We start from the raw sequence: 71,423 nt of genomic DNA on the forward strand, positions 1-71,423 counted from the left end.
TGGCAACTGAGGACACAGCTGTCTTTTTCAATCAGGAGGGAGTCTCAAGCTCCCAACTGCTCTGAACTTCAGTTCTGGGCGAGTCTCTGGGGACCCAGACTCATATGGGGAGAAACTGGACTGTCTGGCATCAGTCGGAACTCGAGGGCAGCTTTTTCTCAGAGGTGCTTGCAGTGATTACTGAGACACTGAGAGGCAGGACCTCTTAGGGTAGGACTGAGGATCTGCCATAGCTGTTTGCTCTGCCCTGTTGATTCCCTGAGACCCTGCCCCACCCAACTGTGCACAGAGGCTTTTGCATATGAAAGGCCTGTCAATTTGCAATCTGAAAATTACCTAACAAACTGCAGCTGGGTTAGAGAGACCCAGAACTTCCAAAAGAAGGACCAAGGCCCCACAGAAGCTTGCATTGTTTCAAAGCTGGGCCTCATCTGGGCACCTCCAAATCCCAAACAAAGAAGAGGAATCTGCAGATCTCTCTGTAGCTCCTGCTGGATAGCCTCAGGCAGAGGCTAAATTAGCACCTCCTTAGAGATCCAAGAGCCAGTGTACCCAGTGGTCAGAGTGGAACCATCCAGATTACAACTCCTCAGATCCATAAGGGACACACTCAGGGGACAGACTCAGTGAGCACCAAAGCCTCACTGAAGCAAGTCTTGCCCCATAAGGGTGTCTCCAGCTCAGAAGTTTTCCCACTGTCGACACAGCTGATTCTCACAGCCAGTTGGCCTGGAGGTCAATTCCTCCCAGTGATACCTACAACAATCAAGGCTTAAATACAACAAGACTGTGCACAAAGTCCACAAAGGGGTGCACCAAGAGTGTCCACCTCAGGTAATTGGGGAGGTTGAGCCACTGGGCCCTATAGGACACCTAGCACAGAAAGCCACTCTATCAACACAGGGAAGCAGCCAAAATGTAGAGACAAAGAAACAGGTCACAAATGACAGAAATGGAGGAATGCAAACTATTGGATAAAGAGTTCAAAACCAAACTTATAAGGTTTTTCAAGAATTTTCTAGAAACCGCCGATAAATTCAGTGAGACCCTCAAGAAATCTAGTAAGACCCTCGAGGATATGAACAAGGACCAACTAGAAATTAAGCATACACTGACTGAAATAAAGAATATTATACAGAGTTCCAACAGCAGAGTAGAGGATCACAAGAATCAAGTCAAAGATTTGAAATACGAAGAAGCAAAAATCACCCAACCAGAAAAAGCAAAATGAAAAAAGAATCCAAAAATATGAAGATAGTGTAAGGAGCCTCTGGGACAACTTCAAGCGTACCAACATCTGAATTATGGGGGTTCCAGAAGAAGAGAGAGAGCAAGATATTGAAAACCTATTTGAAGAAATAATGACAGGAAACTTCCCCTACCTGGTGAAAGAAATAGACTTCCAAGTCCAGGAAGCGCAAAGAACCCCAAACAAAAGGAATCCAAAGAGGACCACACCAAGACACATCATAATTAAAATGCCAAGAGCAAAAGACAAAGAGAGAATCTTAAAAGCAGGAAAAGAAAAAAAGTTAGTTACCTACAGGGGAGTACCCATACGACTGTCAGCTGATTTCTCAACAGAAACTATGTAGGCCAGAAGGGAGTGACAAGAAATATTCAAAGTGATGAATACCAAGAACCTACAACCAAGATTACTTTACCCAGCAAAGCTATCATTCAGAATTGAAGGTCAGATAAAGAGCTTCACAGATAAGAAAAGCTAAAGGAGTTCATCACCACCAAACCAGTATTATATGAAATGCTGAAAGGTATCCTTTAAGAAGAGGAAGAAGAAGAAAAAGGTAAAGATACAAATTATGAACAACAAATACAAATCTATCAACAAGTGAATCTAAAAATCAAGTGAATAAAAAATCTGATGAACAGAATAAACTGGTGAATATAATAGAATCAGGGGAATAGAAAGGGAGTGGACTGACTATTCTCGAGGGGAAAAGGATGTGGGGGGTGCAGGAAGGGACTGGACAAAAATCGTACACCTATGGATGAGGACAGAGGCGGGGGTGGGGGGGAGTAAGGGCAGAGGGTGGGGTGGGAACCGTGTGGAGGGGAGCTATGGGGGAAAAAAGAGGAACAACTGTAATAATCTGAAAAATGAAGATTTAATTTTTTTAAAAAAGAAAGGAAATTCTGACACATGATACAACATGGATGAACCTTGAAGACATTATACTAAGTGAAATAAGCCAGTCACAAAGAGACAAACTCATAAAGGCAGAAAGTAGAATGATGGATGACAGGTGCTGGGAAGGGAGAATGGGACGTTCTTGTTTAATGGGGACAAAGTTTCAGTTTGGGAAGATGGAAAAAGTTGATGGATGGAGGTGATGGTTGCACAACTTTCTGAATATACTTAATGCCACTGACCTATACACTTAAAAATGGTTATAATGGTTAATTTACATTATGTATATCTTGCTACAATTTTTAAAAAAAACCTTGAATCTTAAAAGATGAGTTTAAGACAGATAAGGAAGAGACTTCTAGACAGGGAACAGAATATGCACAGTCTTGGGTGTAGAAGCATTTTGATTATGAGAACTAGAAAGAAGGCCAGTGCTCCTGGATGGTGGGGTGTTGGCAGAAGGTAGGGTACATGGCAAGAGATGAAGCTGGGGAGGTAGTCACTCTCACACCCAGTCGGCAAACCCCATAGATCCAACCAGAGAAACCTCCCCTGGATGTATGCTGCCCCTGCTTTAGTCCAGACCCTAAACATCTTTTGGTAGTAGAACTAAAACCATCTCTTCCCTGGGTGCATCCCATCTACCAGTTTACCACATGGAGAGACAGACCCCAGGTTCTGGAGACAGATAGCCTGGATGTGAATAACAGAGTCTTTGTCATTATTTGACTATAACTTTGGCAAATCACTTGGCATCCTTAAATGCCCACGGTTAAATGTGGCAAATAATAGTTCCTGAACCATAGGGTCTTTGTGAAGATTCCAAGAGTCAGTTACACAGGCAGCATGTGCAAAGCTCAACCAACAAATTTAGGTCTATGAGAAATGTGACTCTATTCTCCTGTAGTCAAACAATGTTTATTTTGAGCCACCATTCTGATAGCTCGCAGAAATTAATCTCTGTCAACACAAGATTTCAGAGGTTCCCAGAGCCACAGTGTGGGCTGGAGCCAGCTGGTCAGACTCTTGAGAGTAGGATTGAGAGCATTAGGTTTATTTCAGAGGTGATCCCAGAAGCACCAACACATGAGGATGATGTGGATCACAGAAGAGAAGGAAGCCTTAGTGAGTAAGCAACTGCTTTGTGCTACTGGTAGGTTTGACAGATAAAACACAGGACTCCCAGGTAAACAATGAATAACATTTTTTTATGTATATTTCCCAATATTACAAGGAGCAATATACAAAAAGGTATCAAAGCTTATCTGAAATCCAAATTTAACTGGGTGTCTTCTACTGTTTTGTTTACTAAATCTAGTTTGGGGCTCCGCCTCTCTGAGAACCTCTCACAGAATACGCCACAGAGTTGGAACATTCCCCAGAGTTGTCCCTAACAATGAGTGAAGAAGATGGGGTTATTTACTCACTCACTGCCATTTATCATTGGTTGAGGACTCCCTTGGCATTTCTGCCCTTCCCTACTCCCAAGCTGAATGTCCCCTGGCCAGCCAAAGCTCTTGGCTATAGTCACAGGTACATACCTTAAACTGCTGTCAGTGGGAATGGTGGGTGCTGCAGGAAAAGGGATGGGGCACTGGCAGTGTCTGCTACAATGGTCCTCAATATATATATAAAAGGCTAATATGCTAAGTGTTCCTCCACCCATCCAGCCAGTCGCTATGACTTGCACCGACCACCAGGGGGCAGGCACTCGAAGCAGGAGCTGCGGAGCTGCAGTGACTTGGCAGCAGTAGTTCTCGGGTGACCCACCCCAAAACCAGACAGGAGGGAGCCCAATTCCTTACGGGGCCGCAAGATTTCACCTTCAGCCGTTGCTGAGGCACTGTCAGCCCCGAATCTGGTTTACTGCACACCCTGTACCACAGCAACTTTGCAGAGTGCCCTCTCGCACTCTGAGACCCCTCAGGGGGTGTTGGAGAGCTGGGTTCAGCCCCATCCCTGCAGGCCAGGCTGAGGGACCCCACCAGCCAGAGGGACCCTGCTCACTCCACAGATGCTGAGAAGGGACCATGGGAGGTTGTCTCCAGGGTGTGTCCAGCCCATCTCACCCAGTCTCGCCCTGCCGGCCACCTTCTAATTAATTTCCTTTCAATGTGTACGAATCCGTGCACTGGGCCTCTAGTATATAATAAAGATGGTATGCCCTGAGACATCTCATCCTCATGTTGTCCTTAGTGTCCTTTGGCTCTGATAGCCAACTTCCCCAAGAAAGTATTGGTTCAGATATTGTGCTAAAAACAAAGGAGATGTGGGTCCATGATACTGAACAAGAGTTCTTGTGTGACACATACTCACATCTGTTTTGAGGAAGCAGTCCCCATATAGCCCAAAACTAGAGGTGAACATCTCTCCCTTTCATTCAATATCATTCTCTGCAGTAATCTCAGACTACAGCCTGACCATGCATTAGCCAATCAGCTCATCTTATGTGAAGTGCCCCGATCACACTGAACTCCAGCAAATGGAAGAAGGCCATGGGAGGACAGGCAATAAGAACTGACCCTATTTGTCCTGCTATATCAGGAGTGATATATTGTAGCAAGGACTTCTGATCACAGAGCTGGAGGAATTATCCAGAAGCTGCCTGGCTTACTATACTAATAACTCTGCTAGGAGTAAGATTGTCCACAACCACCACCATGACCACCATCTCAAGAGGAAAGGGGGCACTGCAGCAATGTTCTGCCAATCAGGGCTCTCTTTTCTTTAATTTATTTTTACTGTTGAGATTATTACAGATGTCCTCCATTTTTCCCCTTTGGCCCCCTCCACCGAGCTCCCACCCCACCCCAGGTCTTCACTGCACTACTGTCTGTGTCCATGGGTTATGCGTACATATATGCTTATAAGTTCTTCAGTTAATCCCCCTCCCTCCCACCTTCCCTCTGATATCTGTTAGTCTGTTCCATGCTTCCATGTCTCTGGACCTATTTTGTTAATCAGTTTATTTTGTTCATTAGATTCCACATATAAGTGAGATCATGTGATATTTGTCTTTCTCTGACTGGCTTATTACGCTTAGCATAATACTCTCCAGGTCCCTCCATGCTGTCTCAAAGGGTAAGAGATCCTTCTCTTTTACTGCTGCATAGTGTTCCATATGTAAATATGCCACGGCTTTTTTATCCATTCATCTACTGATGGGCACGTGGGCTGTTTCCAGCTCTCAGCTACTGTAAATTGTGCTGCTATGAACATAGGGGTGCATATATCCTTTCTGATTGGTGTTTCTGATTTCTTAGGATATATTCCCAGAAGTGGGATTGCTGAGTCAAATGGCAGTTCTATTTTTAATTTTTTGAGGAATCTCCATACTGTCTTTCACAGTAGCTGCACCAGTCTGCATTCCACCAGCAGTGTACTAGATTTCCCTTTCCCCACATCCTCGCCAGCACTTACTTTGTTGATTAATTGATGGCAGGTGTGAGGTGATACCTCATCATAGTTTAAATTTTCATCTCTCTGATTAGTGATGCTAAGCATTTTTTCATATGTCTCTTGGCCATCTGTATGTCTTCTTTGGAGAAGTGTCTATTCAGGTCTTTTGCCCACTTATTAAATTATATTTTTTGTCTCCCTTTTGTTGAGTTGTATGAGTTCTTTACATATATACCAGTATATATACCAGTATATATATTTCAGAGAGGAAGGGAAAGGGAAAGAGAGATAGAAACATCAATGATGAGAGAGAATCATCGATCAGCTGCCTCCTGCAGGCCCCCCCACTGGGGATTGAGCCTGCAACTAGGACATGTGCCCTTGACTGGAGTCGAAACCAGGATCCTTCAATCCACAGGCTGATGCTCTATCCACTGAGCCAAACCAGCTAGGGCTGTATGAGTTCTTTATATATTTTGGAAATTAACTCCTTATCAGATGTATCATTGATAAATATATTCTCCCAAAGAGGGTTCCCTTTTAATTTGGGGGATATTTTTTTCTGTGTGGAGCTTTTTTGTTTGATGTAGTCCCACTTATTTATATTTTCCTTTGTTTCTCTTGCCCTAGGAGCTGTATCAGCGAAAATTTTGCTACATGAGATGTTTGAGATTTTACTGCCTATGTTTTCTTCTAAGGATTTTTATGCTTTCATAACTTACATTTAAGTCTTTTATCCATTTTGAGTTTATTCTTGTTTATGGTGTACCTGTCTAATTTTTCCAATATCATTTATTGAAGAGACTTCTTTACTCCATTTGATGCTCTTGCCTCCTTTGTCAAAAATTAATTGACCATAATGGCATGGGTCAATTTCTGGGATCTCTGTTCTGTTCCATTGATCTAGGTGCCTGTTCTTGTGCCTCTTTCAGGTTGTATTTTTATTACAGTGTCTTTGTAGTATAGTTTAATATCTGGTAGTGTGATCCTCCAACTCTGTTCTTCTTTCTCAAGATTGCTGTGTCTATTCTGGGTCTTTTTTGCTTCCATACAAATTTTTGGAATATTTGTTCTAGATATATGAAATGTGCTGATGGTATTTTAATAGGAATTGTGTTGACTCTATAGATTGCTTTGGGTAGTATGGACATTTTAATGATGTTAATTCTTCCAATTCGTGAACACGATATATGCTTCCACTTGTCTGTCTCTTCCTCTATTACTTTTTCCTTTTTTTGTTTTTTGTTTGTTTGTTTTTGTTAATCCTCACCTGAGGATATTTCTCCATTGAGTTTTAGCGAGAGTGAAAGGGAGAGAAAGAGACACAGAGAGAGAAACATCAATGTGAGAGAGATACATCTATTGGTTTCCTCCTGCATGCACCCCAACTGGGGCCAGGGATAGAGCCTGCAATCCAGGTACAGAATCAAACCCAGGACCCTTCAGTCTGTAAGCCGACATTCTATTCACTGAATCAAAGGGGCTAGAACATATTTCTTTTGACAATGTCCTATAGTTTTCCTAATATAGGTCTTTTACCTCCTTGGTTAAGTCTATTCCTATGTATCTAATTTTTTTGGTTGCAATGGTAAATGGGATTTATTTTTTATTTCTCTTTATGAGAGTTCATTATTGATGTATAAAAATGCCATCAATTTCTGGATGTTAATACTGTACCTTGGTACTTTTTTTGAAGAGCTGGCACACAGGATTTTTGTCCCAGACACTCACCCTAGGTGTCTGTGGAGGGAAGGCAGTGTGGACTGGAGTCACCGGAGGAGAGACAGGGGTGGAAACAGTTGGGGAGGGTGGCTGATGGGATACCTGTGCTGAGTCATGCTCCACCCCTATATCACAGTGGCCAATTTTCCTGAGAGGCACAAGCCCCTCCCACAGTAGAAGCTTGGGGAAAGGAAATTCCCTGCTCTCCCCTCCCCCCCCCCCCAAATACATCTCACCCCACCCTGCATCTTGACCCATGCTAACGACACAGCAGTCTCAGGGAGAGTCAGTGGCTGGCTTAGGGACAGGCATATTCCCCTACATTCCCAGGAACCTGCCTGGAACTTCCCTCTCAAGGGAGAATTTCCATTTTGAATGATAGCTTCGCTGGATAGGGTAGTCTTGGTTTCAGGTCCTTGATTTTCATTGCTTTAAATACTTCATGCCAATCTCTTCTGACCTGTAATGTTTCTGTTGAGAAATTAGCTAATAGTTTTATAGGAGCTCCCTTGTAGGTAACTGACTGTCTCTCTCTTGCTGTCCTTAAGATTCCCCCTTTTCTTTAATGTTTGCCACTTTAAATTATGATATGTCTTGGGGTGAGTCTCTTTGTGTTCATCTTGATTGGGACTCTCTGTGCTTCCTGAACTTGTGTGACTTTTTTCTTCACCAGGTTAGGGAAGTTTTCTGTCATTATTTCTTCAAGCAGGTTCTCTTTTTCTTGCTGACTTTCTTCTGTTGTTGGGAGGGGCCTGTGCCTCTCAGGAAAATAGGCCACAGCAATATGGGGTGGAGCAATACTCAGCACAGGTATCCCATCAGCCACTCTCCTCAACTTCTTCCACCCTTGTCTCTCCTCAGGTGATTCCAGTCCATACTGCCTTTCCTCCACAGACACCTAGAGTGAGTGTCTGGGGACAAAAATCCTGTGTGCCAGCCCTTTAAAAAAAGTGACTTTGTCTCTGGGAGTTTCAGCTCTCTGGCTGCTAGAAGCCCCACCACTGATTGGTGTGTGGGTGGCTGTTGCTGGTTCTGGCTGCCCCTGCTGAGGTGCCCCGCCTGGTGTCTAGGCCTTTCTCCTCTCTGGGGGAACCCTCCTCATCCTTGGCCCTCTGGTCCTGAGAGCTAGGCCAGGGCCTCTCATGACCCTGCCCTGCCTACCAATCTCAATGTGTTTTCTGCCCTTCCTTGTTTAAAAATCTCTTCAACAAAGTAGGAGGGATCAAGATATCAAGCTGTATTACAAAGCCACTATTCTCAAAACAGCCTGGTACTGGCACAAGAACAGACATATAGATCAATGGAATAGAATAGAGAACCCAGAAATCGACCCAAACCACTGTGCCCAATTAATATTCGACAAAGGAGGCATGAACATACAATGGAGTCAAGACAGCCTCTTCAATAAATGGTGTTGGGAAAATTGGACAGATACATGCAAAAAAAATGAAACTAGACCACCAACTTACACCATACACAAAAATAAACTCAAAATGGATAAAGGACTTAAACATAAGATGGGAAAACATAAAAATACTAGAGGAATTCATAGGCAGCAAAATCTCAGACATATGCCAAAGCAATTTCTTCACCAATGCTGCTCCTAGGGCAATGGAAACTAAAGAGAAAATAAACAAATGGGACTACATCAAAATAAAAACCTTTTGCACAGCAAAGAAACCATCAACAAAACAACAAGGAAGCCCACTGCATGGGAGAACATATTTGCCAATGTTATCACCGATAAGGGTTTAATCTCCAACATTTACAGGGAACTCATACAACTTAACAAAAGGAAGATAAACAACCCAATCAAAAAATGGGCAACAGACCTAAATAGATACTTTTCGAAAGAAGACATAAGGAAGGCCAAGAGACATATGAAAACTTGCTCAAAGTCACTAATCATCCGAGAGATGCAAATCAAAATGACAATGAGGTACCATCTCACACCTGTCTGAATGGCTATCATCAACAAATTAACAAATGACAAGTGCTGGCGAGGGTGTGGAGAAAAGGGAACCCTTATGCACTGCTGGTGGGAATGCAGACTGGTGCAGCCACTGTGGAGAACAGCATGGAGTTTCCTCAGAAAACTAAAAATGGAACTCCCATTTGACCCAGTGATCCCACTTCTAGGAATATATCCCAAGAAACTAGAAACACCAATCAGAAAGGATATATGCACCCCTATGTTCACAGCGGCACAATTCACCATAGCTAAGATCTGGAAACAGCCTAAGTGCCCATCAGCAGACCAGTGGATTAGAAAACTGTGGTACATCTACACAATGGAATACTATGCTGTGTTAAAAAAGAAGGAATTCTTACCATTTGCAACAGCATGATGGAACTGGAGAGCATTATGCTAAGTGAAGTAAGCCAGTCAGAGAAAGATAAATATCACATGAGCTCACTCATTTATGGAATATAATGAACAACATAAACTGATGAACAAAAACAGATCCTGAGACAGAGAAGCATCGATCAGACCATCAAACCTCAGAGGGAAGGTAGGGGAGGGTGGGGGTAAGGGGGAGAGATCAACCGAAGCACTTGTATGCATGCATATAAACCTAACTGATGGACACAGACAACAGGGGGGTGAGGGTATGAGTGGGGAGGTGGGGGGACAATGGGGGGGTAAGGACACATATGTAATACCTTAAGCAATAAAGAAATTTAAAAAAATTTATGACCCCCCCAAAATGTATTGCTAAAACAGAGAAAATTTTGGTAGTGTAATGAAGTCCTATTAAAAATTATTCATGGGGTGACATTGGTTATTGAAATTATATAGTTTTCAGGGGTACAACTTTATAATATACTAGAGGCCCGGTGCACAAAAATTTGTGCACGCGGGGGGCAGGGGGAGGGGGGGTCCCCCAGCCCGGCCTGTGCCCTCTCGCAGTCTGGGACCCCTTGGGAGATAACGACCTGCTGGCTTAGGCCTGCTCCCGGGTGGCACAGGGCAGGCCCAATCCCTAAGTGCAGCCCCTGGTCAGGCTCAGAGCAGGGCCAATTGGGGAGTTGGGGCGCTGCCCCGTCATGCACAAAGCAGGGTGGATAGGGAGGTTGCGATGCCACCCTCAGTCATGCTCATGGTAGGGCCGATTGGGGGGTTGGGGCACCGCCCCCTGTCACACTCACGGCAGGGTCGATGGGGAGGTTGCGGCGCCACCCCCTGTCACACACAGAGCAGGGCCGATCAGGGGGTTGGGGCTCCGTACCCTGTCACACACAGAGCAGGGTCAATCAGGGGGTTAGGGAGCTCCCCCCTGTCATGCACAGAGCAGGGCCGATCAGGGGGTTGAGGAGCTCCCCCCTGTCACACACAGAGCAGGGCGGATCAGGGGCTTGGGGCGCTGCACCCTGTCACACTCAGGGCAGGGCCAATGGGGAGGTTATGGCTCTACCCTGTCACACACAGAGCAAGGCCCGTGGAGGGGGGTTGGGGTGCCACCCTCTATCACCCACAGAGCAGGGCCGATCAGGGGGTTGGGGCACCGCCACTGTCACACTCGGGGCAGGGCCGATGGAGAGGTTATGGCTCTACCCTGTCACACACAGAGCAGGGCCCGTTGGGGGGGGGGGGGGGTTTGGGGCACCGCACCCTGTCACACACAGCAGGGCCGATCAGGGGGTTGGTGTGCTGCACCCTGTCAAACACAGAGCCGCAGGGCAATCAGGGGATTGTGGAGCTCCCCCCTATCAATCAGGCACAGAGCAGGGCCCGTGGGGGAGGGGAGGGTTGGGGCACCACACCCTGTCACACACAGAGCAGGGCCGATCAGGGGGTTGGTGCGCCGCACCCTGTCACACAGAGAGCCACAGGGCGATCAGGGGGTTGGGGAGCTCCCCCCTATCAGGCACAGAGCAGGGCTGATCAGGGGGTTGGTGCACCTTCCTCTGTCACGAACAGAGCAGGGTGGATAGGGAGGTTGTGGCCCTGCCCCCTGTCACACACAGAACCGCAGGGTGATCAGGGGGTTTGGGCGCTGCCCCCTGTCACGCTGATCCCGGTGCCAGGAGGCATATTGCCCTTTTACTATATAGATTAGAGGCCTGGTGCACGGGTGGGGGCCCGCTGGTTTGCCCTGAAGGGTGTCCTGGATCAGGGTGGGGGTCCCCACTGGGGTGCCTGGCCAGTCTGGGTGAGGGGCTGAGGGCTGTTTTCCAGAAGCGAGTGACTGAAGCTTCCAACCGCTCCTTGTTTTCTTTTTTTTTTTTTTTTTTATTCTGGGCCAGCTTTAGCTCTGAGGCCTCGCTGCTGAAAACATCGATACAATGTTGCTAAAGCCCTGCTGACTGAAAGCTGGTTTCTGGGCTTTTGTTTATCTTCTATGTTTGCAACATAGTACATAATTTCTTAGAGTTGTAGCTCAGAGGCCGGCTAGTGAGGCGGGGAACGTTAGAGTTCGCAGCAAGCAAGCCTCATGTTCGCTTCCAGCTGCCTGGCTGCCGGCCACCATCTTGGCTGGCAGTTAATTTGCATATACTCACTGATTAGCCAATGAAAAGGGTAGCGGTCGTACGCCAATTACCATGTTTCTCTTTTATTAGTGTAGATCATCTGTATATTGTATTGTGTATTCACTATGCAGATTCAGGTCTCCTTCCATCACCATTTATATACCCTTTACTCTCTCTACCCTCCCCTAATCCTCTCCTGATCCTCCCCCACCCCCTTTCTCTCTTACTCCAATAAATTTAATAAATATTGTTCAGGAAATAAATAAATAAATAAATAAATAAATATCTCCTCTTCAGTCAGTCTTCAGCTGGTATTTCACGGTGAATATTCCCCAATTTAGTGCAGTTTCTGTTAGATTCTGGGAGGAGGTGGAAGAAAGATCCACTTACTCTGCACCATCTTCCAATCCTCCCCAACTTCAGTCAGGGCTCTCTTGGTAAAGGAGAATCACTTCTGTATTCCAAGGAGAAAGGAAATTAGCAGCTTACATGACGATTGGGAGGGTTGGGGAAGCAATATGGAAACTGCTGCTAGTTTATGAAATCAGACCTTTAATTGGCACACTCTAACCCAAAGCCATATAGGAAAGTGGTGCTGGGAAACGAAGCCTCAGACTTCTGTACAGTGCAGAGGACGTTGGAGAAAGAGGAGGATGATACAAAATTGACAGACAATCTGGTACAAACAAATTAAACCAAACACCCATATCAAGGGTGAAAGGCACAGGATGCCATCAGAGCCCATGGCTCTCCCTGTGTTAGTAAAGAACCTCGTGGATGCCATGAGCAGAGTTCCTAGGGCAAATCAAGCGTAGGCAAATGTGGTGGTTTAATAATTTAGCCAGCTTCTATTTACTTCTCAAATTGTCAAACTGCCTGGAAGTCTCAGATATGGATCTGGCATGCACACATCATTTCGAAATTCTGGTGTGGCACAGACTGTCTTTCCCTCAGCCTGCTCGTGCCCTCAAGCATCACTTGGCTCTTTAAAGCTCAGGCCCCAAAGAGAAAGATCCAGAAAGAGAAAGGAGAGACAAAATAGCGGCTGTATAGACGGATGTGTCCTGAGCCTTGTCCCGGAGCAGATAGGGTGAGCAGCTGAAACGAGTAACATCCAGCCCGAATTGGTGAAGGAGACTCAGCTGGGAGACGGTTTGTAGCCGGGAAGGGCGGAGGACCCCTGGAGAAAGGTAAAAGGACCTCTGGGAATGATATTCTGCCAGACCTCTGAGCCTTGAGGGTCAGAGGGAATCCGCACTGAGCCATGTCCTCTGGGACAGGCACAGTGCCTGACTGTGGAAAGAAGGTCTGCAGAACTGCTGGACCACAGGGGACTCTAGATCTGGGTCCACAGTCAGGAAAGGCTGAAGAGGGGTGCTGGCAGGAGAGGAGTGCGCAGAGGTGCAGCCTCTGCTGCCTCTGTGGCCTGTGCCTTTCTTCATTGAGCCTAGTGCATAGGACCTTTCGGATACAGACACTTACCTGTGGCTGGAGTGTGGGAGAAGGTGCGGACTTGTGGAATCTGGGGAAGAAGGGGGTTCCAGGAGAAATGGCAGAGAGATTGGTTCTGAGTCATGTCTGAGCCTGTGATTTGGGCAGCCATTTTTTCCTGAAGAGATAGTCCCTCCCCTCCAGTGTCCAGGCAATCAATACAGCCACACTCAGATTCCACTCTGAATGGTACAAAGGATTTTTTAAAAAAAATATAAATAGTCCCTGAGAGTCCAAAAGGACTGGCCTAAAGAGAGACCTTCAGTCCCAGCAATGGGAACCTGAGAAACATTACAGTACAGAAAACTGGGATCTTAAGCCAGCCAAAGGAACAACACTTCACTTTTTCATTTTTATTTTTTTTATTATTATTTTGTTACCTCTTTTTATTTCTTTTTTCATTGTTTTCCTGTTTTTGTTTGTTGCTTTATTTTTTATTTCTTTTCGCATTATTCTTCCATCACTATTTTATTTTATTTTTATTTGCTATTTTATACCATTTTTGAAATCAATTTTTTGGTAAATTTATTATTATTATTATTATTATTATTTTCTTCTCTTTCTCTTTCCTCTTATCCACCCATCCCCTTTCTACTTTCTCTGTATTGAACTGAGATCCTCCCCATATTGACCCAATTCTCAACCTTATTTTCTGTATACAAGCTCAGCCTCTACAGATTCTGCCCCCACCCTCTTTGCTGCGCGTTTGGTGTGGTATTTTTTTTTAATCTATTGGTTCTGTGGTGTTTTAGCCCATATATATATATATTCTCCTTTTTCCTCCTTTTTCTTTTCTCTCTTATCTTTTTCTCTCTCTTCAATATCATTTATGCTCTCTTTTCTCTCCCCTAATTCTCTTTTCTCAGATGATCACTTATAGTGGGGTTATTGTTGTTGTGAGTACATTCATGCTTTGTTCCCTTGTGTTGTGTCTTGTCGAGGTGAATTTTATCCTGTCTGGCCAAAGAGAGAACCTTAAAGGCTGCAAGAGAGAGACAGAAAGTTACATACAAGAAATCTCCCATTAGATTATCAAATGATTTCTCAACAGAAACACATCAGGCCAGAAAAGAATGGAAGGAAATTTACAAAGTGATGCAAAGCAAGGGACTGAATCCAAGAATACTCTATCCAGCAAGGCTATCATTCAAAATTGAAGGGGAAATAAGAAGCTTCACAGACAGAAAGAGAACGGAGTTTCCTCCCTTGCCTATGTCCTCCCTAGGGCATCCATTTGCAGGGCCCAGAGCCTCCCTAATAATTGACGCTAATATCCAAGGCCATCTGCTTTCAGTGACACGAGAAGGGTATGGCCTGAACCTATGGCCCCATAGGACAGCCACATCATTGTGCAAAAAAAATGACAATTCAGCATTTAAGTCATAAGCATACACAATAGCAGGGGTCATTTTGTTACACTCCCAGATGTCTAACAGGGGAGGTGGTGGTATAATAAGTGCAGAAGAAAAAGAGGGTTTAGAGCAGGAAGGTGAATTCAGTTGAACAGAGTTTAAGCTGTCTGCAGGATAGCCAGGGAGAGGCAGCCAATAGGGCCCGGGAGCCAGGATTCTGTTTGTTCTTCTTGTTGAGAGTACACAGAATCAGTAGCTGCAAGCTCCCTAGCCCTTCCCAGGTTCCCTCTTGTTTCTCCAGGTGTTTCATGCACTGAGGGTTATACTGCTACAGCCATCTCTCCAAGAGCCTGCAGATCTGTCTCCCTCATTTCCTCTGCCACATCAGTCATAACTGTTTACCAATAGTCTGCCTGCTCTAGGCCAAGGTACTGCGTGTGGTGCCTTGGTCATCACAGAGCAGTCACTTGATAAATATTTGTTGAATTGAATTGATAGGAAAGGCTAAAGTCGTTTAGGTTTTTACACCTTAACCTGTTTCCAAATCAGATTTGAGGCGCAGCTGGTCAGGGCCAGGTTGAGCCAAAAGCAAGAAGAGACCATTTATGCCTCTTTGTGCTGCCACATCCAAATCCACCAGCTCACGAACCCTAATTCACCAGCTCACTGTGATGTAGAGAGAAGAATCCAGACTAGAGGAGGTCATTCTGGTCAATTCTAGAGGCATGGAGTTCTGGCTTAGAAGGAAGCAACTCACTCCTCTCCTCCCCAGCCTTACACACTGACTTGGTTGTGCTGGTCTAAGACAAAACGTGATTAGTAATCTTCGCCCCCTGCTTCCCTTTTAATATGGTTAGAGGGTGCAAAAGCATTGGCCATCCGGTACCTGCCCTTTCTGGAGGTCTGAAAATCACAGGATGGAGCTGAGCAGGATAGACCCTGAGTGTTGTATCTTTACTTGGTCATTATGTAGAGAATCCAACCCCAACCCCTCACCAGTTATAGTGCTGTGTCTTGGTGGTAGAAATCAGAACTCCAGGCAAAGCTTATATTCTAATGCTTTATTGAAGGGCAAGGCAGCAACAGTGAAGAATAGAGAGTGAGGGAGGGAGAACAAGCAAATTCAAAGGGGCCAGTTACAGGCCTGTCCACAGTCTCACAAGAAACACTGCCAGGTGAGAGGAATGGGGCCCAGGGCCAAAAGTGGAAGTGTTGGCTTTACGTAGGAGCACTGACAGTTTATTCACTCTAACAGAAGGAAAAACAGAGCTGCATCCATATGTAGGGGTCAGTAATATTTTTTAGATTGCTTCTATAGTTTCTGTACAATCGGAAGCAAGATCATCAGCAAACCATGAGAAAGTGGGAGAGGTTGCAAGTTTGAGGGAAAAAGGAGACATTGTGAAATAATGGTCTATAAAAATACAAGAAAGTGAATCAACTAGGGAAGTGAAACGGGATTGAAAGAGGACAGCACTAAAGAGACTCCTAAGGTTACTGTCCATGAGTTTAAAGGAAGTTCCTTTACCGTTGTTGTCAAGAGAATATCACTCCCTTGTTTTACCATTGTGCAAGAAGCCACCGCTTGCCAATACTGTCACTAGAGTGCACCAAGAACACGGAAGGCCGATGGACCTTGGGCATTAGCAGGGCTGACGCCAAGTACCAAGTGTTCAGATAGTGGTGGCTCAAGGCAATTCCCTAACCAGATAATCCTTTTACTGTTTACCGAACTTTACCTTTGGTATGTCTATATGCATTGCTAAAGGGCAGATGGTATTCAAGTAAATAAAGAGCGGACTGGCCAGAAGTCAGTTTGCTCTTCATGAAAGAGACACCACCTGGCCCCCACCCCTTAATAATTCATATTTCTTATCTAGTGTTTTCATTTGTGCATCGGCCCCTCCTTCAGATCCTGAACCCAGCTGTGCAGGTCACAGCACCATTGTTGTACCATTTTCCCTACTTCAACTTTTTCTCTAGCAAATATCATTTGCTGATGTGCTGTTGGGGAGTTAATGGAGAGTTATACTTATGTAGGGTTGGGGTTTTTCCCAAAAACTTCAAGAGAAGACGAGAAGAGCAAGGGAACAACTACACATTCAGAGAAGTGACTGTAAGATGGAATGTAGATTCTAAGCCAGGTAAGATAGAAGCTGAGGATGTGGAGGGGGAGGGGACATGAAAAATTGTCAGGTCAATGGATAGTAGATTCCATTATGGTTGAGAAATGATTGAATCGGGCTATGGGAGGAAGTGTGGTACAAGTTTAGTGAAAGAGTGGGATGCTTATCATCAGTATATCAGGGAATGCTGTTATTGGTAAGGCGTGATCTCAGGCAAGAATCTGGGAGTGGGTGGGTTGGTGGAGGGAGAAGAAGGATCACTGGATTGAGATCAGGAACTAAGAAGATCATCTCTGTGGATATTAAAATTTCTAATAATTAAGACAGACCTAGTACTGAGAAGAGAGGCAAATAAACCAGTGCTAAAATCTTCAAGAAATAAGGAGTTATAAGCTGGAGGTCAGATGACAGCAAAAGGTAGGGTGACTCCAACAGACTACCAAAAAAGACTGGTGTTCACAATATGCAAATAATCCTTAATAATTAATAAGAAACAGACAAACAATTCCATAAACAGAATGAACAGGCAATTTATAAAAGAGGACCCATCAGACTTGTAAAGAGAACCAACCTCACTGGTAAGCAAAAAAAAATGCAAAGTAATATGAGATACTATTTTACAGGTATCAGAACGACAAATATGAAAATGTCTGAGAGCATAAATATTAGGAATGAGGTGGAGGAACAGGAGCTCTCATACGAGTATAAATTGGTACAATGGCTTTGGAAAACAAATTTGGCAATGTATAGTAGAGATCAAGATACGCGTGCTCTTTGATCCAGCTTCCCCCTTCCAATATAAACTCTAGAGAGAAGCTCACACATGTGTGGTGCAAGGAGATGGGCATGAGGATGTTTGTGACAGCATTACATGTGCTAGGTTATAAACAACCCAAATGTCCATAACAGGACATGGATAAGTAAATTGTGTATGTGTATACAATGAGGATGCTCTGTCCTGTGCAGTGAAAGTGAATGGACTATCAATGCATGTGTGAGGTTCAATTCCAAAAACATAAAGTGGACGAACACCAGTGAGTTGTAGAATTATATTACTACTTTTGGTAAAGCTTAAAAGCAAGCAAAACAATGTGTACTATTTATGAATGCGTGTATAGTAAAAATGCAAAAACATGCCCGGCCAGTGTGGCTCAGTGGCTGAGCATCAACTTATTAACCAGGAGGAGGTCATGGTTCAATTCCTGATCAGGGCACATGCCTGGAGTTTCTGGCTCGATCCCCAGTAGGGGGCATGCAGGAGGCAGCCAATCAATGAGATCAATGATTCTCTCTCATCATTGATGTTTCTCTCTCTCTCTCTTCCTCTCCCTTTCTCTCTGAAATCAATAAAAATATCCTATCTAATAAAAGAGAAACATGGTAATTAGCGTACGACCGCTACTCTTCCCATTGGCTAATCAGGGCGATATGCAAATTAACTTCCAGCCAAGATGGCGGTTAACTGCCAACAAAGATGGCGGCTAATTTGCATATGTAGGCACAATGCCAGGAGGCGAAAGGGAAAGGATGGAAGAAGCCCCCTGCCACTGACGGTGATCGGAAACCCAGGGGGGAGCTAAGAGCTGGGGGCAGGGCAAAGGCCGCCTTTGCCCTGCCCCCCAGCTGTGATCAGAGAACCAGGCGCCTTTTCCACCCCGGCCAGTGATAGTGGGAAGCAGGGGTGGAGCCAGCAATGGGAGCTGGGCAGGGACGGAGCCAGCAGTCCGGGGAGCTAGGGATCCCTTGCCCAGGCCTAAAGCCTTGGCCAAAGACATTAGGCCTGGGCAGGGGTGGAGCCTGCAATCGTGGGGAGCTAGGGGTCACCTACACAGACCTAACGCCTTGGCCAGAGGCGTTAGGCTTGGGCTGGGGCGGAGCCTGCAATCGCCTGGGCAGGGGCGGAACCAGCCATTGCGGGGAGCAGGGGCGGAGTCAGCGATCCTGGGCAGCTGGGGGTCCCCTGCCCAGGCCTAAGGCCTCGGCCAGAGGCGTTAGGCATGGGCAGGGGCAGAGTCAGCAATCGTGAGCAGCTGGGGGTCCTCTGCCCAGGCCTAACGCCTTGGCCAGAGGCATTAGGTCTAGGCAGGGGCAGAGTGGGAGATCGCGGGGAGCTGGGGGTCTCCTGCCCAGGACTAATGCCTCCACCAGAGGCCTTCGGTCTTGGCAGGAGCGGTGTCAGAGAGCGTGGGTAGCAGGAGCGGAGCCGGGAATGGTGGGAGCTGGGAGTCCCCTGCCCAGGCCTGACACCTCTGCCGGAGGCCTCAGGCCTGGGCAAGGGGCCAATTCGGTGATCAGCGATTGGAGGGTGATGAGGGTCAACTCCTCTGGCCGAGGCATCAGGCCTGGGCGGAGGGCAGAGCCAGCAATCGGAGGGGGCTGGGGGTCCCCTGCCCAGGCCTGATGCCTGGGCCAGAGGCATCAGGCCTGGGTAGGGGGCGGAGCCGGTGATTGGGGGGATATGAGGGTCCCCTTGCCCAGGCCTGAAGCCTGGGTCAGAGGCGTCAGGCTTGGGCAGGGGGTGGAGCAAGCGATCAGAGGGAGATAGGGGTCCCCTGCCCAGGCATGATTCCTGGGCCAGAGGCATCAGGCCTGGGCGGGGGTCAGAGCCAGTGATCAGGGGGAGATGGGGGTCCCCTTTCCAGGCCTGACACCTCTGGTGGAGGCGTCAGGCCTGGGCAAGGGGCCAATCAGGCGATCGGAGGGTGATAGGGGTCGACACCTCTGGCCAAGGCATCAGGCCTGGGCGAGGGCGGAGCCGGTGATTGGGGGGAAAGGGGGGGTCCCCTGCCCAGGCCTGAATCTTGGGCCAGAGTCATCAGGCCTGGGCGGGGGGCAGAACCAGTGATCGGGGGGAAATGAGGGTCCCCTGCCCAGGCCTGACGCCTCTGGCAGAGGCATCAGGCCTGGGCAAGGGGCTGATCCTGCAATTGGAGGGTGATGGGGGTCAACGCCTGAGGGCTCCCAGTATGTGAGAGGGGGCAGGCTGGACTGAGGGACACTCCCCCCCACCCACTCAGTGCACGAATTTCGGGCCCCTAGTATATACATATACATATTTAAAAGCATGGACAAGAATGATGCACACAAGTTTTGAACAGTGGAGGTCGACCAAGATGGCGGCGTAGGTAAACACCGGAGACCGCTGCCGCAAACAACCATTTCAAAAATACAACTAAAAGACTGAACGGACATCACCCAGAACCACAGGAAGGCTGGCTGAAGAGAGACTCTACAACTAGAAGGAAAGAGAACAGCAAATCGAGGCTCAGAGGCGGCGCAGTGTGGAAAATACAAAGGTTTGCAGCGGCTGCCGGGGTTCTGAGAAGCAGAGCCTCTGGGAACGGGACTGAGCGTGGCCATAACTGCTCCCTCCGCCCGCCCTGGTGATCCCGCCCCGCCCAAAGCCTGCGCACAGCCATTTGCTGATCGCCTCAGGCAAAGGCTGGATTAGCGCCTCCCCAGAAGACAGAGTTTTCCGCACAGCTGATTACTATAGCCAGCCGGCCTGAGGGTCAAATCCCCCTAGTGTTAACTACAACAATTAAGGCTTGGCTAGAACAAGACTGCGCACAGAGACCACAAGGGGGTGCACCAAGAAAGCATAAAAGATGCGGAGACAAAAAAACATGACAGAAATGGAGGATATGGAGCTAAGAATCGCAATTTTGAGGGCTTGCCATAAATTTGTGCAGAACCTCACGAAAACTAATGAGACCCTCGATGCTACGATAAAGAAATTAGAAAGTAAGCATACACGGACTGAAATAAAGAATATTATACCCAATAGCAGACCAGAGGAGTACAATAATCAAACCAAAGATTCGACAAAAAACACCCAATTGGAAAAGCAAAATGAAAAAAGAATCCGAAAGTGTGAAGATAGTGTAAGGAGCCTCTGGGACAGCTTTAAGCGGTCTAATATCAGAGTCATTGGAGTGCCAGAAGATGAGAGACAGCAAGATATTGAAAACCTATTTCAAGAAATAATGGCAGAAAACTTCCCCCACCTGGTGAAAGAAATGGACTTACAGGTCCAAGAAGCGCAGAGAACCCCAAACAAAAGGAATCCAAAGAGGACCACACCAAGACACATCATCATTAAAATGCCAAGAGCAAAAGACAAAGAGAAAATCTTAAAAGCAGCAAGAGAAAGAGGCTCAATTACCTACAAGGGAATACCCATACGACTGTCAGCTGATTTCTCAACAGAAACTTTGCAGGCCAGAAGGGAATGGCAAGAAATTTTCAAAGTGCTGAATACCAAGAACCTACAACCAAGATTACTTTATCCAGCAAAGCTATCATTCAGAATTGAAGGTCAGATAAAGAGCTTCACAGATAAGGAAAAGCTAAAGGAGTTCATCACCGCCAAACCAGTATTATATGAAATGCTGAAAGGTATCCTTTAAGAAGAGGAAGAAGAAGAAAAAGGTAAAGATACAAATTATGAACAACAAACATGCATCTATCAACAAATGAATCTAAGAATCAAGTGAATAAATAACCTGATGTACAGAATGAACTGGTGATTATAATAGAATCAGGGACATAGAAAGGGAATGGACTGACTATTCTTGGGGGGAAAAGGGGTGTGGGAGATGCGGGAAGTGACTGGACAAAAATCATGCACCTATGGATGAACACAGTGGGTGGGGAGTGAGGGTGGAGGGTGGGGTGGGAGCTGGAAGGAGGGGAGTTATGGGGGGAAAAAAGAGGAACAAATGTAATAATCTGAACAATAAAGATTTAATAAAAAAAAAAAAAAAAAAAAAAAAAAAAAAAAAAAAAAGTTTTGAACAGTGGCCACCTCTGGGGAGTGTGGAGAGAGGGCAACAGGGTCTTGAAGAAGCAAAGTCTTCTCTTTGATTTGCAATGTTGTTGTTTTTCTGAGGTCTTGACCCCTCCCTAGCCCCCCAAATTATTAGTGAAATCCTGGTAACCCAGGCTCTCCTCTGTTTAGAAGAATCTCCCCTCTTCTCCACCCTCACTCCATTACTCTCTCAGGCAGAGGCCTCTCTCTTTCTTCCCTCTTCTTGACTGGGTTTGCACTTTTACAAAAAAACCAGAAGAGCATTTGGCTTTAAATGCTTTTGGCCTTTCCCCTTGCAAAAAAAAATCCCAGGAAAGTAGTTACAAAAGACCTAGATACAAAGGACCTATGTAGAGTAGGGTGGGCTGAGGTTTCGTGGAGGCTGAGAAATGATATAGTGAGCAAAACACATTGGTACAATTAATAAATTAACATCTCAAAAAAACAATCCTGGTGCATAAACGTAGCCTAATATTTTTATGCTAGAAGTCTGGTGCATGAAATTTGTGCACGGTAGGGGAGGGTCCCCTCAGCCCAGCCTGCACCCTCTCCAATCCTGGACCCCTCAGGGGCTCTCCGACTGCCAGTTTAGGCCCAATCCCCAGTCAAACATCCCTCTCTCAATCCTGGACCCCTGGCTCCTAATCGCTTACCTGCCTGCCTGCCTGGTCACTCCTAACTGTCCCTCCCCCCTCCCCCCACCAGCCGATCACCCCTCACTGCCTCTGCGTGCCGGCCTGATCACCCCTAACTGCACCCCGCCCTGCTGGCCAGGTTGCCCCTAACTGCCCCCCCCCCCACTGGCCTGGTCACCTCTTACTGCTCCCCTTGCTGGCCTGGTTGCCCCCAACTTCCCCCCCCCCCCCCCCCCCCAGCTAGCGTGGTCACCCCCAACTGCCTCCCCCGTCGGCCTGGTCACCCCACACAGCCTGCTTGTTCAGTCATTTGGTCGTCCCTCACTAACACCCCTGCTGGCCTGGTCATAGGCAGCCATCTTTGTGAGGGTATGATAGTCAATTTGCATATTATCTCTTTGTTATATAGGATTTTTCCACCAGGACCCATTTTTATTTAGATAACTTCTTTCGTTTTAATTTCTTATTAGATAACTAGAGCCCCAGTGCACAAAATTTATGTCCCTCAGCCCAGCCTGCACCCTCTCCAATCTGGGACCCCTCAGGGGATGTCCCACCAGAATCAGGCCTAAACTGGCAGTCAGACATCCCTCTCACAATCCAGGACTGCTGGCTCCCAACTGCTCGCCTACCTGCCTGCCTAATTACCCCTAACCGCTTCTGCCTGCCAGCCTGATCACCCCCTAACCACTCCCCTGCCAGCCTGATCAACACCTAACTGCTCCCCTGCTGACCTGATTGCTCCCAGCTGCCCTCCCCTGCTGGCCTGATCTCACCCCTAACTGCCCTCCCCTGCCAGCCTGATCACCCCTAACTGCCTCTGCCTGCCTCATTGCCCCTAACTGCCCTCCCCTGCTGACCTGATCACTCCTAATGGCCTCTGCCTCAGCCCCCACCAAGATGGCTTTGTCCAGAAGGAAGTTGGACGTCTGAAAGATGTCCGGTCAACCTGGTCTAATTAGCATATTACATTTTTATTAGTATAGATAGATTATATAGGATAGGATTGCTTAAAATGGGCGGGGGGAGGAGCCTTTTTCAGCAGGAGGATATGCTCTTGGCAGACAAAAACGCATAATCCCTATATCTGGCCTGATAGCCAGCCATATGCACTAAACTGCCAAAGCGGTCCCAGATTAGGTTCAGATTGGTTGGTTTCTATACCAGTCAGCATCAAAAGCTCCACCTCCTAAGCAGCCATTGGCTCCTGGCACTTCACCCAGATTAGGTTCTGATTGGTCAGTTTCTATGCCAGTCAGCATCTCTGGGCCTATCTCTGGGCTTGATCAAAGAGGTGGGGCTGATCAGCAGCCCCTGTGGAGGCCCGGAGAGAAACAGAGGTGGGGCTGCTGGCAAAGCTGGGAGAGAAAGAAAGAGGCGACGGCTGATCAACAGCTGCAACAGAGGCTGTGGATCAGACCCTGCCTCTCTCTCTGCAGGCCTCTCTCTGGGCCTGATCCACAGTCCCCTCAGCAGTCAGTGCTGGGTTGCTAGCCAGCACCGGCTGCAGTCAGTGTTGGGTCGCCACAGCAACCCAGCACTGACTTCCGGTGTTTGGTCTAGCCTGCGGTTGTTAGGGACCCTGGATCTTTATATATACAGACTAGTGGCCTGGTGCACAGGGGGGGAGGGGGAGGGTCCCTCAGTCCGGCCTGCACCCTCTCCAATTTGGGACCCCTCGGGGGATGTCCAACTGCCAGTTTAGGCCTGATACATGTGGGATCGGACCTAAACTGGCAGTCAGACATCCCTCTTGCAATCCGGGACTGCTGGCTCCTAACTGCTCACCTGTCTGCCTGCCTGATTGCCCCTAACCACTCTGCCTGTGGGCCTGCTCGCCCCCTCCTGCCCACCACCCCCCCCCCCCCCCCCCCGCTGGCCTGCTTGCCTCCAACTGCTCCCCTTTGCCGGCCTGATTGCCACCAACTGCCCCCCACTGCTGGCCTGCTCTCCCCCAACTGCACCCTCTCCCGGCCTGCTTGCCCCCAATTTGCCCCCTCTGCCAGCCTGATTGTCCCCAACTGCCCCCCCCCCCGTGGCCTGCTTGCCTCCAACTGCTCCCCCCTGCTGGCCTGCTCACCCCCAACTGCCCCCTCTCCCAGCCTGCTCACCCCCAACTGCCCCCTCTCCCAGCCTGCTCACCCCCAACTGCCCTCCCCTGCCTTCCTGATCACCCCTAATTTCCCTCCCCTCCTGGCCTGATCGCCCCTAACCACCTCTGCCTCAGCCCTGCCACCATGGCTTTGTCAGAAGGTCTCCCAGTCTAATTAGCATATTACCCTTTTATTAGTATAGATAGAGGCCTAGTGTATAGGTAAGGGCCGGATGGTCTGCCCAGAAGGGGGTCCCAGATCAGGGTGGGGGTCCCTTTGGGGGGCAGGGCCGGCCTGGGCGAGGGGCCTAGGGCAGTTTGCAGGCCAGCCACGCCCCCATTGGGGTGGGGGTCCCCGCTGGGGGGCGTGGCCAGCCTGGGTGAGGGGCCTGGGGCTGTTTGTAGTCTGGCCACGCCCCCATCAGGGTGAGGGTTCCCATTGGGAGGCATGGCCAGCCTAGGAAAGGGGCTGATGGCCATTTGCAGGCTGGCCACATCCCCATTGGGCCATTTGGGGGCAGTTTGCAGGCTGGCCAAGACCCCAACTTTGTCCAGAAGGATGTCCGGAAGGTCTCCTGGTCTAATTAGCATATAACTCTTTTATTAGTATAGATTTTTCAGAAGCACTGATAAATTCTGATTTTTTCATAGTCTTTCTTTCTAAGGATCTTTTTTTAAAATACGTTTTTATTGATTTCAGATAAGGAGAGATAGAGACATCAATGATGAGAGAGAATCATTGATCAGCTGCCTCCTGCACGCCCCCTACTGGGGATCCAGCCAGCAACCCGCGCATGTTCCCTGCCCAGGAATTGAGCCCTGACCTCCTGATTCATGGGTCAATACTCAACCATTGAGCAATAACAGGCAGGATTTTAAGAAACTTTATAAGCCATGAAACTTTTATTCAAATTTGTCATTTATCCATGAACATTTATAATAATGCTTTTTCGTGTGTTAATCCTCACCCAAAGATATTTTTTCCATTGGTTTTTTCTAGAGAGTGGAAAGGAGGGCGGAAGGGGGAGAGAGAGAAATATCAATGTGAGAGAAACACATCAACTGGTTGCCTCCCATGCCCTGATCATGGCCAGGGAGTGAACCTGCAACCGAGGTACATGCCTTTGACCAGGAATTGAATCCTCAACCCTTTGGTTTGAGGGACGATGCTCTAACTGTTACCAGTGAGAGAACGAGAGGGGGCAATGAGATCTCTGTTCTTGTCTTCTTGAGGGAAAGATTTCAATCAAGTGGTAGTGTAGAAAAGCAATCAAGAATGTATTGCCCACAGCAAAAATATACTTAGCAGAGTGAAACAAGGAAGGGCAAAGAAGCAACAGGAGTGCCTAGGCTGGGCTTCCTTAGCTCACTGGGAAGTCATGGAATAGGGGACCTTGAAGAAAGGTTCAGGGGCTTAATCTCTCTGTTAAGTGTCAACTTGCAAGCATTTCTGGGGGACCCAAAAATTGCATGATCATGCTCTTAGTGTCAGGAAATCTGCAGAATAAGTAGAATTTCCAAACACATGTCACAAGTATGAACATGCCACTCATCATGACAAACAATTCATCATGACAAACATCAAGAGGATCCAGAAATGCTTTAGAACAGTGGTTCTCAACCTTCCTAATGCCGCAAACCTTTAATACAGTTCCTCATGTTGTGGTGACCCCCAATTTCATTGTTACAAATTGAACATAATTAAAGCACAGTGATTAATGACAAAACAATATGTAATTATATATGTGTTTTCCGATGGTCTTAGGCGACCCCTGTGAAAGGGTCGTTCGACCCCCAAAGGGGTCGCGACCCACATGTTGAGAACCGCTGCTTTAGAAGTTCAGGCAACACACACACACACACACACACACACGCACGCACGCAGGGCTCATGCCCACTTCCTTATCGAGGTCCCTTCTCTCTTACTGCAATCATCACCCCATGCCCCCTGTCTGTACTGTCCCTGGGAATGTGAACCCCTGTCTTCCTCCAGGAACTTTTGTTACCAGGAACCTAGTTGGGGCAGCTTTGGAGGCAGGATATTGAGGGATTATTCAGGGACATTACAGGTGATTCTAAGGATGTCACATTATCTTAGATGTTCTCATGATTCAACAAAGGGCTTGGGAGTGTGGTGGGCAGGGAACAGGGTGAATTTAGGAGAGTGTCCAGAAAGACAAAAGGGAACAGAATGAAGCCCTTATATACCAGAACAAGGGGCCCGGTGCACAAAATTCATGCACTGGGGAGGGGGTTGTCCCTCAGCCCAGTCTGCCCCCCTCACATACTGGGAGCCCTCAGGGGATGTCCTACTGATGGCTTAGGCCTGCTCCCTGCTCTCCTTGGGGAGCCAGCCTAAGCCGCAGTCTGGCCTCCCTTTGTGGGAGGTGACCGGGCTGATCAGGGGAAGGCACCAGCCCCATCACCCCGCTGCTGCAGCCACTGCCAGTCACCACAGACACCAAGGTGTTTTCATCAACACAGACTCCAGTCCCTTCACCATGAAAAAATTACAACTTTATTTAGGCATTTTCAAGGTGTGTCTTTCATAGGATATGACATTTCTTTTTTTTTTTTTATCCTCACCTGAGGATATGTTTCCATTGATTTTTAGAGAATGTGGAAGAGAAAGGGAAAGACAGAGAGAAACATCAAAGTGAGAGGAACACTTTGATTGGTTGCCTCCTGCATGAGCCCTGACCTGGGCCCCGGCCAGGGAGGAGCCTGCAACCTAGGTACATGCCCTTGATCAGAATTGAACCCAGACCCTGCGGTCGGCAGGCGGAGGCATTATCCACTGAGCCAAATCGGCTAGGGCAGGATATGACATTTCTTAGCCCTCCAGCAGCGGACCTTCGTTTTTTTCGCCAGGAGTGTGGTGAAAAACCCTAGATCACATTTTTAGATTCTTATTACCCAAGTTAATAAGAATGAATATTACCAGTGGCATACAGGGAGCTTAGCCAATGAGCGGTCAGAAAAGGTGTTTCCTCTGTAGTTCACACCAATCTCTGGCTCGGCCTCCCCGCCCAGGCCTGACACCTCTGGCCCAGGCGTCAGGCCTGGGCAGGGGACCTCCATCTCCCTCCGATCACCGGCTGCACCCCCCCCACCCACCCAGGCCTGACGCCTCTGGCCCAGGCATCAGACCTGGGCAGCGGACCCCCAGACCCCTCTGATTGCCAGCTCTGCCCCCCGCCCAGGACCTCTGATCACCAGCTCCACCCCTCACCAAGGCCTAATGCCTCTGGCCGAGGATTTAGCTTTGGGCAGGGGCCCCCCACAGCTCAGATGGCCAGCTCCACCCCTGCCCAGGAGCCCCCTGGCTCAGGCCCTTCCTACGCTGCTCAGGGCCCACATGGGGCCTACCTCAGAGTGACCTGGGTGCCGATGATGTTCCCGGGACCCAGGCCACTGGGGGCCTATGTATGCAAATTAACCACCACCTTTGTTGGGTTAATTTGCATACTCATCCGATTGGCTGGTGAGTATAGTGGAGTGACACCAATTTTCATGTTTCTCTTTTATTAGTGTAGATTATTGGTGTAGATAACAGGGCAATCAGCAGAGTTCCATGATTACTCTGGTCCCAGGCTTCTGTTCAAGGATCGAAGACTGAAAATTTCCAGGTATATGTTGTGGGGGTGTCCTATACTTTAGTGTTAATTTATATTTTGCACATAGGTCAGTGAATAAGGATGACCCACATAATTTCTGCTCTTCAGAATTTATTGAGATTTCCTTGTTAATTATTATGTAAAATTCTCTATAATCTTACTTACATCTTGTCCATTAAAGTGTTGATTTCAGAAAGATATATGTTGTTACCTGGTAACTTTGTGGGTTGGTCAATTTTAAATTTATGTGTTAAGCCCTGGCCTGTTTTCTCAGTGGTTAGAGCACTGGCCCTCGGACTAAAAGGTCTCCAGGTCGATTCTGGTCAAGGACACGTGCCTCAGTTGCAGGCATGTGCAGAAAGCAATGAACTGATGTGTCTCTCACTTCGATGTTTCTCTCTAAGTGTCTCTTCCCCTCCCTTTCACTCTCTCTAAAAATCCATGGAGAAGGTGTCCTTGGGTGAGGATTAACAACAACAAAGAAAGTTAAACTTGCTCCAGTGGCACAATCGGTTAGCGCGCGGTACTTATACAGAAAGTTAAACTTATGTGTTACGTACATAACAATAACTACTATAATTTTTGTTTTATGTATAGTTTATGAATATAAATTATTAAACTGTTTTCATTTTAATACCTTTTCCCTTGAATTATATTTTGTCTAATTATAATATTATCTTACTTACTTATCCTTTAATATTTGCCTGCTATGTCAGCATCTATTTCTTTATTGTCAATCTTCCTTAGCCATTTTGTTCTGATTGTGTCTGTTGTGATTTATATTTAGCTGGGTTATTAAAAGATTTAATTTGAGAGACTCCATCTTTTAGTATGTTAACTTAACCCCCTTTGCATTTATTATGGACATTCATATACATTTGAACTTATTCCTGAAATCTTATTTTGTGTTTTTCATTATGCTATTTTTTCTTCTTTTCTTCCTTTTATTATATTAATCCAAGCTTTTTAAAAAAAAATACATTTTTTTTTCATTTTTTTAATTAAATCTTTATTGTTCAGATTATTACATTGGTTCCTCTTTTTTGCCCCCATAACTCCCCTCCACCTAGTTCCCACCCCTCCCTCCGCCCTCACTCCCCACCCACTGTCCTCATCCATAGGTGCACGATTATTGTCCAGTCTCTTCCCGCATCCCCCACACCCCATTCCCCCCCAAGAATAGTCAGTCCATTCCCTTTCTATGTCCCTGATTCTATTATAATCACCAGTTCATACTGTTCATCAGATTATTTATTCACTTGATTTTTAGATTCACTTCTTGATAGATGTGTATTTGTTGTTCATAATTTGTATCTTTTCCTTTTTCTTCTTCTTCCTCTTCTTAAAGGATACCTTTCAGCATTTCATATAGTACTGGTTTGGTGGTGATGAACTCCTTTAGCTTTTCCTTATCTGTGAAGCTCTTTATCTGACCTTCACTTCTGAATGATAGCTTTGCTGGGTAAAGTACTCTTGGTTGTAGGTTCTTGCTATTCATCACTTTGAATATTTCTTGCCACTCCCTTCTGGCCTGCATAGTTTCTGTTGAGAAATCAGCTGACAGTCGTATGGGTACTCCCTTGTAGGTAACTGACTTTCTTTCTCTTGCTGCTTTTAGGATACTCTCTTTGTCTTTTGCTCTTGGCATTTTAATTGTGATGTGTCTTGGGTATTGTCCTCTTTGGATTCCTTTTGTTTGGGGTTCTCTGTGCTTCCTGGACTTGGAAGTCTATTTCTTTCACCAGGTAGGGGAAGTTTTCTGTCATTATTTCTTCAAATAGGTTTTCAATATCTTGCTCTCTCTCATCTTCTGGCACCCCTATAATTTGGATGTTGAAGCTGTCCCAGAGGCTCCAGTTACACTATCTTTGTATTTTTGGATTCTTTTTTCATTTTGCTTTTCTGGTTGGGTTTTTTTCACTTCTTTGTATTTCAAATCTTTGACTTGATTCTTCCGATCCTCTGGTCTGCTGTTGGGAGTCTGTATAATATTCTTTATTTCAGTCAGTATATGCTTAATTTCTAGTTAGTTCTTTACCACAACATCGAGGATCTCACTAGATTTCTTGAGGATCTCACTATATTTATCAGTGGCTTCTAGACCAGGGGTGGGCAAACTTTTTGACTCGAGGGCCACAATGGGTTCTTAAACTGGACCAGAGGGCCGGAACAAAAGCATGGATGGAGTGTTTGTGTGAACTAATATAAATTCAAAGTAAACATCATTACATAAAAGGGTACGGTCTTTTTTTTTTTTTAGTTTTATTCATTTCAAACAGGCCGGATCCAGCCCGCGGGCCGTAGTTTGCCCACGGCTGTTCTAGACAGTTCTTTAAAGACCTTAAAAGTGTGGTTTTGAATTCTATATCCAGCAGTTTGCTTTCCTCCATTTCTTTCGTTTGTGTCCTGTTTCTTTATCTCGGCATTTTTTATGCTTCCCTGTGTTGAAAAAGTGGTTTTCTGTGCTGAGTGTCCTCTAGGGCCTAGTGGTTCAGCCTCCCCAATTACCTGAGGAGAACACTCTTAGTGCACCCCCTTGTGGTCTTTGTGCACAGTCTTGTTGGAGTTAAGCCTTGATTGTTGTAGTTATCACTGGGAGGAATTGACCTCCAGGCCAATTGGCTGTGAGAATCAGCTGTGTCTGCAGTGGGAAAACTTCTGTTCTGGAGACACCCCTCTGGGGCAAGACTTGCATCAATGGGGCTTTGGTGCTCACTGAGTCTGCCCCCTGAGTGTGTCCTTTATGTTTCCAGGGAGCTGCAAACTGGATGGTCCCGCTCTGACCTCTGGGATTCCTGGCTCCTGAATCTCTAGGGAGGTGCTAATCTAGCCTTTGCCTGTGGCTATCCAGCAAAAGCCTCCCTGCAGGGCTTGGGCGGGGCGGGTCCCAGGGGATCAACAGGGCGGGGCTAGCAGTTATGGCTGCTCTCAGACTTGCCCTCAGAGGCTCTGCTTCTCAGTGTCCCAGTAATCGCTACAAGCCCCTCGGAGAGAAAGCTGCCCTCGGGTTCTGACCGATGCCAGACAGTCCCGCTTCTCCCGTATGAGTCTGGGTCCCTAGAGACTCTCCCGGAACTGGTGCTCGGAGCCTGAGACTCCCTCCCAATTGAAAACGACAACCGTGCCCTCAGCCGCCAGCCCACTCCACATGCACCTCCGCACCTCAGTGTTTTACTTCAGCACTGTGCCTCCTTTGAGTCTCGGTATGCTTTTCTCTTTCCTTCTAGTTGTAGAATTTCCACTCAGCCAGCCTTCCTGTGGTTCTGAATGATGTCCGTTCCGTCTTTTAGTTGTATTTTTAAAGTGGTTGTTCGAGGCAGCAAACTCCGGTGTTTACCTATGCTGCCATCTTGGTTTCTCCAAATACATATTATTTAAATTGATTTCAGAGAGAAGAAGGGAGAGGGGGAGAGAGAAAATAATATCAATGATGAGAAAGGATCATTGATCGGCTGCCTCCTGTACACCCCCTACTGGGGATCAAGCCCACAACCCGGCATGAGCCCTGACCAGGAATCAAACTATGACCTCCTAGTTCATAGGTCGATGCTCAACCACTGAGCCACAGTGGCTGGGCTAATCCAACTTTCTTCTGGTTTTCTTGTGCTTACCTTCCCAGGGGCTGATGCTCTTTCTCAGGGGGTACTTGGCAAAATGGCAGTGATTCAGAGAAGAGTTCTAATGGCCTAGGCTCCTCCGAATGCAAGTACCCTGTTCTGACAATTACCCGGGCTCCTCCTACTCTTTCTATCTGTTCCTTCTGAGCTTCGGGGCACCTACAGCTGCTCTCACCTTTTACTGCTGTTCTCCCATGCACGTGTTTTGAACTGGGGCTTTCTCTAGAAAGTTAACTCTATCTATCTTTCAAGAATTTCTCATAATTTTCATGAAGTTTTTTGTGCTTTTTATTTTTACAGTATTGCTTTGGTTTTGTTCCCTTTCTTCCTTTTTTAAAAAGTATCTTTCAGCCAAAACCGGTTTGGCTCAGTGGATAGAGCATCGGCCTGCGGACTGAAAGGTCCCAGGTTCGATTCCGGTCAAGGGCATGTACCTGGGTTGCGGGCACATCCCCCGTGGGAGATGTGCAGGAGGCAGCTGATCGATGTTTCTCTCCCATCGATGTTTCTAACTATCTATCTCTCTCCCTTCCTCTCTGTAAAAAATCAATAAAAATATATTTAAAAAAAAAAGTATCTTTCAGTGGTGAAGGGGAAGAAGAGAAGGCTGAAGTACATATTTAATCTATAACTTTTATTCCATCACAGCTTATTTACTTTCAGGCTTATTTATCATATTTTTCTATATAGACATTTATGCTAATATAATTCCAGCCATGCTGTATATAAGTTTGTGTCATGATTTTTCAGTTAGTATTTTAACAAAAACATTTCAGTATTGTTACAAACTACTTATGAACACCCTTTTTAATGGCTACATATATTCCATCAAGAAACATGCATCCCATATTCAGCATTTAAGTTTATCTATTTTGTCAACTATTACAAATTGGATAACAAAGGTCCTTATTCATAAATCTGTTCTTACATTTAAAATGTTTTAGGTGAATTTATTCATATCTTTAAAGGTTTCTTCTCAAATATAGTCACACTCTGAAGCCATAGAAGTTAGGGCTTCAACATATGAACCTAGGGGCAGGAGGACACAATTCAGTCCATAACATTTCTTGAGATCAACAGCATTGAACTTGCTTGGAAACCCAGAGATTTAGCTAGTAAGTGCATGGTTGTTTAGAGCTTTCATGTTGAATACAGATGTGAACTTGTCTATTTTCAGAGCCCTATGATTTTGTTCCTGGGAAGGGTTAGGTTAGCTTTCCATATTGTGCAACGGCTTAATAAACTGGGATAGATCACTCAGAAAATGGAATAAGGATTAAGACCAAAAAAATGAACACTAGAAAAACAATGATTGGCTATTTTAGTCATGAGGGCCTGGAATAAAGTTTATGGCTCCCTGAGTGTGATCATCATTTATTTTTATCAAAATACCATTTTGTAAAAACCTCCACAAGTTTTTTCCCTCATAAGAAAAAGTCCAAATTCCCATGGTGTTACCACATCATCCCACCTTATCTAGGCCCTCTGCTCTGTCTCTGCTGGTCACCTCTTTGTTCCACCCCAGGAGCAGTCCTCAACTACTGACTGACAGGAGTTGGATGTACCCCTGTGCTGGTAACCGACTGTCTGGTTTGGATAGGACTTAGCAATTTGCTGAAATGTGGGCCTTTCAGTGCTAAAACCTGCAGTCCTAGAAACAGGGATTCTTGGTCACCCTAAGGCCAGTACCTTGTCCTCCCTATCCAGGTAGCTCAGTTGGTTGAAGCACCATCCCATACATCAAAAGATCGCAGATTCAATCCCAGTTCAGGGCCCATATGGGGATCAATCAATCAATTGATGTTTCTCTCTCACATCCATTTCTCTCTCTCTCTCTCTCTCTCTCTCTCTCTCTCTCTCTCTCTCATTCTTTCACTCTCACTCTCCCTTCCTTTCTCTCTAAAATCAATAAACATATCCTCAGGTGAGAATTAGGAAACAAAACTATTGCTCAGAGTTCCTCAATAAGATTGACCTTCAGTTACCAATAGACATAACTCACTTGATAATGTACCATTTATGGGCTATCTTCCCTTCTGTCTCACTCCTCCCACTCCCCTAACATTGCTTCCCAAGGCCATCTCCAAAAAAACTACTTGATTTTTTTTTTAATCAATAAAGAAAAAGAAATTTTATTTTATTTTATTTTATTTTTTTAAATCTTTATTGTTCAGATTATTATATTTGTTCCTCTTTTTTCCCCCCATAACTCCCCTCCTTCCAGCTCCCACCCCACCCTCCACCCTCACTCCCCACCCACTGTGTTCATCCATAGGTGCATGATTTTAGTCCAGTCACTTCCCGCATCTCCCACACCCCTTTTCCCCCCAAGAATAGTCAGTCTATTCCCTTTCTATGTCCCTGATTCTATTATAATCACCAGTTCATTCTGTACATCAGGTTATTTATTCACTTGATTCTTAGATTCATTTGTTGATAGATGCATGTTTGTTGTTCATAATTTGTATCTTTACCTTTTTCTTCTTCTTCCTCTTCTTAAAGGATACCTTTCAGCATTTCATATAATACTGGTTTGGCGGTGATGAACTCCTTTAGCTTTTCCTTATCTGTGAAGCTCTTTATCTGACCTTCAATTCTGAATGATAGCTTTGCTGGATAAAGTAATCTTGGTTGTAGGTTCTTGGTATTCAGCACTTTGAATATTTCTTGCCATTCCCTTCTGGCCTGCAAAGTTTCTGTTGAGAAATCAGCTGACAGTTGTATGGGTATTCCCTTGTAGGTAATTGAGCCTCTTTCTCTTGCTGCCTTTAAGATTTTCTCTTTGTCTTTTGCTCTTGGCATTTTAATGATGATGTGTCTTGGTGTGGTCCTCTTTGGATTCCTTTTGTTTGGGGTTCTCTGCGCTTCTTGGACCTGTAAGTCCATTTCTTTCACCAGGTGGGGGAAGTTTTCTGCCATTATTTCTTGAAATAGGTTTTCAATATCTTGCTGTCTCTCATCTTCTGGCACTCCAATAATTCTGATATTAGTCCGCTTAAAGCTGTCCCAGAGGCTCCTTACACTATCTTCACACTTTCGGATTCTTTTTTCATTTTGCTTTTCCAATTGGGTGTTTTTTGTCGAATCTTTGGTTTGATTCTTGTGCTCCTCTGGTCTGCTATTGGGTATAATATTCTTTATTTCAGTCCGTGTATGCTTACTTTCTAATTTCTTTATCGTAGCATCGAGGGTCTCATTAGTTTTCGTGAGGCTCTGCACAAATTTATGGCAAGCCCTCAAAATTGCGATTCTTAGCTCCATATCCTCCATTTCTGTCATGTTTTTTTGTCTCCGCATCTTTTATGCTTTCTTGGTGTACCCCCTTGTGGTCTCTGTGCGCAGTCTTGTTCTAGCCAAGCCTTAATTGTTGTAGTTAACACTAGAGGGATTTGACCACCAGGCCGACTGGCTGTAGGAATCAGCTGTTTGGAAAGCGTCTGTCTTCTGGGGAGGCGCTAGTCCAGCCTTTGCCTGAGGCGATCGGCAAATGGCTGTGCGCAGGGTTTGGGCGGGGCGGGCTCAACAGGGTGGCGGGAGGGAGCAGCTATGGCCGCTCTCAGTCCTGTCCCAGCAACCGCTGCAAACCTCGGAGGGGCCGTAGCCAGACAGTCCCGCTTCTCCCGTTTGAGTCTGGGTCCCTAGAGACTCGCCCGGATCTGTAGCCCAGAGTCTGAGACTCACTCCTGAGTGAAAACGACAACCGCGCCCTCAGCCACCAGCCCGCTTTGCGCGCGCACCACCTCACCACCGCACCACCGTACCTTTAAATTTTCCACACTGCGCCTCCTCTGTGAGTCGGAATGCTGTTGTTTTTGCTTCTAGTTGAAGAGTCTCTCCTCAGCCAGCCTTCCTGTGGTTCTGGTTGATGTCCGTTCTGACTTTTAGTTGTATTTTTGAAGTGGTTGTTTACGGCGGCAATCTCCGGTGTTTACCTATGCCGCCATCTTCGATTCCTCCCCTACTTGATTTTTTAGTGTGATTCTGAGGTAGCCACCCCAAGACAACTATTGTTCCTTGATCTCCCCATAAGATGGAGGGAAGGTTTGGGATGAAAGGTTTGGGTTGAGAGGAAGTTACTGAAGAAACGAGGTGTTGCTGAAACAGTTACAATGAAACAGGCGCCATAGGATCTTTGGGCAGGTGCGGCTGGACAATATGGCCTGGAGTTCAAGAGATGTGAGGTATAGGCCCTATGAAAGATTTTTAAACGAAGGGCGAGTGGCTGGACTTTTATCTCAGTTGGATCAGAGTCATTTGTGATGTGGGAAAACAACTTGCCTCCCAGAAATGCTGACACATCTGGTATATCTGATGAGGGGACAATTGCTGTTGCTTCAGGTGAGGAGCTGAAGGAAGAGGAGTTTGCAGCAGGTGGGGAAGGTGACAAGAACTTGGACTGGGGTGGTTGCAACAGGCTGGGGAAAGATAAGAAGAAAGGCCAATGCAATTTCTTTGTGGAAGAATAGATGTATGGAGAGAAGTACAAAGGTGACTCTTGGAAGACCACAGTGATATTCCTTGTTTGGGGCTGGGGAGGTGAGTCAGGCAAGTATCACTCAGGCATCTACCTGGGACCCAGCATTGCAGGGAAGCCCATTTGGGGAACTGGTCATGGAAAGGACATGAGCAGCTCTGTGCTTCCTGGTAAGTTTAAAGGATGGTAGGACACCTATCAGAGACTTCAGTGGAACCCTCCCATGAAGGATGGGTGGAGTCAGATTCTAACATGGTTCATGGTGATTGTCTTCCCAGGTTCTTATCCAGCTTTGAATCAAGGAGGCCAGAGGCCAGACAATGACTAGCATGTTCAGAGCTACGTCTTGGGCCTTTAAGGGTCTTCAATGCTCCTCAGTCCTTCTCTCAGCAAGAATGAGCAGCAAAACAGCAGATAGAGGCTCTCCACTGGCTGGGAAAGTAGCTGTGGTCACTGGGTCCACAAGCGGGTGAGTGAATGGGAGTCCATGTAATGAACAGATTTAGAGTCCCATCCAGGGCAGGGGATGTCCTTCTCACACATCCTTCCTGACACCCCCATCTCATTACACAGCTCTGACATTTATCATTAACACCAACTCAGTGTGTCTTCCTAAAACATCCCGTTTCTAAGTTCCAAGAATGATAAGATTTGGAAAATCAACTGCTTCCGGTTCAATCAGAGCAGTGTTTGAATCTAGTCTCTGCCACTTACTGGCTGGGTAACCCTCAGGTATTTAACTTACCATCATCAGGGCAGCTCTCTCTCCCCATCCTTCATGGGCACGTGGCCATGGGCTTTTAGGGTCCTTGTCTAATAGGGAGAAGCCAGAGACCTATTGGTCTCTCAGACTTAGGCATTCCATTGACTGCAGCGTGTTCACTGGCAGTAGGGCACCGGGCAAGGCAATGTCTCATGATCAGCTCAGAGAGCTCACATAGATGACCCTCTCCTGGTCACATCTCTTCCTATGTACCTCCAATTCCACTCATCCTCTAACTGCCATAATGGGCCACAGTCTTTAATGAGTCATTACCACAGGCAGGAGGGGGGAATTCTGATGTTCAGGGGCCCTGTCTTCCTTTTGACCTTTCATGGTCAAATTTAGATCACTTTATTTTAGAACTGTTAATATCCCAGACTTCCACATCACCATGATGTTTTATTTTTTTTAAATATATTTTTCTTGATTTTAGAGAGAGGAAGGGAGAAGGAGAGAAAGATAAAAACATCAATGATGAGAATCATTGATTGGCTGCTTCCTGCACACCCCCTAATGGGGTTCTAGCCAGCAACCCAGACATGTGTCCTGACCAGGACTCAAACCATAACCTCCTGGTACATAGGTTAATGCTCACTGCTGAGCAAAACTGGCCAGGCCCCAATTATGTTTTATTTATTTATTTATTTATTTTTTAAAATTAAATCTTTATTGTTCAGATTATTACAGTTGTTACTCTTTTTCTCCCATAGCTCCCCTCCACTCGGTTCCCACCCCACACTCTGCCCATACCCCCTCCCTCACTGTCCTCATCCATAGGTGTACAATTTTTATTCAGTCTCTTCCCCCACCCCCCATACCCCTTTCCCCCTGAAGAATAGTCAGTCCACTCCCTTTCTATGCCCCTGATTCTATTATATTCACCAGTTTATTCTGTTCATCAGATTATTTATTCACTTGATTTTTAGATTCACTTGTTGATAGATGTGTATTTGTTGTTCATAATTTTTATCTTTACCTTTTTCTTCTTCTTCCTCTTCTTAAAGAATACCTTTCAGCATTTCATATAATACTGGTTTGGTGGTGATGAACTTCTTTAGCTTTTTCTTATCTGTGAAGCTCTTTATCTGACCTTCAATTCTGAATGATACCTTTGCTGGGTAAAGTAATCTAGGTTGTAGGTTCTTGCTATTCATCACTGAGTATTTCTTGCCACTCCCTTCTGGCCTGCATAGTTTCTGTTGAGAAATTAGTTGACAGTTGTATGGGTACTCCCCTGTAGGTAGCTGACTTTTTTTCTCTTGCTGCTTTTAAGATTCTCTCTTTGTCTTTTGCTCTTAGCATTTTAATTATGATGTGTCTTGGTGTGGTTCTCTTTGGATTCCTTTTGTTTGGGGTTCTCTGTGCTTCCTGGACTTGTAAGTCTATTTCTTTCACCAGGTAGGGGAAGTTTTCTGTCATTATTTCTTCAAATAGGTTTTCAATATCTTGCTCTCTCTCTCTTCTTCTCGGACCCCCATAATTCGGATGTTGGTATGCTTGAAGTTGTCCCAGAGGCTCCTTACACTATCTTCATATTTTTGGATTCTTTTTTCTTTTTGTTTTTCTGGTTGGGTGATTTTTGCTTCTTCATATTTCAAATCTTTGACTTGATTCTTGCGATCCTCTACTCTGCTGTTGGAACTCTGTATAATATTCTTTATTTCAGTCAGTGTATGCTTAATTTCTAGTTGGTCCTTGTTCATATCCTCGAGGGTCTTACTAGATTTCATGAGGGTCTCACTGAATTTATTGACGGTTTCTAGAAAATTCTTGAAAAACCTTATAAGTTTGGTTTTGAACTCTATATCCAGTAGTTTGCTTTCCTCCATTTCTGTCATTTGTGACATTTTTCTTTGTCTCCACATTTTTTATGCTTCTCTGTGTTGATAGAGTGGCTTTGTGTGCTAGGCGTCCTATAGGGCCCAGTGGCTCAGCCTCCCCAATTACCTGAGGTGGACACTCTTGGTGCACCCCTTTGTGGGCTTTGTGCACAATCTTGTTGTAGTTAAGCCTTGATTGTTGTAGGTATCACTGGGAGGAATTGACCTCCAGGCCAAAACTGGCTGTGAGAATCAGCTGTGTCTACAGTGGGAGAACTTCTGTGCTGGAGACACCCTTCTGGGGCAAGATTTACTTCAATCTGGCCCCTATGAGGTTTTAAATCTATGTGTCTCCAATGCCCAGCCCTCATCACAAATGAGTAATTCAAAACTCTATGTTGCCCCAGCAGTTTCTATAAGAGAAGGGTCGTATGCCTTCTGCCCTTGATCACAGGTACTCAACCAGCCCAAGTCAAGTGTGCTTCAGACCTCCTTAAAGTAAGGAGATGGAGAATAGAGGCAGAACACATTCTCAGCATTGAATTTTTTAAATTGCAGGACAGAGGAAAGCTTTAAGGCTTATAGAAAGTGCAATTTACACCAGAGGCCTCTGGCTAGAACCAAGGGAGAAAACACTGGGCAGTTAAAGACTCTCTACCATTCACCCTGGATGCCCCGCACATGTACACGTGTCCTGAAGGATCATTACTTTTTAAAATTCCCTTCAATTAAACTGTTATAAAAATTTTCTCATCCATATCATTATTGTACATATAGTTGTGAGAATTAACTGGGTTAGTCTTGGTGAAGGCCTGATATATAGAAAATGTTTAATAATTCCTCTTTCCCACTTGAAAGATTTGGAGGCAGTTCTTGAACCACACTGTGGAACTCAATTTGTGTCTCATGATCAGCCTTCCAGGAGGAGGGTGGGGAGGGCTGAAGCCATCATAGCCATCTCTGCCCTCAGGATTGGCTTCGCCATCGCCCGGCGTCTGGCCCAGGACGGGGCCCATGTGGTGGTCAGCAGCCGGAAGCAGCAGAACGTGGACCAGGCACTGGCAACGCTGCAGGGGGAGGGGCTGAGTGTGTCTGGCACCGTGTGCCACGTGGGGAAGGCTGAGGACCGAGACTGGCTGGTGGCCACGGTGAGGAGATGGGTAGGGTTTGGAGGTAGAAAGAGGAAGAGTGGTTATTTTAAAAACATAACCTGATCAAATGAACAAGCAAACAAGCACAGGAATGAAGGCTGACCATGTGCTCGGCATTGGTTACTCCAGAGCCTGAACAGGTTTACAGATCTGGGTGGAGAGATGTTTTAAGTCTGATGAGGAGAGACAGCTCTCCACCCTCACTTGGTGTGGTCCCCTCCTGGATTTAGCCAGGCAGAGACCCAGGGAGAGCAAACAGGAAATACCTCCCACTGCAACAGAAAACTTCTTTTGCTCCCTGACCCTGGTCCTCACTGCCCCCTTCTCCCTGCAGGCCCTGACACATTCTGGGAATGTTGACTTCCTGGTGTGTGTGGCAGGAGTCAATCCCTACGTGGGAAGTACCTTGGAGAGCAGTGAGGAGGTCTGGGACAAGGTGAGGTCTGGGGACACCAGGTAGGGCTGACGGATGTCATCCTCACCCTCTGCACGACCCTCTTTCCATCTCAGCTCCCACACACCTTCCCCTCACAGACTCACTGGCACAGAGCAGGCCAGGTGCCTGGACTCTGACACTCAATTCCCCATCTGTGAGATGGAGGTAGGAGTGTCTACACCAAGCATGTCAAACTCTCAGCCACCACGAGTTTGACATGCTTGCTACACTCTAGTTCTGATCCCCACTGTTCATGCGCTCCCAGTTTGCTGGGAGAGTCCAACAGAGAACCAGATCATCACAATAAATGTGGGGCACAAAGAAGGAAATGACTCCCTTCCTTGCCTAAGAATGCTTCATGCCCAAGGCTTAAACCCTGAAATCCAGCTGTATTAGTTTCAGAGGGCTTCTGTAACGAAGTACCACAACCCAGGTGGCTTACACACAGAATTTATTGTCTCACAGTCTTGGAGTCAGAAGGCATCAGCAGGGTTTGTTCCTTCTGATGGCTATGAGAGAATCTATTCATGCCACTCCCCTAGCTACTGGTGGTTTGCTGGCAATCTTTGATGTTACTTGGCTTATAGAAAAAAGCATCACTCCAACCTCTGCCTTCATCTTCACATGGAATTCTCAGTGTGTATTTGTGTGTGCATGCGCGTGCGTGCAAACTTGCCTTCTTAGGACACCATTCATTTTGAATTAGGGCCCATTCTATGACCTTATTTTAACTATGTCTACAATGACTCTAGTTCCAAATAAGGTTACATTATGAGGTACTAGGGGTTATGACTTTACCATAGAGTTTGGGTGGTACACGATTCAGCTTATAATACCAGCCTTCCCAGACTCAATTGGCCAGTGCCTTCTCAGACCCAAATGGGGCATTTTTTTCTAACCGATACCCTTACAGACACAGGGAGACATCCTGCAGACTCTGGGTCTTATGCCTGCAAAGGCTTCCTGATCCCCATATTCCTGCTTTTTCAGGATGCCTCCCCCCGCCCCCCATGTATGTCAAAGAAAGCCAGCACTCTCCCCACTTCCCATTGTCAGAAGCCATCACGCCCATGTTCTAATGTGGTGTATTTGCTAATACTGTGAGAACATGCACTGGACTGAATGTCTCTCCTCCCCCACCCTCATTTGCTCTGATTTCAGATCTTGAATGTCAATGTGAAGGCCCCAGCCCTGCTGCTGAGCCAGCTGCTGCCCCACATGGAGAACAGGGGGTGAGGGCAGGGAAGGGGAGAGGGATGGAGACATTAAGTGTCAAATGTGAAGCAGAGGTGGTAAACAAGAGCCAGGTGTTGAGTTAGATCTTTCTTCTGGGCAGCAGGCTTAGCTGAGCCAGTAACACAGGAGAAGTGAGAATTCAACTTTCAGGCTCTATCCTTTAGTGTCATTCTCTCATAGCTAGAATGCCCATGGAATCTGGCAAGGACTCTACTAGTAGGACAATAAGGGATCTACAGACAGAAAGGTCCAGAGTCCTCACAGCTGTCCTGGAATGAGAGGAATGCAAGTGGTCTCTCTAGAATAGTGAAAGTTTAGCTTCATATTTCTAGGTCACAAAAGAGAAAAAAATCCTGTCTTCTTGCATGAATGCCCAATTTCTAGAGTGCCCAGAAATTGGCAGGGACTGGAAGAGAGAAACGGAATTCTAATGACAGGAAGGCCCAGAGTTCCCATAACTGTCCTGGAGTTGGGGAACTGAAAGTGGCCTCTCTTAGGCTGCATGCAGCAGGTCAGGGCACAAAGTCCAGGTTGATGGCACTGAGGCACCCTGCAGCCTGTCCATAATAAAGGTAGTGGAGTTTCCAAGTCCCACTCAACTCTTATCTCTCAAACTTTTTTACTCTTGGGCTAGCCATGTCCTTCATTATCTTCCCCATCATCCCTGCTCTGCGTGTGTTGCACAGAACGACTTTTAGATCCAGGGTGAGTGAAGAGAAGAGGTCAGAGACAAGGCTGGACAAGCAGGATGTTGCTAAATTATGGATAGCCTTGAATGTTGTAATAAGGAATTTTGTCAACATTTAGGAGACAAAGGTGAAAATTATATGATTGTTTGTTTTAATTATTTTAGGCATACTTCATCTTCTTCCTAAATTAAAAGAGAGCATGAAGAGAAAACACTTGCCGGACAATGAAAGCATCTTGATTTACTGGCCTGCACAGAATAGACACTGAGGGAAAGGGAATGAGTAGGTAAAGGGGAAAAGAGAGGCAAGAGTGCAGATTTCTCAAGAGGACCAAACAGGTTCCAGAAAGGAAATTTTAGTCTACAGTATCTGATGTGACAGGAAACTGGAGGGTAGAGAAGTGAGGTCTGAACAAGGGTCATTAGACTTGGTGAGTGAGGGAGCACTGAGGATCTTAAGAAAAACTTTTCCAGAGGATTTTGGGGTAGGGTTGTGGGGGGCGTGGAGCTTCTGAGATTAAGATTCCAAAGGATCCACTGGGAAGAACTTGGAATATTACTCTTAAGCATGCCTGGTATAGAACACCCTCAAAGCCAGTAAATGGAACAATAGTCTAGAATAAAGGCAAATGTTGGCTGTATTTGATAAAAGTGTTCATACTAGTTCTCCTTAATGGATTGAGCATCCAAGTGTGGATGAAAACATAAACTTGGTCCTGGTCCTCAGGATGCTCTAGGCCCTAGAGTCTAGGCCAGAGGAGATAGGCTGAAGGAAGGCAGGAGCGGGCTCTAATCTGAACCTAAATTTCTTTCACTCACTTTCATGGTCCACAGTCTCCACTTCCTTTCATGCCCCAGATGTGTCTATTTGCCTCACTTATGTGTGGCTCCATCGTATTTATCCCGTCTTTCTCTTCCCAGGGGAAGCTCTGTGGTTCTGGTCTCCTCAAGTGGGGCATACTTACCAGAAGCTGTAAGTATAAACTTCTATGATGCTAGATGAAAAGGAAGGAAACAGCCCCATTTGCCAAGAAACGTGGAGAGGGCCAGAAAGATCCCAGAATAGGCCATTGCTGGTGGGGCACATCTACACCCACATTTGATCAATGGGTGTCTCAGACCCTCATTCTCCAGAAAGGACACACATGGCAGGTTTTTAACCTTTCTTTGTGAGATTCTCAATTATCTCTGCATTGCTGAAGAGATATATTTATACATACAGGCCTAGGATCCAATAGAAACCTCCTCCTCAGTTACTTATTTGCCATCCACTTCCCTTTGTGTTCACAGAGGCTAGGGGCCTACAATGTCAGTAAAGCAGCCATTCTGGGACTCACCAAGACCCTGTCATTGGAGCTGGGACCAAAAGATATCCGGGTGAACTGCCTAGTTCCAGGAGTAATTGACACAGCCTTCAGCAAAGTGGTAAGGACCAAAGACAACCTCTGCTCCTGCCCCACTGAGTGCAGGGTCCCTTCCCCTACCAGCCCATGTCCCAGAGACACCTGGCCCTGTGGCCTCTTGCTCTGATGCTCTGGTCCACCACCTTTGGGATCAGCGGCAGAATCAGGATTGTAGTCCTCTGTGAGGGACGAGCCCAGAGTGTCCCCCAGAAGCCCCTCCACAAAGATGTTTATGGGGTGGAGCCATTGTGATTCCACCTGGATGAGCAGCACTAACCTTTTGACTGTTCCTTTAGCTGTTTGAGGATCCAGACTTTTGGAACCATATGAAGGGACGCCATGGAATACAGAGGTAGGTTGTGCATGAGGCAGTGCCCTTTGTAGATCTGGGTTAATGTAACTTCAGACCTTCATGATGAATAAAGATCATCATCACCTCTCTGCATTCCTCTTTCTGAGATTTGAGCCCTGGGGTGAGTAAAAGTCCCTGTAGAGCCCACATATCTCCACTTGCAGCCTTTCTCTCATGACCATAGGAGTCTTGACTTCCCAGCATCTGACAGGAGCCCAGGGTTCATGGGAAGCATCATCACTCTCAGCCCATCTCCTCTTTCCATACAGAGTGGGTCAGCCTGAGGACTGTTCGGGGCTGGTGTCCTTCCTCTGCTCTCCAGATGCCAGCTACATCACCGGTGAGAGCATTGTGGTGGCCGGCTTCTCACCCCACCTCTGAAGGACATGAGCTCAGAGCTCGGGCTTGCCTGTCATTGTAGAAGCGCCCTGTGGCTCTGGGGCCACCATGTTGGGACACCTCTATACATGATGAGCCTGTGCTTCAAATACACACTTTAAGTTCAACATAATCAGAGTATGAAACAATAAAGAACATCAGAAAAGAAAGTTTACAGCATGAAACTGTCATTAATGTTTTCACTTTTTTTCAGCCTTTTCCCACCTTGGTAATTAAGAACCATGGTCTGAGAAAGCATGGTTACCAGGAGATCAGAGTTCTCAGGGATGAAAGTCTGAGCCACTCCATGAGGGATGAGCAACCTAGACTAGAGGACTTGCTGACCAAGGGTGAAGGGAATTTAGAAAGAGTGTAGACTGAGCTCATTTGTAGCTGCGGGCAATTCCTGTCACACTGACTTTCTCAAGCACTTGCACCTCCCAGCACCATGGGAGACTGCTTGGATGTACACAGAAACAACCCAGAAATACGAGGGAGTTCATGTGAGGAGAGGCAACCCTCTCCAACAGAGGAATGGAATGGATGAATCAATGCTGAGCCTCCCCAGTTGGTTTTTCAGAGTGTCAGGCAAGAATGAGACTCTGGCCAGGACAGTGTGGTTCAGTGGTTGAGCGTCAACCTATGAACCAGGAGGTCACAGTTTGATTCCAGGTCAGGGCACAAGCCCAGGTTGCTGGCTCAATCCCCGGTGGGGGGCGTGTAGGAAGCAGCTGATCAATTATTTTCTCTCATCATTGATGTTTCTATCTTTCCCTTTCCGTTCTTCTCTGAAATCAATAAAATAAAAAAAAAAAGAATGAGACCCTGTCACTCACAGTGATAACCTTCACAATAATATTGACTTTTTTTCTTCCTTGTCTCATTTTTCCCACTTGTTTCTTGACCTGGGTCATAGTTATATAGGCATTGGTTTTAAAATACTTAAACTCTACATTTATATTTTATTACTTTTTGTATATATATTACATTTCTCAATTAAATCTTACAATATACTAGGTGTGAGTAGGACTTTGCCTTTGATTCATTGTAACATCAATGAAAGAATTCATATTTAAAAAATAATAAATAAGATGACATATAAGTTGGAAGGGAATAAACAGAGTTAGACTACCTTAGGTTCATATACTGTCTATGTGTCAGTCAGAATCCTAGGAAGAAACAAACAAACTTTTAAACTGAGTAATTTGAGAAGGGTTTCATAAAAGTATCATTTACAAAGCTGTGGACAGGGTTTAAGAAAACCAATAGTGGGGAGCCAGCACCACCTCTAGGCCCAAAGGAAAAGAGGCGAGAACAGATGCAGGAACCAAATGGGATAGCTCTAAGGAATAGGCCAACTGACAGGTACCCCAGACTTGGGCAGAGTCCCAGCCCACGCATTGTGACCTAGCAGAGGGAGTCAGGGAAATAAATACCCAACCAGAGGGAAGGGGGCCAGTTGATCAATCTATACAGATCAATCTCCTGAAGCACAGAGCAGAGAGAGGAAGAGAGGAAATTGGCTATGGACAGGTAAACAGAAGCTATCCAGCTAGAGTAGGGGGATGGTAAAGTTATTAATCTGAGATTTTGACAGTTAAGCTAATGCATTGCAATTTCTAGAGTAACCACTAAATGAAACCAGAGATATTATATCAAAGTAGCAGACAGAGAAAAATAAAACGACTTTTAAAAATCAATCCAGTGTGGTGAGGGCCTGGGGTGGGCAGGAGCTGGGTGGAGGAGGGAAGTAGGAGGAAAATAGAGGACATCTGTAATAATGTCAACAATAAAAAGTAAACTTAATCCAGTGGGTTGAGAGTCAAACTATGAACCAGGAGGTTACAGTTCAATTTCCCATCAGGGCACAGGCCCAGGATGTGGTCTTGGTCCCCAGGAGGGGGCATGGAGTTGGCAACTGATCAATGATTCTCTCTTATCATTAACTAGAGGCCCGGTGCACGAATTCATGCACCAGTGGGGTCCCTCGGCCTGGCCTGCGGATTGGGACGAAACTGGCTCTACAACATCCCCTGAGGGGTCCCAGATTGTGAGACAGCACAGGCCAGGCCGAGGGACCCCACTGGTGCACAATCGGGCCAGGATGCAGGAGGTTGGCTAGCCAGGGAAGGACTGCAGGAGGGCTCCAGGGTGTGTCCGGCCCATTGGTTCAGTTCCAATCAGCCGGAACCCAGCAGCAAGCTAACCTACCAGTCAGAGCATTTGCCCCCTGGTGGTCGGTGAACATCATAGCAAGGAGTTGAGCGGCTTTAGCACATCATTATCATATTACACTTTGATTGCTTGAACGACCCACCTGACAACCAGACAATTAGCATATTAGGCTTTTATTATTTAGGATGTTTCTATCTTTCCCACTCCCTTTCTCTGTGAAATCAATAAAAAATAGATTTTTTTTTAAAAAAACTTTTAAATATGAAAACAAAACAAAAATCAATCCAAAATAAAGCTTAAAAAGAAAATACCAAACACCTAGGATAAGTAGAAAATAAAAAATAAGAGGATATATATAAACACAAATATATATATACTATACACACACACACACACACACACACACATATACATACATATGTATGTATAAATAGACTGACTGCTTTACTTTTTAAAAAAAGGTTATCAAACTGGATAAGAAAGGAAGCAAAGAATCCAACCATATGCTGTCAACAATAAACACATATGAAGTGTTAAAGATAAAATCTCAAGTATATAAGAAGGTTGAAAGTAAAAGCATAGAAAAGGGTATATATACTGTGTTGAGGGCCCCCAAGATCACAGTCGGGCTTGAGGATTCACTAAAAGGACTCACAGGACTCAGAAAAGTTGTAATACTCATAGTTTATTACAGTGAAAGAATACAGATTGAAATCAACAAAGGGAAAAGGCAAATCGGATAGAGCCCCAGAGCAACCAGGTGCAAGCTTCCATGGGTCTCCTCATAGTGAAGTCATATGGGAACATGCTTAATTGTCCTAGCAATGGTATTAACAATTACATGCAAAGTGTTGTCAACCAGGGAAGCTCACCCAATCCTTGGGGTCCAGAGTTTTTATTGGGGGTTAGTTATGAAGCACTCACATGAATGATCTTAACTACTCAGTCTCCAACCCTCAAGAGATCAAACTAATACAGTGTGTCCCAAGGCCTCAGGCACACAAAAACACTTACCAGGAAAAATACTCCCAGTTATCCTCCAGGAGACAGTCATGGGCCAATACTAAAAACAGGCCAATTTGGGGAATCTGTAGTTTGACCACACAGGCCTGCTGAGTTAACCCTTTCCTGCACATACATAGATGCTTAAAAAAAAAGAATTTATAGCAAAAAAATATATAATTAGGTATAAGGAAGGTAACTTCATTTGAAAAGATTCAACTCAACAGAACAATATGTAAAATTTAGCTTACAGACCTAATGAGGTGGCTCAGTTGGTTAAAGCATCCCCCATACACCAAAAAGGTTATGGGTTCAATTCCCAGTAGGGGCACATACCTAGGTTGGGAGTTCAATCTCTGATTGCAGCATGTATGGGAGTATCAATTTCCTTTCTTTCTTTCTTTCTTTCTTTCTTTCTTTCTTTCTTTCTTTCTTTCTGTCTTTCTTTCCTTCCTTCCTTCCTTCCTTCCTTCCTTCCTTCCTTCCTTCCTTCCTTCTTTCCTTCCTTCCTTTCCTTCTTTCTTTATCTCTCTCTCTTTTCCCCTCTTCCCTTCCTTTCTCTCTAAAAATCAATAAAAACATATCTTCAGGTAAGGATTTAAAAAATTTTTTTTAGCTTACATAAACATAAAACATAACCTTAAATTACATAAAAGAAACTTGGACAGAAATACAAGAATCAGCAATTATGTTGAACTTTTCTTGGTAATTGATAGCATAAGAAGATCAAAAGTCACTATGGCCCTAACTGGTTTGGCTCAGTGGATAGAGCATCAGCCTGTGGACTGAAAGCTCCCAGGTTCGATTCTGGTCAAGGGCATGTACCTTGGTTGCAGGCACATTTCCAGTAGGAGGTGTGCAGGAGGCAGCTGATCGATGTTTCTCTCTCATCGATGTTTCTAACTCTCTATCCCTCTCCCTTCCTCTCTCTAAAAAAATCAATAAAATATATATATTTTTAAAAGTCACTATGAACATAGAAGATTTAAATGACGTCATTAACAAATTTGATTTAATGGTCATATGTAAGATCATACACAGCTACACATTATTTTACAAAAACTGACCATATTCTAGACCAAAATGTAAGTCTCAAAACTTTTTCAAATTATTGAAATTATGTAGATTGTATTATTTGACCACAATGCAACCCAACTGGAAATCACTAATAAAATGAGAATTATACTGTCCCTATGTGTTTAGAAATTAAAGATATACTTCTAAATTACCTTAGCTGGAAGAAGAAATTATAAAGGAAATTAGAAAATATTTAGAAGTAAATAATAAGTAAAACTTTCACTATCTAAACTTACCAAATGCAGTTTAAACAGTACTTAGAGGGAGAGTTATATCTACCTTATTTATATTAGAAAAGCCAAAAAATTAATAAAATAAGCATTACAAGAAGTCTGATTGATTTATATATATATATTCAAAATAAAATACAAATAAGAATATAATGAAAATGTGAGTGGAAATTAGCAAATAGAAAACATGTAATAGAAAGAATTTTTAAAAAGAATTGGTTCTGTGAAAAGACTCAGTAAAATTGACAAAAATCTGGAGAGAGTGATTAAGAAAAAAGAGTTAGTGGAAAATAGTTAATATCAGGAATTTTTAAAAAAGGAGTAATAGGAAGGCTTTAGACATTTAAAATATTGAGATATTATGCTACTAAATATGAAAAGTTAGTAAAATGGAAAAACTTCTTTAAAAAAAGCTGACTCAGGAAGAAAGAGAAAACTAAGCAGTCCTATAACATAATCAAAATCTCCTACATAGAAAACCTCAAGCCTAAATGCTTTCACTGATGAGCTCTACAGAAAAAAAGTGCAAAAATGATGTTACTGATGTTATTAAATATACCAGAAAGAGAAAATGTCACACATTAAGAATATTTTAGGTACCAGAGCTGCAGCCACCAACTCCGTATCCTACATCATGTACCACCAAAGCCCGCCCACCATGCACTCCCGGTTACTTTTGGTTCTAAGTCCAAAATGGCAACACTCAAGGATCAGCTGATTGTGAATCTTCTTAAGGAAGAACAGAGCCCCCAGAATAAGATTACAGTCGTTGGGGTTGGTGCTGTTGGCATGGCTTGTGCCATCAGTACCTTAATGAAGGACTTGGCAGATGAACTTGCTCTTGTTGATGTCAAGCAAGACAAATTAAAGGGAGAAATGATGGGTCTCCAACATGGCAGCCTTTTCCTTAGAACACCAAAAACTGTCTCTGGCAAAGACTATAGTGTGACTGCAGACTCCAAACTGGTTATTATCACAGCTGGGCCACGTCAACAAGAGGGAGAAAGCCGCCTTAATTTGGTCCAGCATAACATGAACATCTTTAAATTCATCATTCCTAATGTTGTAAAATACCATCCCAACTGTAAATTGCTTGTTGTTTCCAATCCAGTGGATATCTTGACCTATGTGGCTTGGAAGTTAAGCGGCTTTCCCAAAAACCGTGTTATTGGAAGTGGTTACAATCTGGATTCAGCCCAGTTCCGATACCTGATGGGGGAGAGGCTGGGAGGTCACCCATTAAGCTGTCATGGGTGGGCCCTTGGGGAGCATGGAGACTTTAGTGTGCCTGTATGGAGTGGAGTGAATGTTGCTGGTGTCTCCCTAAAGAATCTGCACCCTGACTTAGGCACTGATGCAGATAAGGAACAGTGGAAACAAGTTCACAAACAGGTGGTTGACAGTGCTTACGAGGTAATCAAACTGAAAGGCTATACATCCTGGGTCATTGGCCTATGTGTGGCAGATTTAGCAGAAAGTATGATGAAGAATCTTAGGCAGGTACATCCAATTTCCACCAAGATTAAGGGTCTCTATGGAATAAAAGATGACATCTTCCTTAGTGTTCCTTGTATCTTGGGACAGAATGGAATCTCAGATGTTGTGAAGGTGACCCTGACACCTGAGGAAGAGGCCTGTTTGAAGAAGAGTGCAGATACACTGTGGGGGATCCAGAAAGAGCTGTAGTTTTAAAGTCTTCTGATGTCATACCACCTCACTCTCTAGGCTACAGCAAGATTCTAGTTGGAGATTGTGCATGTTGTCCTTTTTATCTGATCTGTGACTAAGAACATCAGTTTCCTAAAGACAGAAATAGTAATGGTTTATAAAACCCAGCATCCGCATCCTGATGCTGGAGGGTCGTTATCTTTTGTAGTCCTAAACTGGTTAGTGTGAAATAGTTCTACCTCCTCAAAGGCACCACTGCCAATGTTGCTCACACTACAGTTGCCCTTCAGACTAGATGTGTGGTCACTGTGTGTTATGTAACTTGTGGTTCCTTTTTCTATAATTAGCCACATTCTGGGATCCAATGTAAATCCAATATTGCATGTTTTGTGCATAACTGTTCTAAAGGCTCTTATTCTGTGTACTGTATTATCAGATTAGTGTACATTGCCATATAATGTAAAAAGAAAAATCTACATATAAATAATACAGCCCACTATCCAAGTGTCATACCAACTAAAATGCCAAGTAAACCTTGAACAGTGAAAAAATAATAATATTTTAAAATATTGTATTTCCTTATATTTTCCTCCAGTACTTTTATAGTTTCATTTTTATGTTAAACAATTTGATTTATGTATAATTGATTTAACTATAAATAATGAAGTAGTAGTCCAGCTTGTTTTTCCTCAACTCTAGCCTCTGAAAGAACTGAAAACAGAAGGGGACTAGAGATTTTTACCTTTCATTTGATATTTTTCTGGACTATTCCTTTTTTTTTAACCAGGCATATATATGTCTTTTATAATTTTAAAACCAATTTTTAAATTGATTTCCATCTTTTTCATAATCTTTATCTGAATATAGCTGACCCTGGATTTTACACTCTCCTGGGATAGTTTTTTTTTAAGTTTTCCATACCTCCTCTCACATTATGAATCTATTATTCCCTGAGTACTGTCATTATCCCTCCTACTAAAGTCAAAACTGATGAGATTTAGATGACAGAGGCCCATAACCGGGAACTCAAGTAGAGGAGAATGAGCACTGGAGCCAGAGTGTAGAAGTGCCTAAATCAGGAGTGAGAGGTACATGCTATTTCTATGGACATGAAACAAAGACAGAGCTGGAACCTTTGGCCAGATACTTTATGGAGTGAGCCCAGAAGGCCAACTTCAGCATGGCTGATTGCTCAGAGGCTGTGTTAACTCCGGAAGAAAGATGGGTCCAAGACAACTGAGAAGGTTCTCCATATGACACATAAACTCAGCTCTTCTTGATGAAGCAAGCAGCCCCATAAGACTGTGAGTCATGGGAATGGGCACTGGGACTGCACTCAGTACCATTCGCTCTAGTTAAACACCAGAAAACACCTGATCCAAGTTAGCAGAGTGGTTCAATATATGCGAAGTGCTCCAATCAGGACTGTTGCCATGGAAGAAAGCATTTAGCCCTATTGTCTTGTTCTTCTCAGAAGCTGTTGTTGGTGCAACCTAGTCTCAGGTCACAGAGCTGAGGAAATGAATCAAGAAACTGCTCAGGTCATGGTGTCACCAGGTGTGGCCTCCACATGCAGAACGACACTGGCAAGTTGTGGACCTGTACATGCAAATGCTCTGCCAGCAAATGCATTATTGACACCAAGGACCACACCATCCAGATGAGCATGGCTGAAGTTGACAAAGTGACAGGCAGGTGCAATGTCCAGTTTAAAACCTATGCTGTCTGTGGGACCTTTTGCAGAATGGGTGAGTCAGATGACTTCATTCTCTGAGTGGCCAAGGCCAACAGCATTATCTAACAGATGAGGAATATTTGTCATAAATAAATAGTAAAAAAGAAAAGAAATGGCTTTCACCACACTTTCAAATATGCCAGGAAGAATGCCCTACCTTAGATTACAGCCATCAGCACTAGAGGGGACTGGGCAGGGACAACAGTTCACAGAACCAAACTCCACCAAGGAAAGGTAAACACAACACCATCAAGTCCCAAGGCTTTACATTTATTGGTAAAGCTCTTCATTGCTATTAACTAGAGGCCCAGTACATGAAATTCGTGCATGGGGAGGGGGATCCCTCAGCCTGGCCTGCACCCTCTAGCAATCCGGGACCACTTGGGGGATGTCCGACTGCCGGTTTAGGCCCAATTCTGCAGGGATCCCTGAGCGATCGGGCCCAAACTGGCAGTTGGACATCCCTCTCACAATCCAGGACTCCTGGCTCCTAACCGCTCTCCTGCCTGATTGCCCCTAACTGCTTGTCTGCCTGCCTGATCGCCCCTAACCACCTCTGCCACAGCCCCCACTGCTGCGGCTTCGTCCAGAAGGATGTCTGGAAGATCATTTGGCTGTCCAGTCTAATTAGCATATTATGCTTTTATTATTATAGATAGTAATATTCTAGCACAGATGAGGAGCAGGCAGATCAGATTTGTTGATAATTCAGGCAGCCACTGGAAGGTTTACGACTCAACAACTGTCAAAGCTTAGGCCAGCTTGGGCCTCAAGGACTGCCCTTCCACCACAGTGACAAGGACCAGCAAGGATCTTCTGTAGTTGTCAATCTAGGGCAGCAAACCCAGGCCAACACACACAGTGAAAAACCAAATCAAAAAGGATGCTGAGGACTGAGAAAATTAAATCCAGGTTTGCTCTAATACAGGGAGTAATAACCAGGTCTGGGGCAGGGGTGGGGGAGAAGCTGGGGAGGGGAAAAAGTCACTCCCTTTAAGCCAGAACCCCATGTTTCTGCAGTTGACCACAGTTCCTCATGTGTTCTGGACTCTCTGTGCCACAGCAGGATTCCAGAATTTTTAGGGATATTTCTGGGTGCAGGCAGAACTGATGGTCTCTTCTTGCCTTTGTCTCAACCTGACCTCCAAGTCTGGCTTTTCTTCAAATATGATTTGGAGACAGTTTATCCAAATATCCTTAGCCTTCATTAATTCAACTCAACAAACAATATGGAACAAGTAAGGTGTGGTCATGTTATCACACAGTGCCTTAGGTCTCAAATGTTTATGTTCCATTGGTAAACAGGTGCCATTAAAGTCTAAGGAAATCAAGATAGTTGGTACGCTGTAATGGGGAGGGAGACAGATCTGCAGGAGCACCTGAAAACTCTAATTAGTTGCAATAACTGTGGGCATTGGCACCTCTGTGTGAATATAACAGAGCCTGGCTTGGCGCTCCAATCCCATTTCCTCACCTGCAGACATAGGAAGCCTCCCTGACAATTAAGTTGAAGCCATGAAATAATTTTTGCCTGTGCCTGGCCCTAAAATTTCCCACAAGAACCTTGACTCACTTTCCCCTATATGCATGGTTGGAAGTGAAGGATTCTGAAATGATGGAGTTTACAAGATGGAAGCAGTCAGAGTCCCTGACTTTCTACTTGAAGAAAATCTGCCCATAGGTGCCACAAAGCCTGAATTGGACTGTGACACAATTAATAAATTCTTATTGGGTTAATTCATTGAGATTTGGGGATTGTGTATTAGGCTGCTCTACCATTGAGCAAGTACGGATTGAAGAGGGTTAAGTAGCCATTTTCCCCACTGCTGATGGTGACCTCAAGCATAAATAGATCCCTTGAAGCCCAGAATAAAATAAAGGAATTGGCCCTGAGTGGTTTGGCTCAGTGGATAGAGCGTCGGCCTGTGGAGTGAAGGGTCCCAGGTTTGATTCCAGTCAAGGGCATGTACCTTGGTTGTGGACACATCCCCAGTGGGGGGTGTGCAGGAGGCAGCTGATCGATGTTTCTCTCTCATCCCTCTCCCTTCCTCTCTGTAAAAAATCAATAAAATATATTTTTTTTAAAAAGAAAGGAATTGGACTCCCTAGGCAGGTCTTAATTAGAGAGCAGGAGCAGAGTGTCTTCATGGCCTACAGACTCCCTGGTGATTGTCCGTCGGATGGCTTCTTCTTCCAGCAAAATCCCTCCTACTCACAGGGCTATGTCCTGCCCAGTTGACCTTACACGTGGATGGTGGCACCACCTGCCACCAACTTCAGGAGGAAGAACAGCTTTAGAGGAAAAGCAAATGCAGAGACTCAGACCCATAATAATACAATGGAAAGCTATTCACCAGGATACTGTAGCTAGGGAGCCTATTTCCAGAGTCATCCAAGATATGAATTAAGTAAATTTTTTTTAAATTTCCCTTTCCCACCCCTGAACACCTGCCTGGTTGTTTCACTGTGGTGGTGTTGTTTACCAATGACATAATACTTTCTAAGCCTAAGGTGATATGATATCATTTAGCCATTATATCAGTGGTTCTCAACCTTCCTAATGTCACGACCCTTTAATACAGTTCCTCATGTTGTGGTGACCCCCAATTTCATTGTTACAAATTGAACATAATTAAAGCATAGTGATTAATCACAAAAACAATATGTAATTATATATTTGTTTTCCAATAGTCTTAGGCGACCCCTGTGAAAGGGTCATTCAACCCCCAAAGGGTCGCGACCCACAGGTTGAGAACCGCTGCATTATATAGTGACCACTTGAAAACTTCTGTTGAAATTAATAGGTACAACTGAGAGAGCTTGGATCAGAAGCACACCCTTAGCATCTCCAAATCAGATTTGAAAAGAAGCAGTGGTCATACTAATCCCACGGCAGTCCCACAGTAGGACCAGGGGTACCACGGTCAACTGCAGAGTCATGAAGTTCTGGCTCAGAAGGAAGAGCTCTTCCCTTCCCCGGCCCCATACACTGCCCAGTTGTGTTTCCTGTGTCTGAATCAACATGCCGGAGATTCAGCATCACTAACCTTCCCCCAGTGTCCCTGAGGAATTCGCACTTCCTTGGGAAGACATGATAATCCCAGAGAGTCAAAGAGAGACAGCACCTGAGGGCACTGACCAAACCTGGTAATTTTGTGGAGAACCCAATCCTGGTTACCAGCGATGTAACAGAATTTAACCATGAAGTGTTTCAGCCCTTTGTGAATTATTTGTATAGGAGTAAAAGGATATTAAACTGAATGAGAGCCTGGATTTAGACTTCATAGGCAAATGGAGTCCTCAGTCCTTCCCCTGAGGTACCTACTGGAATGTGATATATGGTTCTTGGATGCTACGAGGCATCCAAACAAACCCAAACATATCTCTCTTTGCTCCCATACATTTACATGGAAGCGGAACTCCTGAGAGAAAAGAGCCTGAGTCCCTTTGACGTCAAGCTACGATGGTGTGCCTGAGGAGCTAGCGTGTCCCCGACTGAGACCAGCTGGCACGACCAAGCTACTATGTGTGGCCTGAGAGGGAGAGAAGCAGGAAGTCAAAGGGGAATGAGATCTTAGCTGATCCTAGAACTTGCCCTGACCCCACCAGCCCCAAATCAGGTTTATGCCCACCAAAAGGGCTTGGGGAGGCTCTGAATGGCAATATTGGAGGCTGTGTCAATTGTTATGCTGTACTCCTTTGACTGGATATAACCCAGGGGAAAGGGCATTACCCCCCTCCCCGCCAAACACACACACACACACACACACACACACACACACACACATTTTATAACTAGATATAACCCAGTAAGAGATGGCTCCCCTTACTGGGAAGGCAGAGGGGGTGAGGAGTTGCCAGGTGATGAATGGATTCTTTACCAGGCTGCTTTTTCTCAAGTCTTAAAATTTGATTCACAAATGATTTGAAGTCCAAAATAGGAGCAAAATGTTTAACCTGCTCCCACTTCTTTTTCTAATTTCTGGATATTCTTAAACAGCATTCAATCATTTTTAAAACAAAATTATAAAGAATAAAATTTAAGTGACTTGTAATACCACTTCTCAGACATTTGCTATTTTTTTAATAAATCTTTATTGTTGAAAGTATTAGACATTTGCTATTGACTATAAATGAAAGCAATATGATGCCTGGATATGGTTAGATAATCAAATATTACAGAAAGATATAAAAAATTTTTAAACCTGCCAATTTTATTTCCTAAAGGCAGCCACTACTTTTTAAAAAATGTTATGTGTCACTCAGAAAACTATTGAGTGCATATATCATTATGCATATCTGTATTTTTTATTTATGTAGGTTATTCTGCACATTAATTTCTGCACTTATTATAAAAAGTTTAGGTAGACCATAATCTAATTAATCAATTCCCTATTAATAAATATTAGGTAGTTTCCAAATAGGTTATTTTGTTGTGTTTTAAGCTTTGCAATATAAACAATTCCAATATAAACATTCTAGCACATACATGTTGGCACATTTTTACAAGTACATCTATGAAGTAAATTTCTATGGCAGACAGGAAAAGACTTGTACTTGAAGAGATTTCCCATATTGCCTTCTCCATGTGCTCCTCCCTGCCCCCACTGTGTAACAGCAGTTCTGTCTTACTTAATCATCAGGGTCAGTTAGTCCTGTTGGGATGGTGAATCTATTTCTTTGCTGTCCTTTGTCACAAGGAGCCCAAAATATCCAGATGGCAGCCAAAGCTTACAGTTCAATAAAATTCTTGCTTTTTCCCAAATGAAAGTGTTTTCTCTTTGGGAATGCTTTAAATTCACAGAACCCAGGGATACAGGGGTGGGGGAAATTTTCCCTGAAGTTGGTCACTGGGAGTGACAGTACATAGGGCCACCCCTGCTTCTACCCCTTGGTTCCCAGAAGAAAGTGAGGATTCAAGATTCCGGGGTATCAACTCTGATGGCCCATCTCATGTGTAGGGTCCCATTCTCTCCCACCGAGGGCCCTGTCCTCGGCATAGCAGACCTGCCTTAGCTGAGAGTTAGACCTTCAGTGGAGCTCCTCTGCTCACATGGTTAAGCCCTGAATCTGATTCTCAGCTTGCTCTGCCTCTGGCTGCAGCGGATAAGAGTTTACCGTATATGCCTCCAAGGAGGTCCTCAGCTTTGACTTAGCTTTTGATAACTGATTAATTACCCTCAGCTCTTTTCCAGAGCGTGAACACAGTTACTGTTTCTCCCATATTTCTCAAGTGCCTTGTAAGTAACGGTTGGTGCATTCCCTTCCACCAGGCCACCGTCGCAGTTCATAACCAGTGAACAGCTGCACTGTCACCTTCTGTTGGTGCTCTGACTACCGGCAGTGGAGCCAGCCAGGTGGCCAGTAATCCAGCTCTAAAACCCCATCTCATCATGTGCTTTCTTAGAATAGTCCTGGTACCCACTGTCCCTGCTTGGGTTTCCCAGGAAGCAGACTCTGAGATGGAGACCAACATGCAAGAGGTTTATTAAAAAGTGCTTTTGGTATCAACACCCGTGAAAGGGAAGAGAGGGGAGCAGAGTTGGGCAGACAGTGAAGTTTAGCTGCAGTGTAGTCTCAGTGGAACTCCTCCGTCATCTCTGCAGGGAGGTCTGAAGATGGATGACCCCTCAGAGCTCTGCTGAGTTGGGGGAGAGGGCTGGGCTCTGTACCACTCATTAATCAATCACTGGATGTGGGCTGCTGGGAAGGGGGCATGATCTGGGCATGGCATCCTTCTTCAGCTAAAGAAATCTGTGAGGGATTTGATTGTTGAGAGCTTTCTGCCAGCAGCACCCCAATAGCTGGGTAATAAATCCTCTAATCGTGAAGGGTGACCCGGGCAGCAAATATTAGCAACCACCACATAACCTGCGCTCTGGAACTAGCCATACCTGTCAACTATCCCCTTGGGTACTCTTTATCAACAGAAAAAGGTACCTGGGGACTATGTGCTCTTTCCTCTTCTCATTCCCAGGAACAGGAACCCTGAGCGGCAGAGTGTTCCTCACATCAGAGAGCCTGTGCCCTCCCTGGTGGCAGAATACAGTACAATAATGCAATCATGTGGCTTTATCAGGAGACCTCGGTTCCCCACCAGATGGGCCTCTCCATAGGTCTGCTTGAGTGTATGCACCGCATAGCAGCTGGCTTCCCCCAGAGCAGGTGGTCTGAAAGAGTGAGAAAGAGAAAGACTCAAACCCATTCAAGTCCTAATCTCTGACACCACAAACCATCCTTTCTACCCCATCCTAGGCTTTTAAAGCAAGTCACTATGTACATCCTACACTTAAAGGTGAAGGGAATTACACTCCATCATTTGAAGGAAGTAAAATAAAATCATTGTAGATATACTTTCAAACCACTACATATAGAGAAAGGTTATTTTCCAAATCAACAATGAGAAAGAGAATAGATTGAAGGAGTCAAATAAAAAAAGGTTTCTGTTTTTTCCTGTGTTTTTTTTTAATAGTAAAAGTGTAATCTTGTCATACTTTTGTAATTAAAAAATAGAAATATTATTGACAATTGAAAATGTGGCAACCAGTGAACCTGAGTTAGAAGCTAGACGCTCATCTAAGGAGCAAACTGTGACTTACTGCCCGTCTCTGTCATGGTTTTTCCTGCCTGTCCCCACCCAAGGGAATGATAGGCACAATGATCATTGTTAAGAGCTTCTCAGAGGAGTCATCATTTTCCTAGCAATAAACAAGGAGTCAGATGACTGCACTTTATTGAGAAGCGAAAGGTTGGGGGAAAACATTAGACCCATTAGTCTGTTTCCTGCATCCCCATTCTTCATCCACAATTTCATTTAATACGGAATCATCTTAATGGCTTTGATGGCTTGATTGCAGGCTCTGGCTGGGGTACAGGCATCCCAGGGAAAGTGTCCAAGTGGGTAGACTGAGGGATTCTACACCCTCATAGACCCCTCAATCCAGGCCCTTAGGCTCACTCCCTTTCCTGTATCCCACATCGACGTCCATTCTCCAACATGCAGGGCCCATCCCAGTATCTCCAGACAGGTAGGGAGGATATGTCAGTGTCCCTTGGGGGAAACCACACAGCAGCTCGGTAGGGTCTACCCTGGGGCCTGATGGCCTTAATAGGAATTTTTTCTCTCCTGGGAGACACGAAGTCTCCACCCTTCCTGGGCCTTTGCTGACCCCTTCAGGTGAGGGAAGGAACACCAGCTGTGTCCACACCAGCATAATGCTCCTTCTCCCCTGGCCCCTGCATCTCCCTTCCCTGACACTTTGCATGGGAAAGATGGCCAGGGTCCCCAAGCTTTGTGCTACATGAAGGAAACCTACCTGTCAGGGCAGCTACAGGAACAAACAGGACCTCCTCCTGCCTATAAGAGAGCACTTTGTAAATGTGGCCTATACCCTCATTGTACAAAGAAACATCCTGTGGCCCCCAAAGGCATTGCTAGAGGCACCTAAGGTGCAAGTCTAGTATTTGTCATTTGTGACTCCCTTTTGAAGAAAATCATACACTAGAGAACTCCCCGTTTGGAGACATTTTTGGGTTGGCCAAGGCTGCTTCTTAAAATTGGGCTTCCTGCTGGTGTGGGCCAGGGTTCAGACCTGAGACAACCACCCCAGAGGCTGTGGGCAATAAGAGCATCATTCTGACTCCATCTGCTGCCCCTGGGGCTACTTAAGAAGCAAAGCTTCTCTCTGACACCATTATGCAGTACAACATACCCTATCCCCAGCCTCTCCACTCCTCGGAGAAGTCTCACCAAGACCAGGGTCATGTGTCAGCAAAGCCCTAGGGTCATCCTCTTTTAGGAATGAGGCTCCGTCTCAGCAGCTTCCCTAGAAGTAGCTCTAAATATGGGCAATGGTGCCTGGCCGGAGTGGCTCAGTTGGCTGAGCGTTGTCCCATGCACCAGAAGGTCACGGTTCCATTCCTGGTCTGGCACATGCCTGGGTTGTGAACTCCATCCCCAGCCGATTGATATTTCTGTCTCTCTCTCTCCCTCTCCCTTATTCTCTCTGAAATCATTAAAAAATATATTTAAAATACATAAATGTGAGCAATGGTGTTTGCATCCTACAGAGTAATTACTTGGTGAAGATTTTCCCAACACTTCACTGGTCAGACTGGCAAAGACAGTGTTTTAATGGGGAATGTCATTAAAGATGAGTTAACAAAGGGCAGATTGAAGCCTATAAAATAGGGATTAGTGTTAGGCAAAATAGCAACATTTGTCTTAAGGGTTATCCTTTACCGGGTCAGTAAGCCCACGTAAGAATGAGCTTGAAATGTTTAGGCTGCTACACTGCGGATGTCTTATAGTTCTTCACAAGAAGTAACATAGTCATTGATTTCTGCACAGTAAGCTTTTTTGATAGAATTTAACCTGGAAGTTGTCCTCTCTTCCAGAGCCAGGACTAGGCCCTGGCTGAGTAGCTCAGTTGGTTAGAGTGTCATCCTGATACGCCAAGGTTGTAGGTTCAATCTCAGGTCAGGGCACGTACAAGAAGCTATCACTGAATCCATAAATAAGTGGAACAACAAACCTCTCTCTCTCTCTCTCTCTCTGTCTCTCTCTCATCAATCAATCAATAAAAAGAGCCAGGTCTAGTTATAAATAGCTCAGTGCAGAGAAAAAAAGACGAGCCATTCTCAGACATTAAACAATATGAATTTTTGCAGAGTGAGCAATATACTATCTGAGACGGGCTCAGTAAAAGCCCCCTGAAGATATCTCCATCTTAATTCCCGAACTTGTAAATGTTTCCTTTTATGGCAAAAGCATGCTGTGATTACATTAAGGATAGGAGATGGGAAGATTTCCTGGGCTATCTGAGTGGGCCCTAAATGTCATCACAAGTGGCCTTGTAAGAGGGAGGCCGGTAATGTGATGGTGGGAGTGGAGGCTGAAGTGATGCCCTTTGAAGGTGGAGGAAAGGGACACAAGCCAAGGAATACAGGTGTCACTAGAAGCTGAAAAATACAAGGAAATAGAGTCTCTTCTGGGAACATCCAAAAGGAACCAGCCCTACCAACACATTGACTTCAGCCCAGTGAGTCTGATTTTGTACTTCTACCTCCAGAACTGTAAGATAATAGATGTATATTGTCTTAAGTCATTAAATTTATGGTAATTTGTTCCAGCATCAAGAAACATATACTATCTTTAAGTCTATCATTGTGTGTGTGTGTGTTTTTAAACCTCACTGATGATATGTTTTTATTGATGAGAGAGAGAGAGAGAGAGAGAAACATCAATGTGAGGAGAAACATCCATTGGCTGATTGCCGTAGGTGCCCCAACTTGGCATCAAACCTGCAACCTAGGTATGTGCCCTCACCTGGAGTCGAACCTGCAACCTTTTGGTATATGGGACGACACTCCAACCAACCAAGCCACCCTGCTAGGGCGATCATTGTGTGTTATTTTTTAGTGCACAATTTAATAATTTTGACATATGTATACATATTTCATATGATAATGAAATCATTACCACAATCAAGATAGTGAACATACTCATTACCTCCAAAAAGTAACTCATGCACCTCTGTAACCCCTCATCCCAGCACTCCCTGAGCCACCCTTCCTCCCTTTCAGGCAACCACTGGTCTGTTATCTGTCACTATAGATTAGTTGGTTTTATATATAGGGTGTTTCAAAAGCTTGTATACACACAATGTCTATAGATTCTATTATATTTTGAAAATGAAATCTATTTTAATAAACACTGCCTTTATAATTATTCAGTGTTTATACGTTTTTGGAACACCCTATAGATATAATCAGACAGTATACACTCTTTTTTATCTGACTTCTTTCACAACCTAGTTATTTTGAGCTTCATCTATGTTGCGTGCATACCAATACAGTCCCCCACCCGCCATCTCTGGTTTTTCTTCCTGCAGTTTCAGTTACCCACAGTCAATCACAGTCCAAAAATATTAAATGGAAAATTCCAGAAATAAACAATTCATAAGTTTTAAATTGCACACCATCATGCTACTCATAGCCTGATGAAGTCTCTCTCCTTCCCTCTCAGAATGTAAATCACCTCTTTGTCCAGCATCTCATGCTGTATATGCTGTATATGCTCCCTGCCCAGTACTCACTTGTAGCCGTCTGGGCTATCAGATGGACTGTGGCAGTATCACAGTGCTAGGGTTCAAGTAACCTTTATTTTACTTAGTATTTTTCGGCCCCAAAGTGCAAGAGTAATGATGCTAACAGTTCAGATATGCCAAATACAAGCTGCAAAGTGTTTCCTTTAAGTGAAAAGGTAAAAGTTCTCAACTTAATAGAAAAGAGATTGTATGTTGTAGTTGCTAAGACCAATGATACGAATTAATCTTCTATCTGTGAAATTGTGAAGAAGGGAAAAGAAATTCAGGCTAGTTTTGCAGTTGCATCTCAAACTGCAAGTGCATCTCATCTTGTAGGCATTTTCTCATTTCACATCACAAGAAGAAGGGTGAGTACAGGACAATAAAATCTTCTGTGTGAGAGAGACCACGTTCACATAACTTTTATTATGTTATTATTGTTAATCTCTTACTGTGCTTAACTTATAAATTAAACTTTATCATGACTATGTATAAGTAAAAACATAGAACATATAGGGTTTGGTATTATCCAGTTTCAGGAATCACTGGGGGTCTTGGACCCTATTCCCTGTGAGCAATGTGGGACTACTGTAGTGAATTCCCTTTTGCCGCGAGGTAGTATTCCATCGCATAGATATACTACAGTTGGTTTATACACTCACCTATGAGCAAACATTTGAGTTGTTTCCATTTGGGCTATGATAAATAAAGCTCCTACAAACATTCATATGAAAGTCTTTGTTTGCTTTCAATTTTCCTGGGTAAATACCTAGGAGTGGAATGGCTAGGTCATATGATAGGTGTGTGTTTTACTTTTCAAGAAATTGCCCAGTTGCTTTCCAAAGTGGTTGTACCAGTTTACACTCCCAGCAGCAATAATAACTTGCTTTTACATTTTTCAGTGTATTTTACTGTTTCATTATATAGAGCTCCTCTCCAACCCCTAAATACAGTAAATAAATGCAGTGTTACTTTAATGAAAAGCATGAATATAAACAATAGAGAGTAAAAGAGAACATGAAGATAAGCCTGAGGAGACGAAGATAGAAAGAAAAATGATAGTCAGAGGGAGAAAACTGGAGAAGAGGAAAGGGGTAGAGGAGAATAAGAGTGAAAAGAGAGGGAGAAATGTGAGAAAGTGGTATCAGACCCAGCTAGAAACAGAAGGCTCACGCAAACCAGGCGAGTTGAGGTTTTTAAAAAGGGACTATTTCAAAGAGCTTATGAAACCAACAACGATTACTTTGGTGCCTTGGTTACTGCCTCTAGGCCTGAAGGGTCTCAGGATAGGGAGATTTGGGGCACGCGCAGAGAGTAGCAACAGGAGAGGGCCACCATTGGGATGGGATGAAACCATTCCTCTTAAACTGGAAGGGAGTGAGCTGCTGTACTAAACACCTCCACCTCCCTCTGCACGCCCCCTCCCCCATCCATATCCATATCCTGTTTATGATGTTTTCCATCAGCCAAACTCAACCAAAAGCCAGAAGTCATCAGGGTACGTTGATGACATCTATATGGACCAGTCTCCCTGGTTGGGAATGGATGGATGGAAAGGGGAGGGAGGGGCAAAAGAAGAGACCCAGTACAAGAGCCAACAGAGGAAAGGGACCAAGAGCTAAGCTGTTTTCCCATCTGCCTTTATTAACGACATGAAAAGACTGAGAAAACAATATATAATGATTTAGGCACAGGACACGGGAAGACAGTGCTTTGCAATGTGCACAGCTATGCACCAAAATGTTGATTACAATTCATCCACTCAGTTTTGAGATCTATTTTGAAGGAGTTATTAACTTGGGCTTTAAAAACAAACAGAATAATTAATTCTAAAACTGCTGCTATTGCAGATCTCAGCTTGATTGTAACCTCATTAAAAAGGGAAAAATTCTTCTAAATCATGAAACACAGCGCCATGGATTTGTGTGAATATGAGCTAAAAGAGCAGGTATCTGCAGCAGGAAAGCTGAGTCTGAAGACCAGAGACACAAATATCTTTAAACCTTAGAGGAGACACAGAAATTTTAGTAGGTCGGGTCCTCTTGGCAGATGGTTATCTTCGCCTCTGGCAGATGTGAATTTTGTGGTTAATTATCTTCATTTTATTCATTTCAATGTGAGGACTGCTGGTGAAAGAACAAGATGATCAAGGGAAGGACTCAAGCACCTGTCAGATCCACTGGAAGAGTTGGCAACTCTCTCTGCATCCTTTTTTCATTATTTTTTAATCTCATAAAACCCTAAACTTCATCTCCCTTAAATTATATCTACATTTCATCTTTTATGGAATCTTTGGGGTGTTCATAAACAAGCCTTTCGTAATAAAACATTTTTAAAATTCTTATTTCACGTGGGAAAACTGAGGTCTTTTTTCTCATTTATTTTAGTAAAAACTGAAAGCTTGAACATATCAGTGCCTGGTGTGGATGAATTCATCAGCCGCTTTACAAAGTGGATGCCAACAGGAAACTGGGATGATTGGTAGCAATTCTGAAATCTGGATACACAGTCAAGTTCTCTTTAATGACACTTTCTGGTGATTGGGGTTTTTGTTCTATTTGCTCAGAACCACTGGAGGGGAAAGTTAAGAAAAGTCAAGCTTATATTGTAATTAATTGCTTCTTCTAGTTCCCGTAGTCCAAGAATCTAATGAGGTGATACTAATAGGACAAGCAGACTGCTATGGTTCCACACATTCTGATAGGTGGAAAGATAGTCAACAAAATTTTCTATTCATCTGCTCACAAATGTGAGCCAATCAGAGGTAGAGTTAAATATAGTCAGGAGTTTAATTCCACTTCTTTTACTCTCTAGATGTATATGCTTAGGTAAAATCCACTCAGTTCCTGTGTCGGTTTCCTGTAGCTTTCCAACAGAAGGACCATGTGTGCCAAGAATAAGCCACCGGACAGTGGGCATAAGGTCATTCAACAGAAATAGCCCAGGACAGATTTGATGGTGTGAACAGGAAGTGCCACAAAATGCAGGTAAGGAACAGCCTAGGACAGCACAGCAGTGAACAGAAAAGGACAGAACGCAGCACAAAGAAGCAGAGCACAGAAGGCTCATACAGAGCCAGGCACAGGCTGACTCATCCCACCACACGGAGCCAGCAGCCATCCCTGCATTAGGTCCTCACCTTAGGAAATTAGCAGCAGGAATTTTGTAGGACATCTTTTTTTTTTTTTTCCTAATCTTCACCTGAGGATATTTTTTCCATGAATTTTTAGAGATAGTAGAAGGGAGAGAGGAAGGCGGGGAGAGAGAGAAAGAGAGAGAAACATCAATGTGAGAGAGACACATCAATTGGTTGCCTCCCGCATGCGTCTAACCAGGGCTGGGGATTGAACCTACAACTCAGGTAGGTGCCCTTGACTGGAAATTGAACCCACAATTCTGTGATGCTCCGGCCAATGCTCTAACCACTGAGAAACACTGGCCAGGGCATGTAGGACATCTTAGAGTCTCCTCAGGAATACAACTGACGAAGACTCTAGAATAGCAAACTTGGAGCAAGTTCATAAGCAAAGGCCCTATATTAGTCTGGGCCTAATACCACAGATTGGGGGGCTTCGACAACAAATTTATTTCTCACAGTTGTAAAGCCTGGAAGTCCAAGATCAGGGTGTTGGCAGGTCCAGTTTCTCCTGAGTCCTCTCTCCTTGGCTTCTCACTGTGTCCTCACATGGTTTTTCCTCTATGAATGCACACCTCTATTGTCTCTTCCTCTTCTTGTAAGGACACAAGTCATATTGGATCAGGGCCCCACCCTTTTGACCTCCTATAACCTTAATTACCTCTTTCAAGGTCCTATCTCCAAATATAGTAGCATTGGGGGGTTGGGCTTCTACATATGAATTAAGTCTATAACAGGTCATGATAACAGAGAGAGCTCTGTGCAGACTGACATATTAACAGGAATAATGAGACACACAAAGAACATGGAAAACACAACAGGGTCAAAAGTGTGGGTAGAAGGAAGAATGTATATGGCATATTTAATTTGTTTATTTATACACACACACACAGAGACACACACAGACACACACATTCTGTTTCTATATTTTAGCTTTGTTTTGTTTCAATGTGACTTGGGATTATGCACCTTCTCACATAACTTTCCACTTTTTCCAAAACATTTTGCCTTACAGATGGTATATAGAGATATTTTTAGGTAGCAGTTAACAGAAAAAAGAAAGTCAAAGTGCTTTAATAAGTATTTATTGTTTTCACCAAAATAAATGTCTTTTAAATTTTGATGAAATTAAATTAACTGGTCCTTATAATTATATAAATGTAGTCTCATTAAGCCTGATAATGTCATTGATGAGATTTTTTGATCCCCAATAATTGGACCAACTACAAAGCAAACTAAGATTTTTGTGTTATTTTCATTCCCAAAGAAAAGAAAGGCAAATAAAAAAAGATAAAATCTTCTGGGTCACAGCAAGAACCCAGAGGACTATTCCACCTGTCTCTTTGCATGAATTTTACCTCAAACACACACATACAAAAACGACTTCAAACGAACCACTACCATTAACTCAAATCTGATCAATAAGGTCAGCAGAAGAAGGCCTGTCTCCATGCCATTAGAGAAAATACACCACCATTATTTAGGACACCTGTGGACAAAGGCATCTAAAATGTTCCCCCTTGAAAATAGTAGGAAAAGTAAATAGCATCCTTTTAGATTCTGTGAATGGGGGCAATGTGGCTGGAATTGATTACACAGGGTCTTACATAAAATCCTTGTGCTGCTTTAATTTAACTTTAAAGCTTTGTTACATCTGGTGGTCGAAATAATTAGAACACATGCATTATGAGATAAAACAGTACATTATCCCCTGCTCGCTGAAGTGGACTTCAATGCTGCTGGTCATAGAACAGAGTTTTCCTTCTCAGCTACAGCAATTATTTGTAATTTCCTGAGGATCCAAATAACCAGCACGGTTGTTCTGTAAAGGGCCCGGGGAACACCAGCCAGCAGTCGCCTGATGCAGCTGGAACTCATGGGTGCAGGGTCAGCAGGGCCCCTGGCCTCCTGCAGGGAGGTGTGCTGGGCCAAATGAATGGACTACGCTGTGGAGACGACAGTAGAGTGCCCGCCCCTGTACACTTCCGTTTGTGAGATGCGCATAAAAGTGGTCTCACAGCCCTAACCGGGTTGGCTCAGTGGCTAGAGCGTCGGCCTGCAGACCGAAAGGCCCCAGGTTCGATTCTGGTCAAGGGCATGTACCTTGGTTGTGGGCACATCCCCAGTAGGAGGTGTGCAGGAGGCAGCTGATCGATGTTTCTCTCTCATCAATGTTTCTAGCTCTCTATCCCTCTCTCTTTCTCTCTGTAAAAAATTAATAAAATATATATATTTTTAAAAAGTGGCCTCACATGGAGGAATACACGTTTTAGCTATGAACACCAGTCCCAGTCTTTGGGGCCTACTATTTAGGGGAATTCTCTGCGATGCTACAGCTCCCAGACCTTGGAGAACTGGGAGCCCTCAGTCCCACGGGCCATTGAATCTGAGAGCTGGCTTATTGTCAGGCAACTTAGAGAGAGGCCCAGGGTCAGGGTCCGGGTCATGTACCAGACAGCCCTGCTTGTCTCCATAACATACAGCAGGAAACAGTTGTACATGCACACACACAACATGCTAGTACACAGTGTACAGTTGTGTACATAAACATACACAACATACAGTTGTATATAACAGTAGACAGTTATGTGGGGTTTTTGTAATTAATGTATTTTAACTTTTAGGTTCTGGGTAACAATGATGTGTCAATGTAGGTTCAGCAATTGTAACAAATGTGCCTTTCAGGTGGAGGATAATAACAAAGGGAAGGGGGGCCGCGCATGTGTGCCGGCAGGGGTTACACGGGAAATCTCAGTAACTTCCACTCGGTTGTGTATTTTTAATGTTTAAATGTAAACACATTTGCCCTGACCGATTTGGCTCAGTGGATAGAGCATCCGCCTGCGGACTGGAGGGTCCCGGGTTCAATTCCGGTCAAGGGCATGTACCTTGGTTGGGAGCACATCCCCAGTGGGGAGTGTGCAGGAGGCAGCTGAATCAATGTTTCTCTCTCATCGATGTTTCTAACTCTCTATCACTCTCCTCCCTTCCTCTCTGTAAAAAATCAATAAAATATAAAAAAATGTAAACACATTTGTTTATACTTGCCTTGTTACACATGTCCCATCATTGAGATGATCTAAAATACATCGGTGGAAACTGTACCGTGATTTCTTTCGTCCCACCTTGAAACTGTTGGTCCCCTGGAAGACTCAAGAGAGCTGATCAGAAGTGTTGACAATGGCCCCCTTGCTTTCAGACAAAATGTTGAGAGGAAAACATCCCTTACATCCACTGAACACTTCATACTGTGCTGTTGTCCTAAACTTCAGCAAATTGGCTATTCCCCCTTGTATTTCTTTAATTTTTAATAGCTTTGCCATCACCCGAGCTAGAAATCATAAAGTCATCTTTGCTTTATCTTCTAATCCATCACTCCCTGAATTCCAGCCTGTCAAAATTCGCTGATGCTACTTCACAAGTCTCAAATGTCATGTCACCTACTCTCCATGCCCTACCACTACCTTCATTCACACCCTCAGCTTTCCCACCTGGGCTATTGCAACAGCCTGCCTCACACCCATCTGTGCGCCATAGCCACCAGTTGTGTCTGTCATTCCTTTACCAAATGTTGATTTCTTACTGTGAATAAAATTGTGTCTCACTAAAGACACAAGATACCTCCCCTGCTCTCAAGGATCTCACATCTAAAAAGCAAATTCCTTTTTGTCACTCACCTACCTGAAATTTTTCAGGGGATCCCCATTGCTTGTAGGATGAAATAAAAACTTATTAGCACCGCACAATTTGCATTATTCATACCCTTGGGATCTGCTCCCCATCACACTGCTCTGTCTCCTCTCCCACCCTTGTCCACGTGCACCCAGGCTGCAGCCACCTGGAGGCTGCGCACCTTTCTAAGACTCACACAAACTGCCTGGCTGGTTTGGCTCAGTGGATAGAGCGTCGGCCTGTGGACCAAAGGGTCCCAGGTTTGGTTCTGGTCAAGGGCACACACCTGGGTTGCAGGATCGGTCCAACATGCAGAAGGCAGTCAATCAATGATTCCCTCTCATCATTGATGTTTCTATCTCTCTCTTCCTCTCCCTTCCTCTCTGAAATCAATAAAAAATATATTTTTTTTTAAAAAGACTCACACAAACCACATCCTTTACCTGCAATGCCCTCTTTCTAGGAAACTCTTGGAATTTTCTTCAAAATAAGAGCCCTGTCTTCCCTCCCCAGGCCCAATAGATTTCTCCTTCCTCTGGGCACCCCAGCACTATATGTAGCTGTGTGATTTCCTTGGATGTCTGTCTCCCCAGAACACTGTGAGCCCGGAAGGCAAGGGCCAAAGAACCTTGTTAGGGGTAGGCAGACAACTTCATTTATTCAGTGCCTGCTCTCTCTGAGAGCCTTACTGACATCCTATTCGACCCTCCCGGCAATCGCAGGTGGCATTGGAGTGTGGAAGGAAAGGCAGAACACAATAAGCCGGGGTTTTCCCAGAGGCAACCAGTTGGGTCCCTACCTAAGGTCCCCACAGGACATTACTTTGGAGAAGTCCCTGTGGCTGAAAGTCTGCCTGCGGGTTTAGGGCTCAGAAACCTGCTTCTACCAGTGCAGAGAGTTCTGCCAGTTCTACGGTCTTTCAAGGTCGGCAGCAGCCTGAGCAGGCTCCCACAGTGTAACGTGCAGAAGCCAGAATACCAAGTCGGAAATATTCCAGAAACACCACTGACGTATGTACAGGTCATACTATACACACCAGGTGCTGAATGCTCTTACATGATTCCTCACAAGTGTGAGGCAGGTGCTATGAATATACCCATTTTCCAGATGAAGATACTGAGGCACAGGAAGGTCAAGTAACCTGCCTAAGGTCACCAGCTAGGAAATGGCAGAGCCAGAACTTGAATCTGGTTCCAAAGTGAGTGCTTCTAACTGTTTTGGTAACCAATGAGAAATAACTTCCAAAGGGACCAGCTATCCTCATCTTCTGATGGCAAGTTTTATTCCTGCGGGGCAGGCCATGTGGGAGGCCAAATAGTGCCAGGAGAGGGTTCCTTGGTGCGCACGTTACTATGATTCAAATGTTTGCTGGGGTCAGAGTAGCCCAATGCATTCCTTTCCGAAAACATACTACACCTGTCCCCGCACCTTCCCCTGAGCAGTGAGCGTAGACCAGTATGGACACCCGCCACTCCTCCCTTGGGGGGTCTATGGTTTCTCAGCTCTTGTTCTGATGAACAAGTTAATATTTTCATTCAAATTTCAGCCCATCTGAAGTGGCCTGAGAGCCATTCTGCCTCCTTAAAGTAGCATGGCACGTCTCTGCTTTGATCTGTTTTATGTTGATTTTATAGTTTACAGCTCAGAGAGCACTTACTCCCCCCGCCCCCCATTTCCAAGTTTTGCATGTAGTCTCACTGTTACCTCCTCATTTGGCCTCCAGATAATACTACCTATATTTTCATAGCTGCACAATATTTGTATGTGCTAAAACCCAGTTGGAGTTGGGGGGGGGGGGCGGGTATTTCAAGTTTCCATAATTATAAATAATATCAGTTAACCATCTATAACTTTTTCTTCTCTGTATTATTGCTTTAGGATAAGTTCCTGGAGTGGTATATTGAGTCTAGGAGACGGTTCGCCTCACATTTAGCCAAATAACTCTGTTAGAAAGGTGACAGCAGTTTGCAATGCCTTATACAGCTGTAAGCATACATCTCTAATTTCATCAAATACAGCAATTATACTTATCAATGAAAATGCTCCCTCATACTGTGCTCACTTATGCATTTCTATAAAAGGTAACTCAGGTCAGTGGCATCTGTTTAGGTTTAAGTGTTTAATGCAGACTCTGCTAGAAGCAGTCCTCAGAGCCTGTTGGAATAAGGTGGGTGACTGCTGGATTTCTAGGACTCTGAAGAGCTATGGGTCTTTGTCCCATTCCACATGAAGGACAATTTGGCCAGTTCAAGAATAAACAGACACATTCTCTCTCACTCCCATCCTTGGTGATATTGCCCTGGCCGGTGTGGCTCAGTTGGTTGGGCATCCTGTTCAACAAAGGGTTGCCAGTCAATTCCCGATCAGGGCACATGCCCAGGTTTGAGGCTTACGGGAGGCAGCCTATTGGTGTTTCCCTCACTTCAATGTTTCTCTCCCTCTTCCTTCCTCTCTCT

At 44.9% G+C, this 71,423-nt stretch overlaps 2 protein-coding genes across 4 annotated transcripts; both read left to right on the forward strand.

Annotated features, from left to right (window-relative positions):
* Positions 1–12,768: 12,768 nt before the first annotated feature.
* On the forward strand, positions 12,769–44,353 carry LOC139004045 (dehydrogenase/reductase SDR family member 2, mitochondrial-like). 2 transcript variants are annotated; one of them, XM_070406699.1, is made up of 9 exons: positions 12,769–12,833; positions 36,236–36,426; positions 39,511–39,688; positions 40,026–40,127; positions 41,289–41,359; positions 42,973–43,024; positions 43,342–43,476; positions 43,751–43,806; positions 44,076–44,353. In XM_070406699.1, exons 2-9 carry the CDS (start codon positions 36,278–36,280, stop codon positions 44,185–44,187), a joined length of 855 nt encoding a protein of 284 aa, XP_070262800.1. In that variant the 5' UTR covers positions 12,769–12,833; positions 36,236–36,277; the 3' UTR covers positions 44,188–44,353. The 2 variants fall into 2 exon arrangements, with proteins under 2 accessions (XP_070262800.1, XP_070262790.1); XM_070406689.1 differs by having other exon boundaries at positions 12,777–12,933.
* Positions 44,354–49,358: 5,005 nt separating this feature from the next.
* Positions 49,359–50,455, forward strand: LOC139004056 (L-lactate dehydrogenase A chain-like). 2 transcript variants are annotated; one of them, XM_070406721.1, is made up of 2 exons: positions 49,359–50,048; positions 50,318–50,455. In XM_070406721.1, exons 1-2 carry the CDS (start codon positions 49,362–49,364, stop codon positions 50,453–50,455), a joined length of 825 nt encoding a protein of 274 aa, XP_070262822.1. In that variant the 5' UTR covers positions 49,359–49,361. The 2 variants fall into 2 exon arrangements, with proteins under 2 accessions (XP_070262822.1, XP_070262813.1); XM_070406712.1 differs by having other exon boundaries at positions 49,359–49,611; positions 49,780–50,354.
* The last annotated feature ends 20,968 nt before the right edge of the window (positions 50,456–71,423 follow it).

This window comes from Myotis yumanensis, unplaced genomic scaffold (assembly GCF_028538775.1).
Source record: "Myotis yumanensis isolate MYYU_CA2020_CCGP unplaced genomic scaffold, mMyoYum1.0.hap1 SCAF_1, whole genome shotgun sequence".
Lineage (NCBI taxonomy): Eukaryota > Metazoa > Chordata > Mammalia > Chiroptera > Vespertilionidae > Myotis > Myotis yumanensis.

Excerpts from the sequence above, each read along its gene's own strand:
- LOC139004045 (XM_070406699.1), top strand. The coding sequence starts at position 36,278 with ATGACTAGCATGTTCAGAGCTACGTCTTGGGCCTTTAAGGGTCTTCAA. Across the intron at positions 40,128-41,288 it reads GTGAGGAGGTCTGGGACAAG|ATCTTGAATGTCAATGTGAA; the intron begins GTGAGGTCTGGG and ends CTCTGATTTCAG. Across the intron at positions 43,025-43,341 it reads GGGCATACTTACCAGAAGCT|AGGCTAGGGGCCTACAATGT; the intron begins GTAAGTATAAAC and ends TTGTGTTCACAG.
- LOC139004056 (XM_070406721.1), top strand. The coding sequence starts at position 49,362 with ATGGCAACACTCAAGGATCAGCTGATTGTGAATCTTCTTAAGGAAGAA. Across the intron at positions 50,049-50,317 it reads ATAAGGAACAGTGGAAACAA|TGCAGATACACTGTGGGGGA; the intron begins GTTCACAAACAG and ends TTTGAAGAAGAG.